The sequence below is a fragment of the Falco cherrug genome, chromosome 2 (assembly GCF_023634085.1).
Source record: "Falco cherrug isolate bFalChe1 chromosome 2, bFalChe1.pri, whole genome shotgun sequence".
Taxonomy (NCBI): Eukaryota; Metazoa; Chordata; class Aves; order Falconiformes; family Falconidae; genus Falco; species Falco cherrug.
Window position 1 is genome coordinate 2,705,820 of NC_073698.1, and position 70,454 is coordinate 2,776,273.

The 70,454-nt window shown below is 48.0% G+C and overlaps 5 protein-coding genes and 1 pseudogene across 8 annotated transcripts; 3 read left to right on the forward strand and 3 right to left on the reverse strand.

The window, feature by feature from the left end:
* The first annotated feature begins 7,881 nt into the window (after nt 1-7,881).
* Nucleotides 7,882-9,841, forward strand: LOC106631271 (olfactory receptor 51L1-like). The gene is given in 5 exon segments (XM_055703100.1): nt 7,882-8,107; nt 8,655-8,788; nt 8,916-9,239; nt 9,242-9,758; nt 9,760-9,841. Coding segments are annotated over 3 exon segments (804 nt in total). The 5' UTR covers nt 7,882-8,107; nt 8,655-8,788; nt 8,916-9,034.
* An 8,544-nt stretch (nt 9,842-18,385) lies between these two features.
* On the reverse strand, nt 18,386-19,175 carry LOC106631270 (olfactory receptor 51A4-like). Its single transcript, XM_055703101.1, is given in 6 exon segments — nt 18,386-18,485; nt 18,487-18,686; nt 18,688-18,819; nt 18,821-18,937; nt 18,940-18,974; nt 18,977-19,175. Coding segments are annotated over 6 exon segments (783 nt in total).
* An 8,508-nt stretch (nt 19,176-27,683) lies between these two features.
* On the reverse strand, nt 27,684-30,380 carry LOC129735333 (olfactory receptor 51Q1-like). Its single transcript, XM_055701623.1, is given in 4 exon segments — nt 27,684-29,353; nt 29,356-29,760; nt 29,763-29,925; nt 30,363-30,380. Coding segments are annotated over 4 exon segments (1,101 nt in total). The 3' UTR covers nt 27,684-28,838.
* On the forward strand, nt 30,060-41,357 carry LOC102051087 (folate receptor gamma-like). 4 transcript variants are annotated; one of them, XM_027807152.2, is made up of 6 exons: nt 30,060-32,550; nt 33,385-33,507; nt 38,496-38,668; nt 39,301-39,489; nt 40,293-40,428; nt 40,678-41,357. In XM_027807152.2, the coding sequence occupies exons 3-6, from the start codon at nt 38,519-38,521 to the stop codon at nt 41,136-41,138; spliced, it is 936 nt and encodes a 311-aa protein (XP_027662953.1). In that variant the 5' UTR covers nt 30,060-32,550; nt 33,385-33,507; nt 38,496-38,518; the 3' UTR covers nt 41,139-41,357. The 4 variants fall into 4 exon arrangements, with proteins under 4 accessions (XP_027662953.1, XP_027662952.1, XP_055559073.1 ...); XM_027807151.2 differs by lacking the exon at nt 38,496-38,668; XM_055703098.1 differs by lacking the exons at nt 30,060-32,550; nt 33,385-33,507 and adding an exon at nt 37,164-37,336.
* Nucleotides 41,358-51,156: 9,799 nt separating this feature from the next.
* LOC102050918 (olfactory receptor 51Q1-like) lies at nt 51,157-52,100 on the forward strand (annotated as a pseudogene).
* Nucleotides 52,101-64,107: 12,007 nt separating this feature from the next.
* LOC102050233 (uncharacterized) lies at nt 64,108-69,779 on the reverse strand. Its single transcript, XM_055701624.1, is given in 11 exon segments — nt 64,108-64,597; nt 64,841-64,954; nt 65,080-65,186; nt 65,306-65,646; nt 66,962-67,029; nt 67,632-67,778; nt 68,080-68,120; nt 68,122-68,190; nt 68,295-68,386; nt 69,140-69,336; nt 69,688-69,779. Coding segments are annotated over 11 exon segments (1,758 nt in total).
* Nucleotides 69,780-70,454: the final 675 nt, after the last annotated feature.

Below are 70,454 nucleotides of genomic sequence, written 5' to 3' on the forward strand. Positions count from 1 at the left end.
AGCTGCTAATGGCATCCAATGCTGCCTTCCTCCACCGCTCCCCCTTGTGCGTGCTTGTGCTTTGGTGAGCGCTCTCACACCTGAAAGGTAAGGCTGCTCTCCTCCCCACATCTTTCCTCAACTGTGGCCACTAAGGGAGCCAGGGCTCCTTGGACAAACTGAGCTGAGTCTTGCTTCAGGAAGAGCAAAGGAGCCTGCTGCTCCAGGAAGATGCTTCGTTGTACTCATGCTGGTCAGCAGTGTAGTATGCGGAGCAGGTAACCCTCCACACATTTAAACCCCAGAGACTTCAGAGTAAGGGTAAATGGACTTGCTTTCCCCTTAACAAGGCTCCAGCATCCTTTTTTTCTAAGGAGCAGGTTAGCTCCAGGGGACCTAGCCACTGCTCCCAGCACTACACCTGCTGCTGCTCTAGCTGGCTCTGCCTGCCATTGCTTTACACAAGGAAAAAAAAAAATGGTTAACAGAAGACACCCACAGACACCCCTCCAAAAGAGCCATCAGCATTGGACAGGAGCCACAAGAGCTGTGTCCAAGACTTTCCAATCCCAGGTCAGTTGTAATGAAAGATGTCCCTGTGAGCAAAGAAGGCTCTTATGGGACCAAGGAGTGCATTGCTGAGCTCAGACAAGGACTTTTCTCCTCCTGTTTGTGCATAGGACCAGCTGGGTCAGGAACACATTTTCTGTATGGGTAATGGTCCCCTGATGCCTTTCAAGCAGTTAATGCTGGCAATGGACAGAGGCAGACCTGTTTCTGTTTTGGGACAGTTTCAGGAAGGCAGAAAAGGAGATGTGACTCCAACCTGGCACCCACTTATTACTCAAGTGACTCTGAAAATGGGATGTCACCTGGGGCAATACCTCTGCAGCCACCAAGTAGCTGTTTGAGGGCTGCCTGCACCGCATGTCCCCCACATAAGAGAGCAGCCCCCTGCCCTGAGTGATGCCAAAGCCCCATGTTTGGGACATCCCTTGGCAGAGCCTGTCCCCTGGTGTTCAGCAGCTTGTCCCAGCACCTCTGCAGTCCCAGGGCTTGTGGGTGAATCAGGATTTGGCCTGAAAGTCATTCATTTTGCTCAGCTCTCCACAGCACCAAGACATCACCCCAGCATCATGCACTAGGCAGATTCCCTTTCTCCCAGGGAGTCCCAAATAACAGCATTTCTGTGGGGCTGAGCTGAGATGGGGGGCAGGGAACATCCCACAAACCCTGTTTCACCCCAGCCCAGAGGGACACTTTATTCTGAGGGTCTTCTTCAGACATCCAGGCAGAAAAGCAGCTCTGAAACCAGCGTTGCCTGCCTGGAAGAACCAGACGAGGCTCAATCCCATGCCTAGGACTCAAACCCTGTTTCCTGCAGCAGGATGTTTTAGATATTTCTGCTGTATTGCTGTGGCTGTCTCTCCCATCATAAATTGAGTGCAACAAATTTGCACCGGCGGCGGGCACGGGCTGCAGGATGCTGAGTCACAGCAGCCTCCCCCAGCCCAGCTTCAGCATGGGGCTGCGGTGAGATGATAACCCGACAGCACAAACAGGAGTCCAGCTGGGCACAGATAAGGCAACCCTTGGCTGACGGGCAGCATTCCACTTTATGCTGTGTCAGACTTCTGACGCAGCAGAAAATATGTCTGCTGAGGCGGTGTGGCAATCAGCTGAAAAATATTTGGCTTTTTTTTTTTTTTTTTTTTAATTTTTCTTAGGAGATCCAGGAGAGATAGGGCAGCCTTGGATTACCTGGGCAAGTGCAGGCTGCTCAGCCCTGCGGCAGCATGGTTTCCCTGACTGCAGTTCATCTCTGGGGTAAAGCCTAAGACAGGCTCAGGTGACTCATATTCCCAAAGAGATGGTGGTAGGAAGTGTCTTGATAACCAGCCCCTCTTCATCCTCCCCTCTTACCCTGTTGCAAGTCTGGGGGGTGAGGGTGGAAGCTGAGTGCATCAAATGTGCTGGTTACTTTTAAAACGTTTCCTATTTCCACAGGAGAGGGAAGCACAGCACCTTGCTCACCCTCCCAGAGAAAGGCTCTCAGGGGATTAGAGGGCTCCCCTGCCTTCTCCTGCACTGGCTGGCAGGCAGAGATCTTTGTGGAGAAACTGAGTCACCAAACAGGTGGCTGCTCACCCAACATGCCATGAAATGCTTATGACAGGGCAGGATCCACGTCAAGAAAGGGAAACGTTTGCTGTCCCATGCCCTCCTACCCCAGGGATACAAGATAGAATCTTCCCTAGCCAGGTTTTCATTGGCATTCTGGCTGGAAATGGGTGCCAGGCCAGTTTGGTGCTTGTGCAATGCCCTCTCAGCTGTACGGAGCACAGCTCTGTGCAGGTGAGTGCTGAGCCTGCTGTGCCCGGGGCAAGCTGTAAAGCTGGCCTCTTTCGCTGGGACTGAGGAGCTTCTGGGTAAATGTGATTTAGGGTGAACCATAGCACAAAACATTTGTGTTTGGTAGCATTAAGCTGTCCAGACTGTGCTCCCATGTATCATAAGGCACAAAATTCACCTGGGATCTCCTGTCATACTAGGAGCTAATGTTTTTGCATAAGCCTCTCTTCCAAAAGGGCACACAGGCATCATCACTGCCCTGGGAAGCACCTTTTCTTTTGTGGTTGAAATGTAGTGCTCCCTGGGGCAACCTCTGTGCCGGTGGGTGCATGCAGCGCTGTGAAGAGGACCAAAAGACCTTCAGGCATATGCAAATGAAAGCAAACCCTCTTTTTCCAGGCAGGGAAACTGAGGCATGGGTTTAAGAAAGAGAGGGGGAAAGAAAAACAAGGCTGGCCAAGCCACCCTGCAAGAGTCACTGGAGCAGACCTGGATTGTCCCCCCCAGGACCCCCTGCCTCCCCACGAGGCCCCCGCAGCACCACGTGGATTGTGTGTGTGGCTTTGCACAAGGAAAGGCACATCATGGCTGTGGGAGCCCAGCACGGCAGCAGCGCCAGACCCGCGACCGCAGACCCCGTGCCCTGTGGCGCTCCACAGGCAGTGGCAATTTTGGACTGTGGCAAACCCGCTGCTGAGGGAGAGATCCTGCTCCCTCCAGTGTCAGTGAGACCCCACGACGTGCCCAGGCCAAGCCAGGGCAAGATGAGGTGAGTGGGGGAAACTGAGGCACAGCCTCGGACACCTGGTTGTGCTGCCAGCCTGCGAGCATGGGGCAGGGTGATGCCTGCTGGTACCAAGGCTCCCTCTGGACCATGTTCCTGTCAGTGACTGGGATTTCCAGAAGAGGGCTGGGATTCAGATGTCCCAAACCCTTACCCAGTTTGGGTGCTGATTTTCTAGCTGGGCTGTGTTTGGTACTAACTGCTGCTAATCTGGGGCTTAATCCAAAGCCACTCTCAGACATACAACCCAGGTTTGATTCCCTGTGTGATGAAGGGCAGAGGAGCACAGAGCAGAGCTGGGGGGAATGAGCTTCCCCCACCTCCTCCGAGGTTTGATTTACGCCACTCACTCCCAGAATTACTACCAACATGAGGCCAGAGCAGCAGTGCAGAGCTCCGCAGCGCTTTGCACCCTCATTTGCATGCCAGCAAGGTATGTGAAAGCGCCTTGCACCCACCACCCCAAGTTATACGCTGTAGGTCTCCAGCCCACGAGGTCAATCCCGTCATGGTGACAAAGCAGCATCAGAAAATGCCTGATGAGGCCAAGGAGGGAATGGGGGGGCCTTGCAAGGGGCTGGCTGCTCCCTCTGCACACAACGGACCATCTGACTTGGGGTGAATTTTTCTCCTGAGCTGACCTTGGTGATAAAAATAAGGACCTTGGGCATCAGCATGAGGCGGGTGTGTAGGGCCACCAGCTCAGAAAGGGGTGAGGAGAGTGTCTCCCTGCCCTGATAAAGGCCTTATTCTGCACTTATTGCTGCACAGCATGAAGCTGTGCTGTTCCAGTGACCCCCCCTACACACTTTAGTAAATCTCTCTGTTAACAAACTCAGTTTTGCCTTCTCATCAGCTGACTCCGAGGAGGAGGGCCTCACCCTGTCTTCATCAAGAGCAAATGCATCTGGCTGCTGCATTGTCTGGCTTTTCTGGGCTGGGATCAAGTCCCTTCCCACACCTTCTGTGTGATGAGATGAGCAACAAAAGACTTTGTAGGTGAATACCTCTAGTTTCTCCCTTTTCCTCCTCTCTACCCTTTCTGTCCTTTGTTCTGACCCTATAACAGCACTCCGCGACTCTCTCTTACCCCTCTTTTTAACGGGAATTACCCACAGACACAACTGTTTCAGAGGCTGGTACTTTCTCATTGCCTGTTTGGTCATGGAGAAGACTGGTCTCTACTTGGAAGGCTCTAACTTCCCCTCCAGGTGAGCTGGTTTACAGAAACTGGCTCAGCACTTCTGTGCTGTGAGAACACACACACACACACACACACACACACACAAACACGCACGCACGCACCAGTTTATCCCCTGGCACCAGTGGGGTTGTGTCTGCAAAGAGTTTATCTGTCATCCCTAACCCTGTGTCTACTGGAGGAACTGGGAGCAAGGTCCATGCACTGGGATGAGATCCTGGCTCCGTACAGTAACCTGCTGCAGAAGTTCCCAGTGTTGCAGCCATTCTGCAGTCAGGCTGCGTGGGCTGTGCTCTGCTCGGTCAGGGCAGAGGGACGGGCTGGGTGCCATTTTGCTGTCCCCTGGGATGTGCAGAGTCGGTCCTGGTGTCTGAGCTAGCGCTGAGCAAATGTCCCCTCCTGACAGTCTTCGTGGACTGTGCTTTGTGTGTGTAGCGCTGTGGAATTTACACCCAAGTATCCAGGATGGGAATACGGTCTGCTTATCTCAGTTCACTTTGAAAATAAGGCATCTGCCACCACTCCTAGGCCACCACCCCAAGCAGGACCCGCTGTGATGAGCCTCATGGTCCTGGAGAGCTCAAGCCTGGTGCTCAGCAGCAGAAGCGCTGCAGCTGCTGCCTCCAACCCCCTCAGCTGAGGGGGTTGTGACAGTTGTGGTTAACAAACCTCCATCAAAATGACTGCACAAACGCAAATGTTTTAGATCTTTAAGTTAACACTTCCCTAATGCAATTCGTCCTTGCAATAAAAAAGCATTCCCTGTATCCCTGTGCACCCTACTTCTTCATTACTGTTTTACTGGTGGGGGAAGATAGGCCCCAAAGAATACGGTAATAAGTATAACTTTAGATACTGAAATCCGACCATCTTCATCCACTCTGAGGCTCTGGAGCTACAATGTTCAGCACTAAATAATCCATTTCTCCCTCTCACCGACAATGGCCATTAAAGTATTTTGTTCTCATCATTTCCTCTAGTCAGATGAAATCCTCCCAGGGCATTTATTTTATTATTATGTTGTTTTCAAAACGTTTCATCCATCAGTGCACAAAGTGCTGCATTAAAATCCATTCCAAGATTTAGGAAGAACCCCATGAACCTTCTGCCTCTCACAAGAACATTTCTGAGGGCTGAAAGAATATTTTACTCATACCTAGACATGCTGCTGACCTTCTGAACTAAAGTATAATTGCAACACTGCAAGAGTGTCTGCTTTCACATGGCAAGGGCACAGCAAGAGGTCTGTGTGGGGAAACCCCACAGAGAGCTGATGGGGATGGAGATGGGATGTCTTGGAGCATCTCTTCTGGTCTCACCGAACTCAGAGAGGTACATGCTCGTGCCCTGCTCCCTCTGAGGACCATCCCACAGTGATCACTTGAATCCTATTTCTCCCTCACTACTCCAGTGGCTGCACTTGGGAGCTCACAGTGCTCCTCACCCCCAAAGCACCCCAGCAGGAGGACTACAAGCAAGGTGAGTTACTGCAGGAACTTGGAGTGACCCAGGGCAACTGGAGGGAGCTGGGATGCTCAGGCTGGGAAAGTGCTCAAGGAATTACTGAGCACATGTGCCCTGTTCTTATATTCTTTGTTTGGCAATTGCCTAAAGCCACTTTTGGGGACAGGACACAAAGCCACATAGCTCTGGTCTGCTCCAAAGACCGGGGACCTGCTAGGGTTTCCTTCCACACCCACAGAACTGAAGTGGGGCTGGGAACAACAACCTTTAGGACTCATCTATGCATCACCCTGCCACGGAGCAGGAGCAGCTTTACCCAAACCATGTCTGGCCTTATTCTCTGTGGAAGGGGAAGCAAGGAGGAGGAGGAGGAGGAGGGTACCGCTGGAAAGTGTCTCCAGGGTGCATCCCCTGCCACCATCAACAGGCAGTGACTGGCACAGTGCAGAGCCGTGTTGCATGCCAGGATGGACTTGGTGCTGTGGGGGTTAATGTATCTGCTCTGAGCACTGAGAAACCAAGAGCCCTCCTGCTCCCAGGCCAGCCCTCTCCTGTGGAGGGATTGCTCAGGGTCTTCTATAAATCTTCCACTGCTGTGAGCCCTGAGGGTCAAGAACACGCTGCTTCCTTGGTTAGGAACAGGCTGCTTCCTTGCAGTGGAGCTGGTGGGAAGCTCAGGGCAGTCATGAGTGTGGCAGCTGAGTGGGCTCTTTGCTCTGTCGTGGAAGATTTCGTTGTGGCACTGACAAGGGCTCAGCTGGGTCCTGGCTCCTCACAGATGTGGACAGGGTCCGTGATGCCTGCTCCTGCAAACACCCCTGTCACCCTCCTGTGGGCCAGCTCATTTCAGCTACCTGAGGTAGCTCCAAAGAGCTGTGCTCTGTCCCCTTTCCAGAGGGCTAGCATGGAGGTGGGAAACCTCTCAGACACCCCAAACTCTCATATCTCCCTGCTTGCAAAGGGGAATATGCAGCTCTGCATCTGCTCAGAGAACCACTCTGCGCTAGATCAGGGTGCAGCCTCTTTTTCCACTTACAGCTTCATGAGGACACTCATTCTCAGTGGAATCCTGATGCGCATCTGTGGAATTTGTCATTCTCTGGAGTACATCAAACTGTAAGAGTTAAAATGAATCATCACTTAGAGAAGCAATCAAAAGGATTCAGCCCTCTTATATGCTCTTCCTGACAGGCTGTGCATGCAAGAGCTTAGCATGGACCTGATCTCAGATTTAGGAGGGTCTTTGCATTCTGCCAACCCAGTCCCAGCTCACACTCTGCCTGCTTAAAACAGCGATGCTCACTTGCTCCAGTGCATGCTGCAGTGGGGAGCGTGCTGTTTTGTTGCATAAACAAAGGTGGATGAGACAAGGGAGTTCCACAGTTTTTCATGCATGTAACTGATGCAGCATCCACCTAGCACAGTGTGTGTAAAGCTCTGGAGGAAGAGATGGGGCATACCAGAAATTTAGGGCAATTAAAAACGACCTCTGACAGTTCCTGTACTGTCAGGGTGGAGGCTGCACTTGAATTATGGCTGCTTTAACTGACCCTGTCAGATGTTTGTGTCTGAAGATAACTTTCTCCTGTAACTCCTCCTCCTCCCCTTCCATGTAATGGGGGGGATGATCTTTGATAAACTTCTCTTGAGGACTAGAGAAAACTCCCCCACATTAAAGTCTGCAGCTTAGTGCAAGCCCAGGTCTATCCATGGAATTTGTTCTGTCTTTGCAGTTATCCAAGGGTGCTGCACTGTGTACCGAGACAGGGAAGGGCGAAGAGAGATGCTGTGAGTTAGAAGCCTTATGAATCTGAGGAAAGAATGGCAGTATTTCTGCAATTTTATGAACAAGTGTAGATATTTTTGAAAAAAATTAATAGGTTTACAGTTATTTAAGTAATTTCATAAACTTTCCTAGACTTACAGGTGAATATTACAGATAAGGTGACATAAACATCCATAATAGATCTCATTTAGCTGTCAAAACCTGTAATTTCCAGAGCAGTTCCTTAAAAACCCTCTTATGCACCCTTTCATTCCCACTGCCTTCCTCCCTGTTGTTTTCCATGGGATATGCCTGGGGCAGGGGCGGAGTGGGGGGTGGGGGGGAGGGCAAGGAAGACTTCTCTAGATGTTAGAAGCCAACGCAGACCAAACTGAGCTGAGCTGGTGCTCTGGAGACCCCAGTGACTCTCATGACAGATGCTGAGGGTGCACTGGCTTTGCTCCCTGCAGACTGTGAACAAGCACTCACGAGAGCGTGGGAGGCCCTGTCCTTTGAAGACAAGACACAAGGACCAGAGTCAGGCATGCAGAGAAGCTTACAGGTACTATGGGGAGAGTGCTCTAGACATTGCAGTCCTTGAGTCCTGTCTCCATTCTTCAAGGCAGCATGAGTTTACAGAAAGAAAACTTTTTCTAAAAGCAGTTCTGTCTCTCCTCCCTATATTTCTAGTGGGAGGATGTCCAGAGACATCCTGGTTTTATAATGATGTCCTTGTAATTTCCAGCTTACATTTATCTTGTACAATTTACACATATTGCTTTGTGAGTAATACTATCCTTCAGTTTAAGTAGATCTTTTTCCCTGCATGTGTTTGTAGATGGCATGTGTTTTGTTGGTTTAAAAGGGTCAGGCTTTACTGGTCTCCATTCCTAAGAAAGTTGCTCTGTTTCCACAGGCAGTATCTAATCCATTATCACCTCCTTTTCCTTCACCAGATATTCCCAGCAAAAGCACAAAATTTAATATCAGAGCTCACCACAGTCCCCTCTAATTGCAATGTCACTTCTCTCTCTTGATTTGCATTTACACAAGCGCTCACAGACTTTTTTTTTTTTTTTTCTTAATTGTTCATTCCCCTGCTATACCAGGCAGCCAGAACTAGGACTTGCCTACACTGGGCATGCAACACATACAAGTGCTTTCTGCCCGTGCATGGTTCCTGTGACAGAGTGTGCATGCAGGAGCAGGTGAGAACTCTCAGGCTGTTTCTGTACAGCTCCTGGTAAGTTTTGCTATAGTGCAGCTTTGCTGGTCATGGTGATGCCTCTGATCTGAAGCTTCAGAGGAAGGGCTCCTGGACTACCCCCATTTCTTACTGCCTGTGTGAACCTTGCTGTCTTTCCTTCCAGGGCAGCTATTCAGGGATAAGATGGAGCATCCTTGTTTCATCCCAACAAGGACCAACAGTAGTCAGACCAGGACCCTATCCTTCTTTTTCGGTGGCTTTCCAGCATGAAAAACCACGCATATGTGGTCAGCTGTTCCTCTCTACTCTACGTACCCCCTGGCACTGCTTGGGGACTTGACCATTCTTTCTATCATTAAGGCAGAGCAGAGCCTCCACACACCCATGTATCTATTCCTTGCTATGCTAGCTGTGCCTGACCTGGGCTTGTCCACATCCAGGTTCCCAACCATGCTGAGGATGCTGTAGCAGAGGGCCAGGGAGGTCAGCATTGCACCTGCCTTGCCCAAATGTTCTTCATTCACACCTTCACAGATATGGAATCTGCTGTCATTCTGGCAATAGCTTTCAATCTCTATGTAATCATCTGCCACCCCCTACAATATTCCTCCATCCTCACCAACTCAGGGACCACCAAGATATGTGTGACAATTGTCATGAGGACCACCCTTGTCCAGCTCCCACTCCCAATCCTACTGACTCGGCTGCGTTTCACTAGAGTCAGCAAGCTCTCCCATCCCTACTGTCTGCATCCAGACATCATCAAACATGCAGGCTCAGGTACAAGGATTAATAGTACCTATGACCTTTTTGTGCTACTCTCCACACTAGGTTTGGACTTGCTATTTGTCCTCCTGTCCTATCTTCACATCCTTAAGACGATCCTGAACACTGTGACTTGGAGGGAGCATCTCAAAGCTCTCAACACCTGCATCTCACATATCTGTGCTGTCCTGCTTTTCATTATCCCCATGATCTGCCTGTCCATGATGCACCGGTTTATCCCCCCAGACCTATGATTTCACAGCCAGCATCCATTTTCTTGCTCCACCCATCCTGAATCCTATCATATATAATGTGAAAACCTAAATGATCCGGAGATGGATACTAAGAATGCTCTGCCAAACAGGGGTCCGCTAGTCCAGCATTGCCATTTAGTGAAGTCAATAAGATGCTCACTGCTATCCAATGCGAGATTGAACCCCAGTGAAGACCAGCCCAGAGACGGGAACATGTCAAACTTCTGCTGATGTAAGGGTATGTGGCAAGTAAGGTTATAAGGAAGGTAAAAGGTATGTGGAAGGTAAAGGATATGTTGATACCGGCAACATAAGAACCATGGTTTGTAAGAATATCTAGTCAGTGGCTCTTCAACATATAAACAGAGGCCAAAGACAGGAAAAATAACAAATCGTACCTAGATACGCAAACCCAAGACCCCAGGAGATAACAGAGACAGTAACACAGGCCACAACCTTCAGGTCAGTGATTGAGGAGTGGCTGGAGGAGCCAGGAGGAAAGAGGTTCAAGCAAAACTGCTGAGAAGGGAGAAAGAAATTATCATGGTTCTCCCGGAAAAGAGCAGACTTGGTGCGGGATATTCGATGGGGCTTATGTGAAATTTTTTATTGAATGATTTAAGGGGCTTGTGCAAATGTGCAAAATACATTATGGGGCGTTTAAAGGAAGGACCAAAGGTAAGGGAAAGGAGGGATCTAGGTGTATTGGGAAGAGCCCAGCATGGGAAAATGGAGGGGGACTGATAGTGGGGCTGATTAAGTGTAAACAAGTTGCTGCTCAATACACTCTCCAGGCCACTGCAGCCTGTCCTGTCTGCTCATTAAACTCACTTCTAGCTCTTTTCTGAGTGACCTTACTTGGTGTACAGGGTTATATGGGTGGGATTTGGTGACAAACATTAAGCTGGACTAACTGATGAGTGGGAGGAGACCAGAACCTGGAAAGACCCAAGCCTGGAGCTGAAGAGTGAACAAGCAGGGCCCAGGGTCTGGGTATAGATCTGGGTGGGCTTCTGGTCTGTTCCCGGGTTCAAGGGGCCCATGCACACGAGAGTGGCTGTGAACCAAGTGGGCAAGGGTCATGTCCTGTCCTGACCATCCATAGAGGAGGAATGGGGCTGAGTCATGCTGGTCATGTCTATTTGAGCACTGCTGGTGTTGGTGTGGGTGCCAGGGCAGGCGCTGCTCTCTGTGACAGTTTTTTTGGCCGCCTGGGACCGTGTATGGCCCCAGAGAGACCAGGCTGGTCACTGGCCATTCAGACTTGATCCACTGTATGTGAGGTGGAGGATAAGGGTGATCAGGAGCACGGGGAGACAGGTCTGGCAAGGTTCACCCTCCACAGACACAGCTGGGCTTGTGTCCCAGACAGGGGGCTGGTAATAGAAGCAGCCCCCCAGGTCTGCAGGGGAAACCCTTTATAGCAAGTAATGACTTTTGAACTCTCAGACATTAACCAAAAGTATTGTCTTCTCTTTAAAATGCAAGTGCTTTTGTCCCTAGGTTTTTCTTTGTTTCACTTGAGTATTTTGCTTGGGTTAGACCACAATATAAGATTTCTGGAAATAGCTGCCCCTCCTGAATTAGCATGCACAAATTAGTATGCTGGAGTTTCCATAAGTCACTGCAGCACAACACCTCCTCAGACTGGCTCATTTAGACTTAAAAGATTGATTTCTTCCTACTACTTGAGCTGATGAGGTAGCGTGGCTTCAGAAGAAGCAGTTCTTTTCCAGCTGACCCAGAGGTGCAGGCACTCTATAAGCTGACACCCTTGGAAGGACATTTTAAAACAGTTTAAACATTTAGGAACTGCTTTTGTGTGTGTTCTGCCAGTGTTTGTAATGGACCGGGTACCTAGTACTGTAACAAGTAAGATCATCATGTCCTTGGGAGTGCTGTTACTGGGAACTATAAATATTTTAAAATGTGGTCCAGTGGATTCCTCCAGCCTTTCCAGGCTCAGACCCCTTGGCACACATCTATATAACCCATGCAGACACATACGTGCATCCTCCTATGTACAATGAAATTACAAGCCCCAACAAAATACCCTGGAGAGCAGTAATTCTGCTTCTTCCAGAGTCTAAGTTTTGGGTAATTCGGGTGAGAGCTTCCGTCAGACACCCTTTGCCCAAAAGCTGCTTGGCAGAGCCTTGCTCATGCATGAGACCCACAGCCCTCCACCTCAGAGCTGCCCTTCTCTACTGAGGAAGAGCTCTGCAGTGTGTTGTGGATGGCAAAAGTTTCTACAAGCACAAAAACCGGCAAGATAAATACACAGGAAAGCAATCCTTTGATAACAAAATAGCCTCTCTGACTGAGTAGCCCCTGCGCTCTTCTGCATTGAGGAGCACCATTGCATGTTTGCCTTGTGCTTAAACTCTCCCCCAGGCATCTGCTGGTGGCCACGCTGTTGGGGCTGTTGGGTTAGAGCACGTTTGGACCAGCTCCTTGCAGGACTCCCACGCCAAGTGCAGGCTGAGCTGAGCTCTGCCGCCCCAGAGTCAGTCCTTCCATCACAAACTGGAATCCCAGAGGCATCAGCGCGGCCGAAGCTGGATGCCGTCTCGCCAGCCGAGAGCCTTGGCAGCAGCACCGGGGAGGTGTGAAGCCAGGAGCCTGCAAACTGGCAGTACTCCCCTTGTCCTGGGGGATGAGGCTGCGTTGCCCGCAGGTCAGGCCGGGTACCGCGGGGCTGGCCTGGCGGAGCGCGGCTCGTTGCTTCCCTCTGCTGGGTGCTGCGGCGTGGGATGCGGGATGCTCCCCGTCCCCGCTGTCCCAGGTCCCGGTGGCCTCAGCCCACAGCAGGGAGCGCCTCATGTCAACGAAGAGGGGGGCATGTCTCCGCTTCGGAGACCACAAATGAGAAAGCAGATCCATGGGGGTCACACAGCTTGCCCCATGCCAGGCTCACCCCATAGGGTCTTTGTCCCATGTCAGCACCTTCATGGAAAGGTTGTTTCTCCTTTTCTTTTTCCTTTTCTCATTTTCCTGAAACGGGGAGACAGACTAGATGTAAAGTCTCCATGAGAGGGTCCTTCTGAGTGGCTTACTGAAGGCATTTTGCAGAGGAACCCCTATCAAGCCTCTGTCAGAGAAAGGGTACATGTGCACAGAGACCTGCACACCACCACAACACACACACACCCCTCCCCCCACCCCCCCAATACAGCTGCTGCATTCAAAAGGTGGCTGTGCTTTGATTTTTGAGACTTTTAAAACCCCAAAGCTGTGGAGCTTAATAGCCATGCCTGCTTTTCAGACCTGAGTTTAGGGGGCTTCAAAATCTATTCTTGAAATACTGATTCCCAAGATGACAGGTCACAATTTTCCTGAGAAAGAAAGAGAGAGAGAGGGAGAGAGAGAGGAAGAGAAAGAAAGAAAGAAAGAAAGAAAGAAAGAAAGAAAGAAAGAAAGAAAGAAAGAAAGAAAGAAAGAAAGAAAGAAAGAAAGAAAGAAAGAAAGAAAGAAAGAAAGAAAGAAAGAAAGAAAGAAAGGAAGGAAGGAAGGAAGGAAAGAAAGAAAGAAAGAAAGAAAGAAAGAAAGAGAGAGAGAAAGGAAGGAAGGAAGAAAGGAAGAAAGAAAGAAAGAAGTCCGTCTGGTTTTATTTCAGCAACTAACTCTAGATTTAGTGCTTAATTTAAGGTACCCAGGTTTGACTTTCTCCATACTTTTATTAGTTTCCCCCACAACCTCATTCTGTTCACCCACTTGTTGACCATTCCCACTCTTGGTTAATATTGGATTTTCTTTTTATGCCCCCAAAGAGAGTCCTCACAGGGTACAAACCAATGCTGAGTATTCACACTAGGAACGGCAATGAAAGCCTGCTGCAGAGAGCACACACATTTACCGTATTAATCACCCTGGTGCTTGAAGCAGCAGTGTTTGAACACCCACAGAGGCAGGCAGAGCAAGGCTAGAGGCAGTGATAGCAGCAGATCCTGTGTCATCTGTAGGGCTGGCTGGAGGAGGTCAGCATCACTCATCTGTATGTCTTTAGCCACCCCACCTCATCTCAATTCCCCTGTAAAGGAGGTGACACAGCACACCAATGGCCTTATGTGCTCCATCCCATGCCATAATTTCAATGGAAGGTCTCACCTGGCAGCTCACATTAAAGGTGTTCCACTCAAAACCCCATGAATTTTGTATTTTCATCATGTTTCTCCAAGAAGCACAGACCAGATGCTGCTCCCAGCTACACATGAGCCCCATGGGGCCTCAGGGGTAGGGTATAAATATCACCACTTCCCTGCCCATCTCTGCAAGCATCCCTTCAGGTTCAGAGGCAGATATCCTCAATCCTGGCTGTCACGGGAGCTGGTGAGTTGTTTGCACTAGCTGTCATTTGGTGGGTTTTTGTGGCTGAGGTGCCTGATTTGAACTAGAAGGTAAAATTCTGCAGCTGGGAGAAACTCCCCCAGGCCACTCCAAGCTGCATCTTTAGGCTCTGAGATGAGAAACACCATTTTCCAGGCAGGGTTTGTGGTGTAAATGCTGCTACTTTGGCTCCAGGACTTTTCTCTGACCAGAAGGGTATGCCACTTGCAGCACCTACCTGCAGGACAGTTTCTCAGGCTCCACCTCAATTAATATTTCATGCAGGAGATAACAGCCTGGCTCTAAAAAGCTGACAGCCTGCCTGATGCCCTCATGCTGCCTGTCATGTATAATTCCCAAGAAAAGGGCCAGGATGTGCCTTCAAAGGAGAAAAAGACTATCAGCAAAATCTTCTGCTGTCATCACCAGGTTATTGCTAGTCAAAGCAGCTGGAGACCTAGCCCTGACCACCCATCATCTGTGAAAGGTTCATGACTCTTCTTCATGTTTTGACTAGCTTGACTGATGCTGCCCTCATAGGTAGCTTTGTTATTTTCCCAGAAATACTGCAAATCACTTTCTTGGTAGGGCTGAGCACCCTGTAGAGGAAGAGGAAACACAGACAGAAGTTCCAAGGCAGCACCAAGGAGAAAAGCTGCAGCAGTCCCTGGCATGTACAGAGAGGACTCTGCATGCACAAACCCAGTGCACATTGGGTCACTGCAGGATATGGGCTTGTTCAGTGCACATCTGGCAGCAGATGTGGCCAGCTGAGACCAGAACACGAAGATGTGACACAGTGTAGGGCAGACTACACTCAGGCAGCACTGCTGGATTGTATTTCACCCAGCTGCAGTGCAAATGTCCCTCCACCCCATCATGCAGCGGGACAATCCTTGTGCTCTGACATGAGCAAACACTGAGGATTCTGAGCTCCCCTGGGTACACCTGACGTGCGGAATTAGACTCTATAACTCGAAAGTTATAAAGTAGGTATGTTTATTGCGCGCAGATGCACGGGGGATCGCTCCTCCACAAGCGTGCATACCCGAAGTGACGAACCATCTCACATTTATACAATAAAACAAATGAATATTCAATTAACGCCTATACATATTCGTTACCTAAACCCGCTTACTCTCTCTTCGTATGTTAATCAGCTTATCAGTCCTTTGCCTGCAATGTGGTGTTCTTGCAGGTTTGTAGGTGATTCGTGTTCTTGTGACCATCCCATCTTCTCCAGCAAGGAGACTTAGCACTCCCTCCCTCTAGATAGCATTGGAATATCTCTTATCCTTTTCTCATTCTTTTTTAAATAGCCCCTTTGTTAGAGGAAGAAGGGCAGGCGTCTCCTCAAAACTGTAGTTGTCTCCTCAGAGCTGTGTGCCTATATGACCAGACACCGCACCCATGACTAGTCACCATACCCACATTCCTGGGCAGATATATACAATCACAATCGATGTCCATTGTCCCCATTTCACACTATTTCTCCATATCACACCCTGTGCCAGGATTGCACAGTTTTCCTACCACCAGCCATGCTCCGCCTTAGACAATTGCTTCTGACTTTGCTTTAAAATTCAGTGGCTGTCGTGCCTCCCTGGCACACGGTCATTCCCTGAGATCATGTACTCTGTGGGGTGTTGATCTTCCACTCTGCTTTGCTCTGCACAGCTTCATGGATCACCCTTTCATATTGGTGCAATGCAGTCATCAGCAAACAGCCTTGTCGCCCTGGATGCTGTGCAAGCCTTCCTTGCTTTGCAGGAACGGTAGCCTGCTGTCATGCAACATGTGGTGAGAATGAGCGAGGAAAGAGGTAGGGCAGGTACTGACAGAAACAGCATATTGCATAAAATCAGTGTTAGTCCCAGCTTGTCACCTGCCTCATATGCTTTTGGGTTCTACAGAATGAAAGCACAACAAATAACAGCAACTGGAGCTGGAGGGGCTGGATTCCTGGGTCCTTTGCCAAGCTTTTGCACCAGATTGCGAACTTTGGTAAATTCCTTTGCTGGATTTCAATATATGAGTCTACAAAATACATTTTTAATTAAATTTATTACTTAATTGGGAGTCAGTATCTCAAGCACACTTCCCCGATGTGTATGGGAGTGATGTTGTAAAACACTTTGGGGTCCAGAGAAATAAAGTGCTTTAGGGAAACTCGGGGTTTTTTTCTGTTATGAACTGTGCTCCCTACCTCTTCCCCTATTTTCACTCGCAGGGAAGGGAGCCCAGACAAACTGAGATATCATCCCACTATTGTGGCTCTCAATCAAACCAGCTTGCAGCCTGCCTCATTCCTTCTGCTGGGCATGCATCTGCACTCCCAGCTCTCCATCCCTTTCTGCCTGATGGAGTGCTGGGTGGGTGGAAAGGAGAAGGTGGAGCAGTGGGTCACAGGGCCAGGAGAAGCAGCTGCAGCAGAGTGTATTGGGAGGGGAAAGTGGGAAGCCAGTGCTCGGGACCAGCAGGTATCCCTGGGTAGCCTAGATTTCCCAAAGACATTTTTGAAGCTCTGCTGGGATGGGGAAGGGAAGGGGACAGACCCCACTTTAGTCTGGAAGTCTCTCCCAGATATGGACTAGAAAATCCTTCATTTCACCATCCCCATCAGAAGCAGATGCAAGAAACTCCCCAGTTGCCATCAGCATGGTAATGAGAAATCTCACAATCCTAAAACAGCAGGATTGGTCAAGTAAGTCAGGGCCATGTGATGAGTAGCAGAGAACTCAGGGTGATAAAACAACTCTCTGAAATTCATAGATCTTTGAAATTCAGACAGAGAACTCCATGTATTAATCCACTTCTGCCTTCAATGTCTAACCTGAAGTGAATGAAAGTGCCCATGAGCAACCAGAGCCCAAGGAATTCCTCTTTGCCTTGAAGGCACGTGATTAGTAGACTGCTAATGCTCTCCAAGGATGGGTCTTGACCATGTATGTCTTGTCCTTACCTTACTATCTCTGTCCCACAAAGCTGTGCATCAGCTTATTCTTTCAGGGTCTTGAGGAAAAAAAATGTGAAGTATGGTTCAGCCTTCCCACGGCACATGCCAGCAGATGGCAGACGCCTTTGCTCAGAAAGGTGCCTGGAGGCTCACACCATCACATAATGGGTATAAAATGCTGGTGGAATGGGACATCTGAGTGCCAGACAGTGAAATGAACTTCTCCCTTCTCCAAATCCTGTTTGTTTGTTTGTTTACACAGAAATACAAATACAGGGTAAATTCATTCATTAATCATGCATGCATTGCTAAGTAAAGAAGACCCCCAGTTCTTAATTTGCCAAAATACCAAAATTTTGTAGGTATTTGACATGGTTTGGCATGCCCTAGAAACACCAGCCTCATGATGCAGATATATACCTTTACTTTTGTGCATGAAACCCCAGGCAGGCCTATGGCAAACCCATCCTCATGGTGGGTCTCACAGCTTATCCAGTCTGTTTGAGATGATTCATCCAGCAGGAATCCCACCTCAGGGATCTCCCTTGTCAGCTCCTCTGCAGACCAACAGACCTGGTTCTTAAAACTGCCTCTTTCGTGATTCTCTTCCGCTGGTTAATCTTTAACTCTCCTTTGTACCCCCTGAGAATAACTGTTCTTACCGATAATCCCTTTCCAATCCTTACGATGGCTGTGTTCCCTAATTAACTGATACGAATAGCTGATATTGCTAGCATAATATTGGTGAATACATCCAGTACTCTGCTGCAACATTTTAAACTTTATTGAAGCATTTATTCCTTCCTTTTTTATTCAACCAAAGAAAGCAGAGAGAACATCATTCTCCGTTAGACATTATTGTAAGAGGAAAATCAATAGGCAAATTTATGCTTGGTTGAAATATTTATGCAGTTACATCACTCAGAATTATTGCTTTACCTATTAAATTGTTCTTATCTCAACCTTGAGTTTTACATTCCGTTCCGATCCTCCTTCCCACCCCTCTGGGTCGGGGGGAGAGAGCAAGCGTCTGCGTGGTACTGGGTTGCTGGCTGGGGTTAAACCACAACAATGCATTTCTTCTAATTAATAACATTTTGTGTATGCAATGCAAGAAGCTGCATCTGACCATAAAAATGGCACATCTTTCAACTGGAATTTTGTTGCCCAGGTCTTAGCAGTTATTCAAGGTGGCACCAGGTGATGAGTTTGCCCTTAAACTTTGAACATCATTCTCATTGCCTTTCTGAGCTGTGTGACTCCACTGCTGCCTGCAAGGCCTTACCCACCCACCCGTGCAATCACGGTCAGACCCCTCAGCTTCAATGCAGCTCACACCTTGACTATGGAGTCACACCTGGCTTCTTGCAGCTTGCTGGTGGTCCGGGTACAGATCCATTTGGTTTTCACACTGTACACAATCAGGTCATCATGGTGGGACCAGCAAGCAGATGTTGGCCATGAGGATGTGAACAGTGGGAGAAGAGTTTTTCCCAAACTGGTGAATCACAGACAGACTGATTAGTGCGATGTTGAAGATTAGGACAGCATGGATGTGAAAGATACAAGTGTTCAAGGTCCTGGACCGCTCCTTCTTGGATGCAATACTCAAGACAATCTTAAGGATCATGATTGTACAACAGAACATGTAACAGTGAGTCTAAAGCCATTGAGGAAAGAGCAAACACTTAAGCCATAAATGCTGCTATCTCATATATGTCACACAAATGTGACTGAGCCACACTGATGATATCCTGGTATAGACAAGAAAGAGTGCAAGAGGCCACTGACCCAGCAATATTGCAGCATCTTTGGGAGAAAGGAGACCGGGAACACCAGAAGTACCACCTGAATAGTCAACCCCACACCAGTCTTGATGCCATGGAGATTGTCAGAAGGGATGTATGCCTCAGGGGCTGTAGGTCACAACAGACATGTCAAAAGCCACAGCCACAAGCGCAACAGATTTGATGGTGGAGAAGGTGTGGATGAAATACATGTAGTTGAGGTATGCATCAAAGTGGACAACTTGGTAATAAAACCCACATAGCCCAGGCTCCAGCACCCGCAGCCTGTCACTGCCTGTTGTTCTGGGAGACCCAGACTGGAGTTGCCCAGACATGGTCTCACCTGTGCTGAACTGTTGGGGAACCACTGCCCTGCACAGCCTGCATGCCCCAGCACCCCCAAAGGTCCTCTGGTGATGTTGGGGTAACTTGTACTCACTAGGACCTCAGGTCTTTTTCTACAGATGTTCTGTCTGGCCAGACAGACCTCATCTAGAATAAAAGCACCAATTAAAATGAAATTAAAAAAAAACACCTGTGGGACAAATCTATTTAGACCCAAGGCCACCTGTGGCAGCAGCACACGATGTCCTTTACTTGTGCTAATTACCATTTATAATAACAACTGACTATTACAACTCAGCTGAATACTTGAACTCTGTGGGATTTAATTTCTACATTTCACAGTCCTTGAATCATTCTGATTTACCTAAGATTATCAGCCCACAACCATTTCTGTTTACAACCCTACTAGCTCAGCCATCAATGAGCTTTGATGCCCACTTACAGCTTTGGGAGCTGGGATCAGCATACATCATAGCTAGCAATCTTCTCATGGAAATACCTCCCCCTCTCCAGCTGGGAGTCCCTCTGTCCCACATAGTAAAGCAATTCTTTTTCCTGGAATTTCCCATGGAACAACAACCAAAAAAAGTCTCCTTCCAGGCTGGATTGTCAATCAACTTTGAAAGCCTTTTTGTCTGAAGCGTGATAACCATCCTTACCAGAGAGACAGACACACAATTAACCATTCATAAAACACCTAGCATTTCCAGTACCACTCACAAAGTTAATACAGATGCTGTGTTTCTCACTTTATACCTGACAGAGTTGAAATCTAAATACTTAAGAGTTCAGTTTCTCTTAAAATCCACCAGAAGGTAAAAATGGAAAAGCTCAGGAACTGAGTCAGTGATCAGATCTCATCTCTTGTAGAGCAATCGCACGTGTCTCACAGGGAAAGCTGCTCTGGGTGCATCCCAGAGCGATGTCCCTCCTCTCAGCATCACAACACCCGTGACTGCTGTGCAGTTTATAAACACCACTGTCACCTCTCCGCTGTTTCCTGCTATCCATCCCCAGTTTTCCCATCCTGAATGCAAATTATATTGGTGGGGGGTTTTTGCAGACCATTCCTTCAATTTTTCAGAATTACCCTGGGCATTAATCTTTCTTTTTTTCTGCACTTCCAGAGAAGCTGTATTTCCTTTACTTTGCTACCCAGGCTAATACAAGTTCCAGGATGCTCATTCAGATTCTCCCTTCATCTTTCTTTGCAGTAGCACAAATGGGATTTGGAACTTCCCCATAATGGTTCAAGCTCAGCAATATTCTCTGGGTCATTTATGAAAATAAGAATGCTAATTCATCTCAGAAATTAAGAGACATATTCTTTTCCTCTATGTACAAACTGTGCTATTCTTCCACACAAGAGAAATTATCTGATTGACATGATTTGTATTTGACAATATTGTAAAAGTTTCTGCTGGTCTCCTTATTTGCCAAAACCCATGATTTGATTGTTCATTTATGTATACATTTTCTAGTGATTGTGACTAAATTTTACCCTAGAGTCTGAATACAAGAGCACAAACATCTCAGGGAGTCCCTAACAGGTGAACTGCTGGCAGCTGGGAGGGTTTTTGGGAAGCATCATGGAGCTTGGTGGTATAAGGACCTGCACCCTGTCCCCAGGGCAAGCGGTGCAGCCCAGACAACTTGAGGCAGTTAAATTGTGCATGGTTCAAAGACAGTGACCCCCACCAGCCCCTCTGGCCAGGACAGACCCTGCAGTTTGCTTGTGCAGACTTTGCCTGTGCTCGGCACCTTCCTATACTTTCCTTGTGCTGATACTGGAGCGTTCAGACCTCCTTTTCTCCCAATTTTAAAGATATTTTTTTTCCTCCACCTTTTTGCAAGCTCCTGCTCTTTCCTCCTTCTACCACCATGGTATCTGAACAGCAGTGATGATGTAAAATTGCTTGCTTTAGTAATACTTGAGGCTGAGATGAGATCAGTCACCAACCTCACTATATTACCGTGAAATAGAAATGGGACCATCACCTTTAACAGAGTTTCTCTAGATTCACACTGATTTTGCTGAAGAATATCAGGGTCTAAATCTGAATAAGGAAGGACAGGCTATGTATGCCACTTCAGGTCCCACCATGCTCAAATGGCAGAGTGTGCTCCAAACTCTTAGAGTAATTGGAAAAAGTTTCAAGAGCAAGATACTAGTTTTCTTTTGTTAACTAAGAGCAAAGTGAAGAACCTGAAAGATAAAACCCATCAATAGAGTGATTTTTAAGCAAACACCAGACAGATGCCTGGATAAATGTTTTCTTACACGAGTAATGCTGTAGCCAGCACAGCAGAAACAAAGCTTTCTGCTTGTCATGATATTTGCATAGCACTTAAAATCCCTGAAATGCATTTCATATGAGAGTTGTATGGACTCCTGAGGGAGGATTTACCGTGGAGCCCAGTGATCCCTGTAAAGATGTTCTCAGCTGGGAGTCTCACCTGGTGTTTATGGCTTTAAACTGCAGATCATCTTTAACATTGCACAAGCAGTGAAACCCTCTGTGGGTTTATTCAGTCTAGAACAGTCTTTGCCTGTTTCAACTTTGGTACTTAATTTCTTTTCAACCTCACTGATTGCAAAAGACGAAAATGGATGAATCCACTGCACAGCAGACTGTCAGTCTGACTGACAGTCTGCTCCAGATGACAGAGGGTGTGGCAAGGCAAGCCAGGTGCTCACCTTGTTTAAACAGAAGAACAATCTTATACGAATTATAAGGTGCTGTCCCTGTTCTTCAAAAGAAGAGCATTGTTATACACTTACACATCTTCCTGAGGCAAACTTCCCACATTAAGAGCAGCAATGACACTGATAAATCCAAGGAGCGCAGATTTCAGATCTTCCAAGCATATACATACATGGAAATACATCATAGCAGACCACCAGCTACAATTCTATTCTCTGTGGTATTTACAGATACAGCCCTTCTGCTGGACCTTCAATCACCACCACAGGGGCCAGGTTCCACCTTCAGAGCCATGGATATAAACTATCTGGCCACTATATTTGTGGCTCACAGCAAGCAAACTGCTCCTGCCTGCACCTCAGGAGGTTGCTTTGCTGCATGCACAAGCTCTCCTCACCATGCCACCTCCATCCCCTGGGGTGGATACCCACCAGCCCCCTCCTTGTGCCTTTTGGGGACACCAGCAATGCATGGCAGGTGGCAGATGCTGTGGTCTCTGAACATTCACTTCCTGAGTTAAGATCAAAGCAATCTTTAAGTCTAAGTACAGGTTGAGAAGAAAAATGCTGCGATGAGAAGCTGGGTCTGTTGCTCCCTTCCTGCCCCACGGCGGGCTGTCAGCACCCCACGGGCTGTACACTTCACCTCAGAGAGGCCCCCAAGCTGGTCCCACAACGGTCCCACCCTCCCAAGGTGCAGCAGGCAGCTGAACCCCATCACGACATACAGTGTTAACAGCCAAAGTGACCAAGATGGGACAGAGTACATCTTAAGTTGCCTAAATGGGAGAGGGACAGACACAGAGCCACAAGCTATGCCTGGGAAGGACCCAGAGATTGCAGATCCACCTGCCAGGCTTTGTCCACTTGCTGCAGCATCTGCATGGGGATTTGCACAGCTGTCCTGTGGGCCAACAAGGTGTCTGGTATGGGAGATTGAGGGCATTGATCACACAGCTCCATTGCTGGAGGACCCTCCCCACAGTTTGGTGGCACTGAAAGGACACAGAGGATCAAAGCTGCTGCTCTCATCATGCTTCTCAACCTCCTGCTTTGCCAGTCTGACACTCACCTCTGCCATGTCGTGCTGACAGTTCGCGTGGGGAGCAGCACCAGTGTGACCACAGCATCCCCTGCATCTGTGTCTCTGTCTTCTAGCAGCCTGCACTGGGAGGAGGAAAGGTGGAGAACCCGGTGCTGCACACATCCCCAGGGAGGTGGATGGGTCCCTTCCAACTTGAGATATTCTATGATTCTATGAGTCTTGCACCACAGGACACATCCCCAGGCTATGCTCATCCCTGCCATCCTTTGCTGACACTCAGGGGCAGTGAGGCAGGTGGACATGCTCCTTTTTGTGCATGTTAGGGTGTGGAGAGAATGTGAGGCAGAACCAGTCCAGGGAAGAAGGAATTTTTCTGCCATTGCATTTCAGCAGGCAATTGCCTTGTGCTCAAAGCAAATGGAAAACCTCCATCTCCGGTGACTGACAGGCAGGGACATCCACTGCAGTGATTCTGTGCACGGCACCATGGCCATGCCGGTGTCTGCAAACTCAGCGTGTTCAGAGCAGAGAAGGAGCCTGGCCACACATGAGTTACAGCCACCAAAGGGGCTGCACAGTCACATCCCAGTGCCGGTGCAGCTCACTTGGACACCATGTTGAGCCAGGCTCTCAGGGTGGGTGGTTGCTGATTTAGGTAGCTGCTGCACTGGGTTTTTCCTACAGCTCCTGCCTTGGGAATTGTTATTAAAGACACAGAATCCCCCCTGCACTGTCAACACATATCTGTCCCCAAGACCATGATCCTACTGTTGGTCTCTGCCAACAGCCCCTCACACCACCAAGGATGAATAGCAAAAGCTTTCCTAGGTTGGGGCTGGGACCACTGGGACACAGTGTGGGACCATGGCAGGGCTCCTTGGCCCGCTCCTGGGATGTGGTTGAGGATCACAGAACAGCTGTGTCCTCTGGAGCCTCTCACACGTGTGCACCAAGCTCTGGAGGATGGAGAGCCCAGTACTGCCCAGAGCTCCCTGGCAGCAGTGGGGGACACACATCTGCCCCACAGCCCCAACAGCAGCTAAAGATAGGAAAACATAGGAAACCCCACCTTATCTCAGAGCTGGATTTCAAGGCAACCACCATAAAAATGCAGACTCCTGATTCTATGGATGCTAAAAACAGGCATGAAACAGGAAAGTGAGATATGTGCCATAAATCTCAGAGCTGTTCTTCTTAGGCTATATTTAACTGTGAAGATTGCTACCTTTCAGACTGGAAGAACAGCTTGTGAGTTTGGTAGATTTTTATAGTTTTTCTGACTGTAAGTTCATCTAATAAAAGACAGTACCTCTCACCACAAATTATATTTGTCTGTCGTATTTGCAGCTACATGCTTACAGAAGCTATGTATTTATAATGATGCTTTTATAGCTACAACAAACACTGCCTCTGCTAGCCCTACCCTTGGAGTTTCTGCAGCCATCCTGCTCATAGCTTCCCAAAGGCCCCAGAGTCTTTCTCGGGGACCTCTGTCCCACAGTTTGCTTTGCACTTGCTGGTGCAAAACGCTTTGGTTGACATGAGGGATAAAGCATGTTGACTGATGCTCAGGAAGGGGTCAGATGTGTTTCACATTCATTTCAGTTAAGGACCATTAGGGAGGGGCAGAATATGTGTTTTTTATTCCCCAGATTCCTCCTGGCTTGGGGTGTGTGGCCTTCTTGTGAAACAGGATTGGAGACCTGAGCAAGAGTGGAAACAGACTGGGAGGAGATGAGGTTTAAAATCTTGGTTTCAGTTCTGCCCTAAGATGCATTTTGCTTTAAAATTTTGTGCTGAAAAATACTATTAATCAGTATAGAGGCTTTGTTTGGGGCATGTGTTTTCTAAAATGGCTAAAAATGTCTAACATAATGATTTAGAAGTATTAAAAAAAGTATTGGTGGAAAAAGACAGTATGGCTGAAGGATAAGAGCTGGGGATTGCAATCAGGGCATATGTGGGCATGTGTGATTGTGAGAGCATTTTCAGCAGACAGTGATGCTTTGTCCCTCATGATTTTATCTGGGAGAATAATTTTTCAATAAAGCTTAATGAAAAATCCATTTATTATTCAAAACATACTGCTGTTTCAGCGTGGTTTTAATAAGTGAACAAAGTATAGCAATCAGGTATTTCTCCTCAAATGTGAGCTAGGGCACAAGGTACCACATAGCAGTGATGCACTGACCTTCTCCTCCATGCTCTTGGCTCCACCAAGGATGATAGTTTCTGTCTCTGCTCTGTACCAAAGAACACAGACTGGGACAACAGGGACCCTCTGAGTCTTGGCAGGGTGTCAAAGACAGATGAGAGGTTCTTTGTCCTGGTGGGGTTACAGCTATTTCAAGGAAAGAAGAAATATAAATCTGTGTGTGGGCATCAGTGACCTCCCCGTTGAGTTCCCACCAGCTGGGCAAAGGAGTGATGAAGCATGATCATTGATTCAGGGATTGCACGAGAAAATCAAGACCACCTTAAATCTGAAATTTTCTCCAGGATGAGATGCAAGATGCAGGGGTGATACAGAAAGTGCTTTACACAGCCCTGAACCACCATCATCGTGGGACAGGCAGAATGGAGCAAGCCACCCTCAGGAGCACTGTCCAACATACAGATTTCCCTTGTGCTTTGAGCCTTCGTGTGCTAAACAGAGCAGGTCTGGTGTCCATTTGCATGTAAGAAGACCTTTTTATGTTGCCTGCTGGCAAATCTGAAATGGCTTTAGGATTTACCTTTCAAGGCAAAACAAGGTGCCGTGACTACAACTCACTGATGGAATAAGTGACCACAGGTGGTGGTGAACACTGCCTGTGAAAATGTTTCACCCAGAGCCTTCCTAAAAGGTCTCCATGACACAAAATAGTTTGTGTGGAGCACAGAGTCTTTGGGGGAAACATTAGAGCTGAGGTAACAGATGACATCAGACCCATCATCTCAGCTGTCTTTAAAAGCTGTGTCCTGCAGGTCAGAAAGAAAAAGCATATCTAATACAGAAGAAAAAAAAAAAAAAACAGGAAGAGGGGAGGTTGCTGAAAAAAACTTGCCCTGGGAACCCTCCCAGCCCCTCCATTCACAGAGCTTTTCTGAACTTGGAGAAACCATTCTTTTGAAGCTCAAAGTGGACGAATTATTGATAGGGAAAGTTTCCTGACTGCATTGACTGAATTCTAGAGACATTGATAGTGTTCTGCAGCAGCTATGAAACACATATGATAAATACAGTTGTCTCTTTTACTCAGTAATTCACTATTTCTACAAGCCTTTTCTTGTGGTTTAACCCTGGTGGGCAACTCAGCCCCACAGAGCCACCCTGGTGGGATGGGGAGAGAAATGAAAAGGTAAATGTGTCCCCTCCCCACTGCTTGTGCACCCCAAGACTACTGTCGCATGTTGGTCTGAGACCGAAGCATGGTTCAGTTTGTATTCTTGGGAACAGGAGTAAGACTCAAAATGGAGTCAAGAGCCAAGGAACTTTATTTGCCCAACAATAAAACTGTGAATGCAAAGGGAGAGAGAGTGAGAGATAAAGAGAGAAAGGAAGGAAAGAAAGAAGGGAAAAAACAAAGGAAAGAGTTCACAGCAATAGCTACCACCCCGGAGCTGCAGTGTCCCAACAGTCCGATTTGTTTCCAAGTCTGGCAGGTGAACATTCTGTTCCAATGTTAGTTGGTTCCGTTTTTTATAGAGTTGTTACAAGCTGTTCTGCTTAACCACACCTTCCACCCAGCAATGGTGTACGTGTCCAACATCATCAGGTGGTCCTCAGGAACCTCCAGGCACCTTGATCCCCCTGATCCCAGGTCTGGGCGCATGCACAGGAGTTTGGTTAAGTTTTGCAGGATCAGCCTCCCCCATTGCTCCATGGCATCAGTTGGTTTCCTCCTTTAACAATGTATAGATAAATCTCTGTGGTGGCAGTGGTGTTATCTTCCTGCCTTAACAATGTATAGATAGATCATTCACTGTGGTGATGGCAAGAGTTTCCTGCCATAGCAATGTTGAGACAACACATCAGCTGTGGCAATGGTGGATCTCACTGGCGCAGTCTCTTACAACTACTTGCTGGTGTGGTGGCGTCGGAAGCAAAAAAGGCCATGAGGCTGTGCAAGCACTGCTCAGCAATAGTGAAAACATCCCTGTGTTATCAACATTTTTTTCCTCACAAGTCCAAAACATAGCTCCATACATGCTACTATGAGGAAAGTTAGTTCTATCCCAGCCAAAACCACTACGCCTTTCCTTCTTATTTCTATGTAAAAAAAAAAAGATCATAGGTAGACGTTGTTTTGACATGCAGTACAATTTCCAGAAATACCTTATCAATGGGATAAGTGCTTGGGTCCTTGCTGTAAAACAAGCAGTAACACAAAATGCCATATCACATTGCTGTCCTTCAAACAACCACCCTCCTCCTGCCCCGTTCTTTGCCTGTCTTTCCCTCCTGGACCACCGCAGTCTTCCACTGAAATGCCTCAATGACCATCTCAATGTTCTCCACAATACTCTCAACATTGTCCTCCGCCCTTTCTCAACCACCTCAGCTTTTTTCTTCCTTTCACTAATCTCTCCAAAAAGATACCTACTTACCAGCCCAAGCCCACAAAGAGCTTTTTGTTGCCTTAAGTATATGCTTTTAACTCACGACATGTTGCCTAGTATGAGTAGAAACCTTTCCTTCTGGGGTGCCCAGTTCCTTTGCTTGCAGCACTCTTGGGAGTTTCTAACACTTGTTTCTCTTTCCAGCTCTCTCAGCAGGCTAAAGAATTAAGAACTGGATTTTCCCAAGTGATAGAGCTGTCTTTGAACCACAGACATAGAATAATTATTTCATTCATTGGATAACACATGGCTGATCCATACAAATCAAGATACAGACATGCCAACAAAGTGGCACCCAAGTCCATCACTGATATTTATTTATATGAGATTTTGCAATTGAAAGTGTAGTTTTTTTCTTGCTATTTAACATTTTTTTTCTTATTTGCATCTCAATCACGTAGCCCAGGAAGAGAAGCAATTAGTAGCAGTAGTATTTAGTATCTATACCTTTGCTATACACTGAAGCACAGATCAGATACTTCAATATAATATTAGAGGTGTGGAACAAAAAGAAAATCCCTGTTACCAAGATCTTCAAATATAAGGACAGAAGAACACAAAGAAATGAGGGGAGGAAATGAACAATAAACAGCATGGGTCATCATGAGAGGCTACGGGAGCTGTTAAGTATCACTGTACAATACGAGGCAAACGAGACTATATTGAAAATTACAGATTTCATTAACAGAATCAGATGGAAAAGAGAAAGGGTTGAGATTATTTAAATTTTTATTTTCATGTTGCTCTTCTTATCAAAATCATCCCAATCTGCAGCAAAAACACAAGACAAATATCAAATAATCATCCATGGCTATTATAATGTCACTGAAATTGGCTTGTGACTGATTGTGCAGCCTTTAGATGGAACAGAGCTTATTCAGGTACTCAGGGTGAAAAAAACATGAAGTCAGAGGACAGGCATAACTGCAAGAAATCATGGGCTATAAAAGGCTCTCACAGTCAGCATCAATCTGTAGACCAGAGAAAACTCCTGGCTGACCATCATCAGGGGCATGGGGACAGACCAAGTGTCAGTCGTGATCCACTCCACATGCTGAGGTTTCTGATTAGTTTGTTTTAATGTATGGATAAGAATACTAACTGTTAATACATTAATTGGATAGATGCCCCACATGATGCAAAGCAGATGCACTTTCCAAAAGAGGAACTGGCATCCGAATCGTTATGGTGAGTGTTTCCCAGAGCCGTGATCTTTGCCAGAAGCATCTCTCATGTGCCTTCAGGTAACTCCCTCTTGAAACGAGGATCCTGAGGACACACCCTTGCAGATGTGTTTAGTTTTTATGATGTAGATGATGGGGTACAGCATGGGAAGGACTGGCATGTGGATGTTTGTGGATAACTGGCTAGCTGAAAAAGGCCACATAGACATAGTCCAGCTGGCTGGACAAAAATGCACATGGCTCTCAGCTGATCTGAAGTAAAGCAAAAATACACTAGGAAGATCACGGAGGGAAAAGAATGTTGCAGGTGGGAACAGATAACTACAGAAGAGAAACTAGGGGCGGGCTTGGTATTTAGGCAACTAACCAATAATGAGCTTAACTTTTGTAATATGTATGAGTTAATTATAAGAAGGCATAAAAGGTGACTGTAAGAGACAATAAACGAAGTCTGCTGATCACTCATACTGAGTGACTGTGTCTTCCCTCCGTCACGACAGATGTTGGCCATGAAGACATGAATGAGAGGGCTGGCCATAGGCTGGCCATACCGGTGAACCATGGACAAGTCAACCATGGGGATGTACAGGCTCAGGGCTGCCAGGATAAGAGACACGCAGCTGCTCAAAGCTTGAGATGCTCCCTCTGGGACACAATGCTCAGAATGGCCCTGGCAATCAGTACCTATGACATGAAGGTGAGGATGACGTCAAATGTCAGAAAGAGAATGGCTACAGCAAAGTCACACCAGTTATTGAATGTGATGTCTGCACAGCTGCTTGATGACACAGCAGGTGATGGCAGCCCTGCTGAGAGGCATCTGCACAGGGCAGGCAGCCCAGTCCTGCCTATTCTGGCACTGGTGAGGATGGAGGAGTATCTCAGCGGGTAGTAGATGGGCACATAACAATGAAAGGGCATGGCCAGAAGCACCGAGGACTCCAAGAATAAGAAGGAATGAACAAAATAAAACTGAGCAAAACAGCCTCCAAACCCAATTTCCCTGTAGTTGACCCAGAAAACTCTCACCACGGTTGATGGTGCAGAGACAAAACCAAATCAGTGATGGCCAGTGTGGACAGGTAACAGTACACAAGCTCGTGGGGGCTCAGATCAGTCCTGATTACAAAGAGGATTTTGCAGTTCCCCATAAGTGATGCAGTGTAAATGCAAGTGAAAGGGATGGAGAGCCAGACGCAGGAAACCTACACAAACACACACATACCCCTGCCCACCCCCCTCCCCACCCCCCTCCCCACCCCCCCCACCCCCCCAACACCCACCCACCCCCCTCCCCGCATGCCCACCAGGGTGAACAGCACGAGAGGAATGAGAGAAACTGGTTCTGCTGCAACACAACATGAGCTGAAGCACAGAAAGGCAAAGTAATCCTGTAATCAGTGAACCAAAGAAAAAAACATGAACTAGATATGATCCAATATCATAAATCTGCCAAATCTAAGCAAACAGATTTATGTTATGCACTCTGGCTCTCTCAGGGTGCTGCAATACAAGCTCTTATTTAAATGAGAGTTTGATGGCACAGAAATATACCATTAAACATGTAAACATTGCATTTTGTTACGGCAAGAATAAATACCACATACCTATGAGCCCAATAACTTCTTAATTTACCTGTTACTGTGAGAAATATCAACATGTAATGTCACTGTCATTATAGTATCATTAAGGAAAAGTGAGGAGAGTTTGCACTGGTTCCCCAGGTAAGTAATGACTAACGAAATGTACTAGGTGAAGCAAAGACATTTGCATCAATTTTATGTGCGCCCGTGGCATTTCAGGGCTTCTGCTTTATGGAGTTGAGAGACCTTGCATCACTGATATGTTTTCTTACTCCAGAAATAAGCAGGAGCCTCTCTTTATGTGATGAATTTGGCAGCGCTGCTGAGCTGTCTAGACTGCCCTGTCTGCGGGAGGAGATGTGGTTTCATGCCAGATGGCTCTCCTCTCTCTCCTCTCTTCCCACACAACACATGCTCCAATGCTTTCGTTTCAAGGAGTCCAGCTCAGCTGAGGAACCACATCTTCAGGTGCCACTACCCCTTGCTTACCTAAACACAGCCAGGGAATATCCTTCAAGCCTGCACAGCGATTGCCTGTGCTTTACAGCAGACTCTTGGAGAAACAGCTTACAGGAGAGCTGTATTGTTTTTATAAGTATATAGTGCATCCAACACCGAGACAGTGCAGAAATGCTGTATGTTAATTTTATCTATGGAGAATTCCCTAAGTACCTGTCAAGTGCACAGGACTTCTAATCTGAATACCTTTTAAAGAGCAGTAAAGCATAATGGGACATAGCAATATAAATCTGAATAATTCATACTAGACACCAGGGTCTGATTTTATGCTGAGCAGGTAAAACTGACTTAAGAGAGAATTTGCCATTGTGGTCGGGAAGCCAGTTCCTGAAAACAGAGCTTGCTTTGAGGTAACAGGGGAAGAAAGATAAGAAGCTTCAGCTGCTGAAGGAAGAAAGGTTTGGTAGCTCAATGAAAATGGGGAGCACATTTTTAGTTGAGATTTTGCATTTTCCCATGCGTGTTACCAATGTACTAACACAAGGCTCCTGCCCTGGGTCCCTTACCTGAGTTGAAGTCTGAGCTTGCTCTCAGTACCCAAGAAGTGCTGCAGAGCACAACAGCAGGCTGCAAAGCAGGGCCAGGGTTTGCAAGCTGAGCTTTTTCTTTCGCTCCCTGCTCAGCAGCTCCACGGTTAATGATCAGAAGGATTTAAAGAAAAAAACCCCAAACTGAATGCTGATAGTGTTTAGGACTGGAATCAGCAACAGGGAGCACTCCTGATTTTGCTGCATGAACCTGGTGTTTGCTCAGACATCCCGTGCTTCTGGTTCCTTCATCTCAAAAGGAGCACAGGTAATTTGTAGGACAAGGCCTCAAGGACAAGAGTCCAAGTACTGATAGCCTGATGAATAGAGACTTGTTAGAACTTGTAGGGCACAAGCCCTGGGAACAAAGGAGCAAGCTAACTGCAGGCCCCTGAGCCGTTACAGTTGAGGAGGCAACCAGACGGACAGAGAAACAAGTAGCCAGATAAGGGAACGGATGGCGCCAATATGTAATTAAGAAAGCCGCGTAGAAAGAAACCCCCTAATTTTGGAATAGAAACTGTTGCTATGTCAAGGTAAACTAGTAAGTTCCTATTGTTCTAACGGTGTGCCTTAAATATCAACCAATCAGTGTTTTTTACGCTGAAGATTTAACCAATCAGTGTGTAATATGTAGAAGGTAGAAACGTATATAATTGTAAGAAAATCACTAATAAATGGACAACTTGCTTGCATCAAGCGGCATCCCGTCTCTTCATTCGCCGCAGTAATTGGGATGTCCCACACTCTGGTTCGCTTACCAGTGATCCTGGGCACGTGTGGCAGGGGCAAGCATGTCTGAATTCAGCTGGTTGGTTTCTTCCCAGTTCCCTCAATTATTTACTTCCAAATAGAAACAGACCATAACAGAAAGAGAAAACAGCATGCTAGCTATCGCACTCGGTCAGAGCAGAGCAGATACCAGGAGGACCCTTCAAATTCTTTGGCCGATGACAGGTTGACACTAGCTTCAGCTTCTTTCTGACCCTATGCTTCCCTTTCTTGATCAAAATCACCCATTTTTCCACTATCTGTTCCAGACAACAGTGACTTCATCAGCCAAGACCCAAGGGACCATGGGCAGCAAGAACAGCCCTCTCGCCTTGGATGCTGACCCACAAGACAGCACTGATGTTGGTGGAGATGAGATAAACATATGTTGCTGCTCCTGTGGAAGGAAGGGTGTCCAAGAAGTTTTCATGTATGTCCTTGCTTATGTAGTTTAATAATTGCAATATTGTATCATCATGCATGAAGGAACTTTGCACTGATATTACCTTGGCAGTTTGTCTGGCAGAAGGTTGCTTTTTTGGCAGACATGACAGCAAAAAATTGCTGCAGGTCTGGCCTTGGTAGAAGACATACGAGACTATGGAATACCAGGCTGAATGCATAGCAGTTACTCACCAATACTAAAACTGTTTGAAGCTAGAAGAAGCAGAGAGTAATACCTCTTTTACAGAGAAGTTTCTGAAACTTGTTTTCACAATCAGTTATGACAGAGGACATCAGGGAGTTTAAAAGTTGATTATACAAATTAATGAGCAATGGGTCCATAAACATGTATTCTAGTGATCAGTCAGGGACCTCTATTATCACTAGTAAAGCAGTAATGGAAGTTGGGGCACAATGAGGGGAATAAACTGTAGAAACTGGCCAAAGTCATGTACCCTCCCTACTCAGATCCCAGCAAACTTCCCTGGGGAGACTTGCAATTCATTAAGTGCTCTGCAAGGAAGAAGCAGGACTGTTGCAACGGGCTGTCGCAGACAACCCCCTCAGAAGGGACACGAAGCAATGGCCTTGGTCTGCCCCCCAGGTGTGCCCACTGGGGAAGTGCTGACCTGCCACAGCACAAACATTGATGGTACACAGGGCGTTGGGGGTGAAGCTGTCTCTGAGCAGAGGAAATGCAGCAGAGCTGAGAGCAGTGTAAGAACAGAGATAAAATGAGGAGTTACATACTTCATCGCTTATGTTCAGGGATGATCTTGGGGAACTACAATCTCACTTGCCTGATTTAATCTCACTTCAGTGTTACAGCATATTCCCACGCAGCGAGGAAGCTTGTTCCACGGTTGGCTTGTGTGATACACTGGACAAGCACTGGGCCAAGATACAGCAGCAAACCTCCTGCCATTCCTTGATGCGCATCCAGGTAACATCACCATGCTAACACAAATCTGCTACAGAAGAGTCAAAATACATTTAGCAGTTGGGTGAACTCAGGAGTTTTCTTCAGCTTCTCTTCTGAACTGCCTTCCCCCTGCATTTCCCCAGCACACCCATGTGCACGTGGTTTATTTTCCCAGCCTGTGTGTTCAGAGGCCAATTTCCATCTTATTTTGTGGCTCCCAAAGACATTCTGCTCTTACCATGGGTCTGAGGCAACATGTCTGTACCCTCTGTGGGACACCCCTGAGGCTTTTGAGACATTTCATTGTCAGGTAGGAACTTTAATTTTTAAGAAAGATCACTCTGTGGCTCTGTCTTCATTCATATATCTCTTGCTATCATTTTTCCCTTTTTTTTTTACTCCTTCCTTGCTTTCTGTTCTTAGGTTTTTGGTTTTTCTTGCCTCAGATGTAACTTACTTCTATATGTATAGCCTCTTCATTCAGGGGTATTAAAGTACTTTATCAAAAAGAGGCAGTTTCTCTTCCTAACCTTCCAGCAAGCAAAGCATGTGTGTTACCCTGTAAAATAAATGATCGGCTTTCTTGTTGCAGAGCAGCAGCAGAACAAATTAGGTTCTGCAGTCTCTCTATCTGTATCTGCCATCCCTCCACCAGCACCTCCTCATCCTGAAGTACCTGAGTGCCCAGCATCCTTTTGAACAGCAAAGATAACTCCTTTCCTCATCTAAGCTATCCACCTAGACAGACCTATATTGCTTATTCTCCACGAGCAAAGATAGCAACGTCCCCTGACCTGAACAGTTCATCAAACTGCCCTGGTGTGCAGGGACCCAGAAAACTTCTTGTTCCCTGTTACAAGACCAAAGTGATCCAGGAGTTGTGCCATTTAATCTCCAATCTCAGTTTTAACAACCATCCTCAAAATTCTAAAATTTTTTTTACACAGCAAAGATTTTGATGGATGGAGCAATCAAGTATTTGAAATGAAAAGTCTGAAGCAACAATATCTGTCCGATGTAAAGTATATCACCTTTTTCCCTTTCAACGTGCATCAAAAAATCCCCTGTTTATACTCACTTTTAAAGTGCATTTTAACCAGTTTTTCTGGGGAAAGGAAGAAAACATTAGATGTTCTCTCAGGGACCCTGCAATTATCTCTGCTCTTCTTGTAGCCAAGCGCTGATTCACTCCTGGAGGACTCCAGGACTGAGATGCAGCTCCAGAATGAGATGGTTAAGTATTCTGTGGAGGTATTTCCTTGTGCTGGTGGTGGGTGTCTCTCTGCAAGGGTCCCCATGTGCATGGGGTGTCCCAGACCCTGGCAGCCAGTGGTGACCCAGAGCTCAGTTTGGTTGCCCCCTGCTTGTGCTGAGTCCCATTCAAGGTGTCCTCAGCATCCACCTGGCTGTGCAGCTGTGACACAGGTCCTGCATGCTGACCCTGTAGCTCAGTACCACACATGGTCAGTGCTGGCCACAGACTTTGTACTGAGTTTACAAGGTCTCAGGACTGAGGCGTGCCAGCTTTGCTCTCTTTGAACTTGTCTTGACCTGCCTGGAGCTTTTTTTTTAACAGATTCAGCAGTAATGGCTATTTTTATTCTGACTACGGCTATGGCTTTTTTGCTTATTGTTGTACAGTGCAACCATAGTTTCAGTTTTATGCAGCTATCAGCAAAAAGTAACTATTGTGTGCTGGACGAGATATTTGTTACTTAAACATAATGCTGTAGTGCTGAAAAATACATGTCTGGCAGGATGGCAGGGGCCTTGAGAGGTAGGGACATGGGATGCGGCACAGGAGTGCAAGCACGAGGTGATAAGAGATGGGATGGGGCACAGGCTGGTACTGAAGACCTCATAGCTATAAAAAAACCTTAGGAACGGTGAGTTGAAGAAATGCAAGCTTGGAGCTGGACAAAAATAGTTTGGGGGTGACAGCAGCAGATCACCCAATCGGACCCCAGCGAAGAAGCATCCAAACCCTGGAGAACAGGTTGCACAAGGCAAATCAGCTGCATGGAGCAAATGAGGATGCACTCAGCTACATACCCATCCCATTAAGTACAAGGATATGGGCAGGACTACAGTGAGAGGGAGAGAGTTGCCCCATTTTCTGTGCTGTTATGTGTACAAGTACTCCCTACAAGGACAAGGTCTATACATTCACACGGGACACTTTAAAAGGCTTTCTGGAGAGATCGAGGGATCTGCACAGCTATGCACATGGTACCTTCATGGGAAAAGTCTGCAGAAAATGTGATAAAGGTTTGAATCCACAGGCACGTGGATAAGTATGCCATATGGGGAAGGGTCGGTATGGATCTTCTAATGTGTAGACAGGACTCCCTAACATACCGCATATCCTTGAAGGGCTGGAAAGGATTAGGGCTGAGGCTGATCCAGGTGGATTCCCAAGGGCTCTGAGCAAGGTCCCCACAGAAGGTCATCAAGCAAGAAGCCATGGAATGAGAGTAAAGTTCTGCACACCACTGAATAACTGAATCATAAAATAAAGGTGCATGGCTATCCTTTACAGTGAACCCCTACAGAAATTTGTACTGGGATTTCTGTTTTTCCACAATTTTTTTTTCTGGGAAAGGGAGGGAAAACAGCAAGGCAACCAAGTTTCTGATGATACAGAATTACTCCAGGGACAGGAGAACCAGCTGCAAAAATTTGCAAGGACCCTAATAAGACTGAGTCACTGAACAAAACCCCAACAGATTAATAAAAAAAAAGAAAAAGTGAGATAAACATACAGTGATGCACTTGGGGAAAAAAGGGAACACTTCAGATAGGAAATGGCAGGCTGGTAGCTGACAATTATCTCTCAGGAGCAAGCTGCCACAGTTATGATAATGTTACAACAACATAGTTCAGTGATCAGCAGTTCCAAAACCAAACTAGATATTAGAAATTCCTAGGCAAGGACCAAAAAACAAGGTCAGGACAGTGTTGCGCATCTGAAATACTTCTGCAGCCCTGATGCCTCAGGGAGCAGAACACCTGTCATGGGACAAGAGTGAGCAGACCATGGCTTCTGTTGGAAAGAGGTGACAGAAGAGGTGGCAAAGGCTCAGAGATGTGTGGGGGAAGATCTGCTCATTGTCACTTCCAATAGGAGAGGTAGAATAATGAGAAGTTAAAACAGCATGCATCTAGTTCAGAACAAATACAAAGAGGTAATTATTCATGCAACGTGTCATTAGACTGTGGAAATCACTAAAGCAGTGTCTCTTAAAGTGCTCATGCATTAAATTTAGGATGATGAGCTCCTTAGACAAGTGGGTTCATCACCAAAACATCAGTGATGTGACTGAAGAGCAAAACAGCCCCAAAACCTGTGCTGTTCCAGGAGGAAGACTCTGCCCCTTTGCTGAGGGTGAGGGCTTTGCAAGGAGTCTTGAGAGCAAACCTTAGCTTTTATCTCCAATCCCACCCACCCACCAAACTTTTATCTCCTCAGTTTTTTGCAACAAGATCCCCTCATCAACTAGCATTTTTGTGTGTGTGTGTGTGTTGGGAGTTATTATTCTTCCTTCTGAGACAAGAGCACTTACTGCATGTCGTTTTTATGTGACGAGCATTAGCACTTCTCTAGTTATTCTCAGTGCATGGCAGAATCCTGCATCTCTCCCTCTTTGGCTTTTTTTGTCTGATGCAATGATGCAAATCAAAACTGCCTGGTGTAAGGCAAGCAGAGGAAAAGGGGCTTGTTATGAATGGCCAAGGTCGATAAAAGAGACCCGCTTTTTGAAAAAAACATGAGATTGTTTCCCAGGGAACAGGGTGTTGCTTACGAAAGAGGCTGGAGAGGCTGATTGTCACCAAACCAAATGCTTCTAAGGTAACAGCTGCTGGAGAAGTTAAACCTCATTAAACGTATTAGAAGGGACTTTCAAGTGCCAGCACCTGTTAGGTTAGAAGGCTTTCCTATTAAAGCTGACCCCAGGAAGCTGCTGTGTTGAGTGTTTTCAAGGTCTAGCAGAGGCTCTCTGGGCTGGTAAGGTTGATAGGTTGAGGTTTTTCAGTTTTATGGTTGGTTTGGTTTTTTTTTTAATGTTGGTTATATAGTTGAAGTTATGATGCAAGTTAGTTACTTCTTAGTCCTCAGATTTATGTGTCTGCTTCTTTAGTTCTGTATTTGTTTTCTGTGTTGTTTTATACTGATTTAATGTTGTGTTTTTTCTTGCTCCTGTGTTTTGCAAAATAGTTTTTAAAAAGCAATTCTTTTTGACCCTTGTGCTGTATTGACAAGGAATGGAAGGGAGCACTGTGGCGTGTGATGTTTGGGGTTTTTTTGGTGGGGGTGGATGCTTGGGGGTTTTTTTTTGTGTTTTTATTTTGGTTTTGTGGTTTGGTGGGTGGGTGTTTTTTTTGTAGTAAATTACTTTAAAGCTCCTATCATCTAGGGGAGGCTAAGGCATGACAGTGTGAAGTGTCTCTCATTTGGAGACTTCAGGTGTGGGTCTCTGAAGGCCCAGATGCAGACAAACCAAAGAAAATGCCTTCCTCTCTTAACATACTCCTGAAAACAAGGTGGGCCTCCTGCAGCTCATAACCTGCATAGCATGTCAGTGTGCTAGTGCATCTAATTACCTCCTCTGAACTACTAACTAAAGAGATCCCTCAAGTGTAACGTCTGGTTGCAGAAGATTTGGGACCTGAAAGCTCCATGCTAAAACAGCAGGGTGGCTTAATGCAAAAGAACCCAAATTAGAATGGGTCTCACAGCATCCCCTTTCTGACTGGGACTGTTTGCGATGAACTGTTGAGCAGCCCAGGCACTAAAAGAACCATTTGTCTTTGCATCACTGTCCAGAGGATGATGTGTAGCTGACCTTGCAGCCTTGCTTAGCAGGGCTGCACTTGCATGCACTTGTGTCCTAGGGCTGTGAATTGCTGATGGGATGCTGATGTGTCCTCAGGAGTGCCTGACCCCCACAGCACCTCATTTACTGCTGCTTGTCACAAAATCTCTCCCATGCTGTTCCCTTTCTGTACAGCTCCATCACCTCCCAGCTCCCCAATGGCTGTGAGAATAGGAGTGGGGCAGGTGCTGCTCATGCTGTTGGCTGCCTGCACAGTGATGCCTACGAAAGACCCATTGCTGAGCATCTGTATGGATGCCAAACACCACAAAACTAAGCCTGGCCCAGAAGGGATGCTCTATGGCCAGGTATGACTCCTGCTGATGTGTTAGGTGGGGTTGTCTGGGTCCCCTGTGCCTACCTCCCCAGATAATGTGGGCTGGTTTGGGCTTGGCAGCCATTTGCCTGAGGAAGAAAGCCTCTGTTGGGTATGAGACCTGTTTGCTCCTCTTCTTCTAGTAGGTGGCTAGGGCAGATGCAGTAGTAAGGATTTCTGTCAGTCCACTGTTACCCCTTTAACCAAGAGACTTCCCCTTACCAAAGTCTAGGTACCCCAGATCAGAACAAGGTGAAGGATGGCAAGGGAAGACCCTTAGCTGCTCCCTCTCTGTGTTACAGCCTCCTCCTGCTAACTGAGGAGCTCTGCCCCAGGTCCTCAGTAGAGATGGAGCTAAGAGTGAGCCAGGGTGCAAGAGAAGGGAGTTTGTTTCCATTCCTCAGTCTGGCACTAATTACTGGTGAGGATCTGACCTCTTCTTTCACCTTGCTGCAGCCCTGAACCCTTCAGTCCAAAGTGCCCAAGGGTTTGCTGGAGGAGAGAAAATCCTCTTGCAGCAGGTTTCTTGCTGTAGGTTATGCAGGGAGCTGGCACCTGCAGCATCCTCTGACTTCCTTGAGCTGGTGTGTGCCCCCCTGACCAGCCTGTCTTTTTGCTCTGTAGTGTGCTCCCTGGAAGGACAATGCCTGCTGCACAGCCAACACTAGTTCAGAAGCCCACAAGGACCAATCCAACCTGTACAAATTCAACTGGAACCATTGTGGCCTGATGCCATCTAAGTGCAAGCGCCACTTCATCCAGGACACATGCTTGTATGAGTGCTCACCCAACCTGGGGCCCTGGATTGACCAGGTAGGATCAGACCTGCTGTGATGAAGACAGTAGGACTTGTGCTGGCTACATAATATGTTATATGCTGGTCCCCCATATAACATACCCCTGGCACTGATGGGAGAGTGCTTTCCAGGGAGAGTAAACTTTCCTACAGGGTGGAAAGATTCATAGCATGGTTTAGAAGGGACCTTCAAGACCAGCCAGTCCCACCCCCTGCCCCGGGCAGGGCCCCCTCCCCCCAGCCCAGGCTGCTCCCAGCCCCATCCAGCCTGGCCTTGAGCCCTGCCAGGGATGGGGCACCCACAGCTGCTCTGGGCAGCCTGGGCCAGCGCCTCGCCGCCCTCACGGGGAAGGGTTTCTTCCTCATGTCCAACCTAAATCTCCCCTCTCTCAGCTTCAAGCCATTCCCCCCTGTCCCACCACTCCCTGCCCTTGCCCAAAGCCCCTCCCCAGCTTTCCTGTCGGCCCCTCCAGGCACTGGCAGCTGCTCTAAGGTCTCCCCGCAGCCTTCTCCTCCCCAGGCTGCACAGCCCCAGCTCTCCCAGCCTGTCCCCACAGCAGAGGGGCTCCAGCCCTCTGACCAGCTCCGTGGCCTCCTCTGGAATTGCTCCAACAGGTCCATGTCCTTATGGGGGGGGGGGAGGGGCCAAGCTCGATGCAGCTTTGCAGGTGAGGACTTGCAATGGGCTTTGCTAGACTCTACTTGCGTAATCAGCTCTGGAGCCCAATGGGAGGGATGGAGTGGAATCTGGGATGTGGCAGATCCTGCCCTTTAACTTTCCAGGGCCGTTACCAGTGTACATGGTCCTGTTCTCTTGCAGGTTGACAGCAGCTGGCGTCGGGAGAGGATTCTTCATGTGCCACTCTGCAAAGAGGACTGTGAGGAGTGGTGGAAGGATTGCAAGGACTATGTCACATGCAAAGAGAACTGGCACAAGGGCTGGAACTGGGCAACAGGTTGGTGGGCTGTGTGGAGTAAGCCTCTCTTCTCCCCTGGCAGTGTCACTACTGCCCGCCTAGTGGCTGGAGCTAAGACCACTAATTCCTCATGCCTGTCTGTGGGGTTGGCAATTAGAAGGTGGCCAAGCCACTGTCCATCTGCTAAGATGCAGCAATGGGCTGTGGGCAGGTTGTCTGCTCTTCCCAGGTGAAAGGACATGAGTGAAGTGTGCTAGCTCGTGTTTTCTTTTGTGGTGCTGTCTTCAGGAACAAACCGCTGTCCTTGGGGCTCCATTTGCAGACCCTTCAGCCATGTCTTTCCCCAGCCGAAAGACCTGTGTGAGAAAATCTGGTCCAACTCCTACAAATACACCACAGAGCGCCGGGGCAGTGGACGCTGTATCCAGATGTGGTTTGACCCTGCCCAGGGAAACCCCAACGTGGTTGTGGCAAAGTACTATGCTTGGAAAAAGAGAACCTCCCCTGCTTGGATGGAAGATGAGACTCCTGAAACTGACAAAGCTTTGTGTGTTCTGCCATGGCCTCTCCTGACCTTGCTGCCTCTGATCCTTCTGGTACTCCTTGAGAGAGCTGTTGGTCCCATGGATGCAGGGTTCTGTGACTGCTCCCTGAAGGGACATGGCTTGAACTGCTCCAGGTGCCCTACAAGAAGAGCTGGCATAGATAACTTGGGTCTGTCTGTTCACACTGGTCACACCCTCCAGTAAGTGCTTTTAGCTGCTGCTGAAGGCAGTTGTTTCCTTGACATCCTAGGAAGGGAAATACTCTTTCTTATGGTGTAAGAGCTCTTTTGCATCTGTTCCCACCCTGTGACTGTGCTGGGTTGGAAGTGCTTGTTCAAGGTCCTTGGCTGAGCTCTGATGTTTGGTCCTTCAGGCTGCTCTGACTATCTGAACGGTGGGAATGGTAATAAAATATTCCTTTGAATCATACTTGCTGTACTGAAGTGAAGTACTAGTGGGGAGGTGGAAGCGCTCTGGGGGTGGAACAAGGTTGCTGGTCTGGATTGGGAGGTGGTGGGTGTGGGATCTGTAAACGTGGGAGTCCGGGGAGTAGGAAAGATGTAGCTTCCTGGGTAGATGTACATACAGATTTCCTGTCCTGACCAAAATGCGTCCATGTACAGGGAAGTCACCCTGATACTCAGACAGAGACTTTGGAAGTGTGGTCCTGAAACTGCTAAAAATTAGCTCTGCAATTCAAGGCTCAATCTGTCAAATATCATGCTCCAGTCATGACTCTGCTGCCGTTACTGCTGCTACATCTTCAGGCTGGGAATTTCCTCTTTTCCACACAGCTCTTCGGGACCGTGATTTTTTTTATACAGGGTAAGGCAAATTGCCAACGCTATCCAGTGCCTTGGTCCAGGGTATGAGGAGCCCAGACTCCTCTCAGTCCAAGAGCACAGCAGTATTCCCCCCACTGTCCTGTCAGTTCTTGTTGTGTCACAGGATGCTTCCAAGCTGGCTGTAGGTTTCTTCTCATGTATGTACGTAACTGATTGCTGCAGCCTGAGAGGTCCCCCCTGTGGTTACATACAAGCCAAGACCAGCTGGAAGGAAGGCTCTGTGTTGGATGTGATTCCTGGGTCTCAGGAGCTAACTGCAAGAGCTGAAAAATGGACCAGGAACATCAGCTAGTGAGGGATGTTTGACTATTTTTTGCTCTCCAGCTAACAGAGAAGGTAACTGGTAGAGCTGACAAAATACCACCATAGCTGTAGCTATAATGGTCTGCTACAAGACTGTTACCGAAATCTCGGAATGAAGAACTTATCGACACCAATGTGATGTAGATAAGCAGACACTTCTTTATTAACGCCCGGGTGCGTGAGCGAGTCCTCTCACGATCAACGCACGCCAGGTCCCAAAATCAGATTCCATATATAAAACTTATTCATACATATTCATTAAATATTCATGCATAATCATGATATTTCCCATAAATCATTAACATATTCTCCTCCTATATCCGATTCTGCGCAGTAGAGCTTAGAAAGGTCTAGAAATGGGTCTGGGGTACGATTTGGGTAGGTGGTATATGAGTGGGTGGTCGCGATCTCCCCCTGCTGGAATCACCTTTTACTAAAGTTCACGGTTTCTTGGCAGGCATCTACAAGCTGTTCCAGTCGACTCTCCCCAGTTCCCATTAATCTCATATTCTGACATTTCAATACGCCTCTGCATACAGAAGACTGGTCAAACACAAAGAAACCTTTCAACCCTAAAGTTATCACCTAAGTTTTAACAATGGCTCTAGCCCCTTCTTCTAGCCTTGGTACAGGATGTACAGAAGATCTCATAACAGCTTTTACTGTGCAGCTATAAGTTTCATTTAAAATTTTTCTTATCCTTCTATATTTTAATTTTATTAAATGATTTTATAAAATCAATTAATCAATCAAATAAAGTCAATCAATCTTAACTTATTAACAAATCGATAACATTTCCCCCCTTTGAAAGTGTTGAAAATCATTTTTGTTTCAACATATTTTGGTGATGGATCATGTCTTGATAAAATAGTTGGTACTTCTCTCATAATCATATGACTGACTGCAATTCTATTGGTAAACTGTTTCTTCAAACGTGCATATACTAGCATGCTCATCAAAAAGACAATTAGTAACCGAAACAAAGTTTTAATTATAGATTGTATCCAAGAGCTCAAATTCCATCCCAGTTTGTTAAAAATTTTCCCAAGCCAATCTTCTGACATATTCTTTTGAATTGTTTCAGTTTCTTTTTCAATTTTTCCTAATAGGTCTAGATCATGTTCCACACCCTGAGTGACATTTGGAATGTGGATACAACAGTGGTCCAATTTATCCTTGAGATATCCACATACTCCATGTTCTTTAAGTAGGAGCATATCTAGTGCCATTCTATTTTGTAAAGTCATTCTGGAGGTCGCCTGTAATTATATATTCAATTCCTTAAACCCCTTTTTGTTAACGTTTGCTAATTTTTCCACTTGACCAGTTGACCAGTTAACTGATAGACCCATGCTCTGTTTCTATATGAAGCTATAGGATTTAAAAGTGATTCAAGTCCCCCACCAGTTTTCACTCCTGTAAATGGTTCATTCCAAATATCATCATTTATCTCAGATCTCTTTATTCGTTTCAATTCTAAATTCTCTAAGGATCCTTTAAATGGTGATTTCTTCCAAATTGGACACAATGTTGGCATGCCTAAAGTGATTTGTTTCACCTTACCATCTAATGGTAAGTGAGTTGTCCAGGTTCCATCACTTAATGCCCAAACTAAATGTCTTGGACTTCGAATAGTAGATTTTCTACTTCTAACTGTAAAAGTGCTGGTTAAATTGAGAGTGTTCTTAAGACCTCGACAAAAACAACCGTATTTCAAAACAGTGGCCTACGGAGGAATTCTTTGGATTACTAAGTCTGTGTTACTGCAATCATAGGCTTTTTCACATTTCCACCATGGCACTACTTTATTTTCCTTCTCTCCTGATGAAATTGACCTATCATTGACCCAGGGTAATACTGAAACAAACTTTTCCATCCCAGGTAAAACACCAAGAAGTTCTTGCCATATACTGAAAATGGGAAAATATGGACATAGACCATATAGAGTCCCATTGTTCTACTAATTGGGTACCTTGGCCAGTTTTGTTACACTTCCATTTCATGATACTTCTGCTCACATTGGTTTTAAGTTGTTCATCATAAGAACACCATCCTAACTGGGGATTTGGACCCCCAGGAAGAACTCAAGCTATGGCACTAGGTCAGGATCCTGTTATAAAATCATAATTCAATAGTTTGGTGGTTTGTTTTTTGGTTTTTGGGGTTTTTTTGTTTTTTTTTTTTACAATCTGTTTCTTTACCTGGTGACTTCCACTGTTTTCTAATAACCTTTACTTGTTCATACCATTGAGTTACTGGCCTTTGTTCACAATAGGTCGTCTCATTTTTATATTCCAGATTGGTCAGATTCATGGTTAAAATTCCTCATGGAATAGATTCACCTACTGCCCTCGGTACTGGCAAACAAGCAGTGATCTGCGTGACATTTTATAAATTGGCAAATGCTTTAATCAATCCTACCAACAAATTTTCCTCAGCCATTTGTTTGGGAATGTCAATCACTTGTTCTGTTTCTATTTGTCTTTTGTTCCTGTCCACCAAGTCAGCCTATGATCCCACCAACACTACCGACCAAAATAAAATCCAAAGAACAATCATAACCTGATACGAAAAATTAGACATGTTTCAAAGTCAATTTTAAAGTCTCTGGGTCATGATTCACAATCTTCCACGGAGTAGGTGCTTTCTTCACTCGAGTATAATGTATCCAAGCATCCGATTCTGCAATTTTGATAGCTGTAAAAGTGGTTAACAGTATCTGGAAAGGTCCTCTCCAGTGCTCCTGCAAAGGTTTGGAGGTCCAGGTCTTCACATAGACATAGTCTCCTGGTTGGAAATCACGCACTGAATTTTCCTGGAATAAAGGTCTATTCCAAATTACTGCACTCCAAATTGCAGCCAAAGTTTTCCTTAGAAAAAGCAAATAGTTATACACATCTTGTTTTCCTTTTACATGTATGTTTAGATTTGGTTCTGGAGACTCATATGTTTTTCCATATAATAATTCATAAGGACTGACTGAGGTTCCACTCTTTGGCTGTACCCTGATTCATAATAATGCCAATGAAAGTGCCTGAGGCCACTTTAAACTGGTTTCTTGACAAATTTTACTTATTTGTCATTTTAAAGTTTGATTCATCCTCTCCACTTTCCCACTAGATTGTGGCCTCCAAGATGAATGTAAATCCCAATTAATACCCAATGCTTTGCTAACACTTTGTACTACTTCAGCAACAAAGTGTGGACCTCTGTCAGAGGGAATTCCAATAGGAACTCCAAATCTTGGAATTATTTCTTGTAATAACCACTTTACAACCTCTTTTGCTTGTGTGGTGTGACAGGGAAGGGTTTCTGGCCATCCTGTAAAAGTATCAACCCCTACCAAGATGTACCGGTACCCATTGTATCTAGGCAACTCTGAAAAATCTACTTGCCAATAATCTCCAGGTTCTGTACCAGACTTCAGCCTACCCATTTGAACCTTTTTCTTAATCGTTGGATTATTTTTCAAACATACCTCACACTTTGCAGTTACCATTTTAGCTATTCCCAACATTTTAACTGATATTACTTGTTTTCATAAAGATGTTACTAAGGCTTCTGCCCCCCAGTGACATTCTTGATGTCTCGTTTGAATTATCTCTCTCATCAAAAGAGGTGGAATTACTACTTGTCCGTTAGGAGTTACCCACCATCCTGCTAAGTTTTTCTTAGCATTTAATAACTGACCCAATTTGTCATCTTCCTCTGAATATCTCGGGTTTTCCCTAGGAAGGGTTACTGTTTTAGAAGGAATTATTGCCATTTGCAATGCTTGTTTCTTTGCTACCTTTTTTGCTGTTCTATCAGCTAAATTATTCCCAGCTATTATTTTTGTATTCCCAACCTGGTGTGCCTTACAGTGCATGATTGCTACTTGATCTGGCTTTTGAACTGCTTGCAATAATCGTAAAATTTCTGTTTGATGCTTAATGTTTGATCCTTGAGAGGACAATAACCCCCTCTCTTTCCACAAAGCTCCATGGACGTGCACTACCCCAAAGGCATATTTTGAATCAGTCCAGATATTTACTCTCTTGTCTTTGCTTACCTCTAAGGCTCGAATTAAAGCGATGAGTTCTGCCTTTTGGGCTGATGTGGTACTCGCCAATGCTCCTGCTTCTATAACTGTAGCCTCTGTTGTTACCGCGTATCCGGCGTATCGGACTCCTTGTTCCATAAAGCTGCTTCCATCAGTATACAGTTCCCAGTCTGGTTGCTCCAATGGCACATCCTTCAGATCTTCACGACTGGAATAAACATACTCGATGGTAGCCAAGCAATCATGTTCCAGTCGTCCTTCTTCCTGTACGGAACTTAAAAACACTGCAGGATTTACCAGGTTAGCTGTCTTTAGAATCACATCATCCTGTTCAGTCAATACCACCTGGTACTTCATCATTCGGCTGGGGGACAGCCAATGTCCCCCCTTCTGTTCTAGGACAGTTATCACCATGTGTGGAACATAGACTGTTATTGTTCTTCCCAAAGTCAATTTCCGAGCTTCTTGTATGAGCATCACTGTTGCGGCCACTGCTCGAAGGCAGTTTGGCCACCCTTTACTCACTGTGTCCAGTTGTTTAGAGAAATATCCGACTGGTCGTTTCCAGCTTCCTGTCCTCTGGGTTAACACGCCCAGTGCAAGGTGTTGTCTTTCATGGACAAACAGCTGGAAATCTTTGGTTAGATCCGGCAGTCCCAAGGCAGGTGCAGACATTAGGGCACGTTTCAACTCTACAAAAGCCTTTTGTCGTTGTGGGCCCCATACAAAGGGAGAGTTCTTTTGGGCCTCGCACAGCGGTTTAGCTATTAGCCCATAGTTCATGATCCAAAGGCGACACCACCCAGTCATGCCCAAAAATGCTCCGAGTTCATGAATATTTCTCGGCTCAGGTACACCACAAAGAGCTTCTTTGCGATTTTTTCCTCATTGTCGTTGTCCTTTTGAAATCTCAAAGCCGAGATATATCACAGCCTGGCAGGCTATTTGGGCTTTCTTCCTGGATACCTTATACCCATTTAGTCCCAGGAAATTCAAAAGGTCAATAGTCACCTGTATACAAATAAATCTTTCTTCTGTAGCAATCAATAGATCATCCACATATTGTAAAAGTAAATGCCCAGGTCTTGGTTTATCCTGTTTCCAGATTTCAAGTTCCTTTGCTAAATGATTTCCAAAAATAGTTGGACTGTTTTTAAATCCTTGGGGTAATCTAGTCCATGTCAACTGCATCTTTCGCCCAGTTTGAGGATTTTCCCATTCAAAAGCAAACAGTTTTCTGGTTTCCTTTTCCAAAGGTATACAAAAGAAAGCATCTTTTAAATCAAGCACTGTAAACCACTGATCATTCTCCCTCAATGCTGTTAACAGTGTATAAGGGTTTGCTACTACAGGATAAATATCCTTAACTATCTGATTTACTGCTCTCAAGTCTTGTACCAGTCTCTATTCACCCGAGGGTTTTCTGACTGGTAAAATAGGAGTATTATACTCAGATTCACATTCTTCCAAAATTTTATACTCCGAAAATTTATCAATCAATTTCTTCAGTTCCTGTCTCACTTCTGGTTTGATTGGATATTATTTAATTCTCACTGTTCCTGCGCCTTCCTTCAAATCTATTTTAACAGGTTTTGCTAGTTTCAATTTACCAGGAATATTTGTTTCCCATACAGTAGGGATCACTGCCAAATCCACCTCCGGTGGAATTTCTTGTTCCTTTACTTTTTCTTATATCATCAGGATTTCTCCTGTTTTTGACTCAGATATTTTCAAGAAAAGTTCTCCTTCGTCAAAAACAATCTGTGCATTTAATTTGGATAACAAATCTCTTCCTAAGAAGGGTATCGGACATACTGGTACATACAAAAATTCAGGTGTAATTATCTTATTTCCAAATTTCAAATCCAGGGGTTGCAGGAATGGCCTGGTTTTGTTCCAATTTTTCCTTTACAGGTATTTAATAAAAAAATGTCGCTCCTGTATCCACTCCCAATCTCACAATTTGAACAACATTTTTTTCCACTTTCTTATTATCACAAGTTATAGCCATTACCAAATTATCTCTAATAATTAGCTTACATTCATCCTGCCAATCCTTTCTTTGTCTTAAGTAAAAAAACAAATCCACATCTGGCATTTTATTCCATTTCCCTTCTCTTTTACAATACAGCATTAACTGCAAAATAGTGTTATAATTCAGTGTCCCATTCGTGGGCCACTTTTCCTCATCATCCAATATATACAAAGGCCACCAATTATTACAGTACTCAAATTATTACAATACTCAATCACCTGGCTCTTTTGCAGATCATCCTGTAAATTTCCCCAATGTGCCAATAAACATCCCAACAAAGAATTTTTCGGGATTTTGTCATTTACAGCAAGATTGCCCATGCTTTGACTTTTAAACAACCGAGTTAACTTAGCTGCCATGGTGTAATTACTCACAGTACAATACACAATTATTCAACTCTGTCACTCCGATCCGCGGATCCACACTCCACACTCGCTTTCGTTCTCAATTACACGTCTCACCCTTACAGCCACACTCACACTTTCCCACAGTTACTTTAAACAAACCTATAACACAATATTATACCTCTTCATTTTCTTCTTAATACACAAACTCACAAAACAACAAAAAAAACCCCAAAAACCTCTTCTAACTTCTTGTTAGAGGCACTACCTTAGAGAACACTGTAGCATATAGTTTCTCTTGTCTACACTTTTGTCCAACCCTGCAACAGCTTTCGCTTATGTCTTACGGGCAGAGTCCTAGTCCTACCCTGCGCAGCTCTTTCACCGCCTCTGACAGGCAGACTTACTCAGTGGGACTCCAACCCACTGGTGGGACTCCATCCCACTCCTTCCCATACACTTATTATAGTGGGACTCCTACCCACTTCCTCTAGTGCACTTACTTACTTACTTTAGTGGGACTCCAACCCACTTACTACAATTAAAAAAAGAAGTGTCTTACCAAAAATCCAGGGAACGTCGCCAAGAGCCTTACGGATCGGGGATCGATGGGTATCCCCGAGAAATCCTCGGTGCCGGCTGGAACCGATCAGGTCCCCGACTCCTCCGGTCTCCTTCAGCGAGGTCCCATCTGGGGTGCCAAAACTGTTACCGAAATCTCGGAATGAAGAACTTATCGACACCAATGTGATGTAGATAAGCAGACACTTCTTTATTGACGGCCGGGTGCGTGAGCAAGTCCTCTCACGATCAACGCACGCCAGGTCCCAAAATCAGACACCATATATAGAACTTATTCATACATGTTCATTAAGTATTCAAGCATAACCATGATATTTCCCGTAAATCATTAACATATTCTCCTCCTAGATCCGATTCTGCGCAGTAGAGCTTAGAAAGGTCTAGAAATGGGTCTGGGGTACGATCTGGGTAGGTGGTATATGAGTCGGTGGTCGCGATCTCCCCCTGCCGGAATCACCTTTTACTAAAGTTCACGGTTTCTGGGCAGGCAACTACAAGCTGTTCCAGTCGACTCTCCCCAGTTCCCATTAATCTCATATTCTGACATTTCAATACGCCTCTGCATACAGAAGACTGGTCAAACACAAAGAAACCTTTCAACCCTAAAGTTATCACCTGAGTTTTAACAATGGCTCTAGCCCCTTCTTCTAGCCTTGGTACAGGATGTACAGAAGATCTCATAACAGCTTTTACTGTGCAGCTATAAGTTTCATTTAAAATTTTTCTTATCCTTCTATATTTTAATTTTATTAAATGATTTTATAAAATCAATTAATCAATCAAATAAAGTCAATCAATCTTAACTTATTAACAAATTGATAACAAGACCATAACATCTCTTTTTGTCCTCCTAATATAGAACAAAATGTTTCAGTTGGAAGGGACCTACAATGATTATCTAGTCCAACTTCTATTTGTAGAAGAAAGCCATGTTCTGGGACACAAACTGTTCTGTATGTTTCATAGATAAGCCATATTCTCTAGCTGGAGACTAGAGGCAGAGCAAGGCTCGGAGTCCAGTGCACAGCAAGACCGCACAGAGCTGTAAATGAGGAGCCCCAGCACAGTAGAAGCTTCCAGTCCTGAGCGTCAACCCATGCATAAGCACCTGCATGCCAGATGGCTGGCAGTGCCCTTTCCACTCCAAGAGCAGCTTGGAGACAAGGAATGCCACCAGCTTTACATGTGGACGTTTGTCTATAGGGCTCCTGGTCAGAGAGGTTGCTGGAGAGGCTGACCTCCCACCAAAGGAGCCTTCTTCTCACATCCTACATGCAAACCACAGGGGGAAAGTAACTCTCCTGTGAGCCCTCTGCCAGAGGACCTTGTACAGCACCCTGGGCAGCTGGCACAGAGATGCTTGTTGATCTGCCTGGCTCTACAGCAAGTGCTGGCCAAAGCAGGGGGAATGAAGGAAGGGTCAACTGTGCTGGTAGGAAGCTCTGAGGTGCTGCTGGTGCTCCCCAGGGACTCCAAGGGCTGCTCCGTGCCACCGGATTGACGGGTAAAAGGGAACTTCTCTCACCCAACTCTAGACCTACTGCTAAGATGATAATCTTTGTCCAAATACTTAGAACAAGAAAACTGCAAGAGCTCTTTGGTGTTAATCACTTAACTAAGGTTTTTGTAAAATAGTGATATGACACAGGTGCATTTTTCTTATCTCCCATATTTAATATGCACAGAAGTATTTTATTCTTATGCTTATTATTATATATTATAATAATACATATATATAATAATGTGCTTATTATTATTAAGCAGCATACTCTCTCTGAAAACTACACTACAATGTTGCAGCTTATGACATACAGAGAAGGAGAACCCCAAAATGAGTTATCTGTGTATCTTCTGTGTGTGACCTTACCTTAAGATAACTGAACACCCATCTGCTGGGCTACCCAGGACCTGAAGTTTGTGGTGTCTAATCCATGTCCCTATTTGGCATCTGTGTTCTTTCAGTTTTGGCTTCAAATCTGTCACATTTACATGTGTTTGCTATGTCCTCTTAGACTTGCTACTTTGATTTCTTTACTATTTCTTTTTCTCTGCAGGTCATCTCTAGTACATCATGTCTCTCAAGAAATCTGTCTCCACACCAGTCACATTTATCCTTACAGGCATCTGAGGGCTGGAAACTGGCAGCATCTGGCTCTCGTCTTTTCACATTCATTCATGTTGTGTCACTTCTGGGGAACATCACAGTCCTGTTTGATACCAGGACAGAGCTGAGCCTTCATGAGCCCATGTACCAATTACTCTCCATGCTGGCCACCACCAAACCAGTTTGGGTTTGTCTCTGCCTACAATGCCAACTGTGATGAGTGTATTCTGGTTTGATGCCTGGCAGATTAGTCTTAATGTTTGTTCTGCTCAATCTTTTTTAATTCATTCATCCTCATTCTTGGAGCCCTCAGTGCTCCTGGCCATGACCTTTCATTGTTATGTGCCCATCTGCTACCCGACTTCTCCATCCTCACCAGTGCCAGAACAGGCAGGACTGGGCTGGCTGCCCTGTGCAGTTGTGCCTTACCAACTGTCCCCCATTTGTGGTATTAAAAGGATTGCCCATCTGCCAGTCCCATGTGCCCTCCCACACCTACCGTCTGCATCAGGACCTGATCAAGCTGGTGTGTGCAGACATCATGTACAATAACTGGTAGGCTTCACTTTAGCCATTCTCTTTCTGACATTTGACGTCATCCTCACCTTCTTGTCATAGGTACTGATTGCCAGGGCCATTCTAAGCATTGTGTCCCAGAGGGAGCATCTCAAGCTTTGAGCAGCTGCGTGTCTCTTATCCTGGCAGCCCTGAGCCTGTACATCCCCATGGTTGACTTGTCCATGGTTCACCGGTATGGCCAGCCTATGGCCAGCCCTCTCATTCATGTCTTCATGGCCAACGTCTTCATGCCAGTCCTTCCCATGCTGTACCCCATCATCTATGTCATAAAAACTAAACACATCTGCAAGGGTGTGTCTTCATGGTCCTCTTGCCCAGGCATCCCTGTATGAGACTGGGACAGGTGACAGCTGTAGGGCAAGACCTGGTATGATGTGTCTGTGTGACAAGGGCCAAGCCAACATCTTAAATGCACACATCTTCCCACTGAGCATCCTCTGGGTGAAAATCATCCTATGTTAATGATACCCTGTCATTCATTAGGGTCTCTGCTGACTGAGTCCACATCCAAGGATAGCTGACAATGTCTGCTCAAGTGACCACAAAGGCCAGGCAGAGATCAGAAGAGTGGTGACAATGTGGGGAAAACCAGGAAGGCTCAGTCCTCTGTATCTACTAATACCATCAGAGGTGAATTGTTCAGCCATTGTCCCCATTTGGAAACTAGAGCAATTAATCAGAACAAACTGTCTCCAGGACACTACATAAATTCCTGGATTATTGCCTGAACAGGTATAGGATTTTTGTGTCATGCCTGAAGAAGGATTTGAGGATTGAACAAGAGAATTATGGAATTGTACAGGATTTATCATTGGATGTTTAGCAGAAAGGCTGACAGCAGGAATTATTGGGAATTACTGAGGAATTATTAAAGGAACATGTGTTTGTAGGTGTGTGCAATCCACCAGTGAACTTCTGGCCAAAGCAGCGGTCTGAGGTTTGGGGTCTGGGGTCTTGGAGGGACAAGATGGCTATAGGAGATGGTTATAGGAGAGACTGAGGATTGGGAGCAGCTTTCAGAGAGACCCACTGTAGTGGGGGTCCCTAAGCTGCTGTCTGTAGAAACAGGTTTGAGTAATTTGTGCTGTCAGTGTGGGTCTACCCTACTCCGCCACACTGGGGCACCCTAAACATAGCTACCAAACAGGCTTTGAAAATCCCAGCCTGGAAATCACCTATGCCAGCTGTCAGGCTTGAGTGGGGCAGTGTTTTGAGAGTAAGCTCAGATTGAAAGGAGAAATAAAAATAAATAATAAAAAAAAAAAAAGCCCCATTCGAGGTAGTAAGACCATGTCTACAGAGGGACAGCCAGGCAGCAAGCAGGCATCAGAATGAGGTGGATGGTGGGTTGGGAAAATGGGAGCTGCTTTTGCATGCTGTCTCCTGAAATGTCAAAATATTCAGGGAAATGCCAGCACAGCGGAGATGTCAAAGAAAGGTTTGCTGGGGCGAGGGGAAGACGAAAGGGAAACGAGCACATCTGCAGCCTTCTGAGCAGTGTGGCTGGGTGAGTGTTCAGGGGAGCCAGCACTGCTGGTCCCCCTGCCCCGGGCACATGTCTGCAGTAGGGCTGTGCAGTGGGAGCAGCGTGTGGCAGGTGACATCCCTCTCGCCTCCAACTGCAAATGAGCTGCTGCTGCTCCATCTGCCTGGGACTGCCAAAATGCAGATCTGGAAAAACCTGGCTCTGCAGGTCATTTTCCAAGTGTGGAAGGAGAAGGTCAGTAAATCCGGCTGTGTTGGAGGTTGTGCTTTTGTTTATGCAGCTTTCTGAAGGGAAGGAATGGTCACTGGAGAGTTTGCAGAACAACAAATTCTAAGGGTTGAATATTTTCAGTGATTCCTCCCAGATCTGATTGGTTTTAATCCCAGAAATGGTGGGCTTTAGTGCAAGTGGAAGCTGCACACACAGGCTGTCCAGGAAAATGTGAACAGGCTGAGGAAGATTGTGCCCAAACCAATGGGTTGAAAAGGAGAGGGTGGTTGGTCTGCAAAAGGCTGCTGCAAACCAGGTCACTGGATGAGCAATATTTTGGGAATGTTGTTGGGGCTGAGGATGAGACCAACAGTGCAGAAGGGATGATGCACACAGCCTTGGGCAGGCTGAGACCCACAAGGTTTGCCAGGAGTGGAGCTGCAGTGGCAGCCAGGACTGTGGCATGCAGGAGGTGATGGAGAGCCAGAGTTAGGCAGCTGCCAGTAGAGAGGCAGAATTTGGTAGCAAGATGAAGAGAAACTATTTGGTCTCAGCACTGTCCCAAAATACCTTTCTTTTCCCTGTGATACTTGACTTTTACCCAGGGCTTATGGCTTTGCCCAAACAACTCCATAGGCATGTACAGGAATATTAAATTTCCCATGGTGTCCATAGTAATTATTTCACGGAAAGAAGCAACACCACTAAACACAATTACAATTTTTAAAATATCTTTATTCTGTAGGGGTTTTTTATTTGCTTTTGTTGTTTGTTTGTCTGGTTTTTGTAGTTGAAAGCACTGAACTTCAGCAAAGTAGACTTGGTAAAACTGAAACAGTGGTATCTCTTGAGAAAAACATCTAGAAGAATATTTTTCAGGAAACTATGTAGTTCATTAAAGATGCAATACAAAAAGCATTTTTTTTCAAACCACATCAATAGAATTAATAAGCAAGAAGGGCACCAAAAGTCATCATGCACAAATCATCACCTTTGCAGTGATCCCTAGCATGAGAAAAAAACACGGGTGTTTGAGCTTGGTCAAACCATTAGATTTACAGAAAGAAATAGCAAGAGCATATAAAGAAAAAACAGAAAGGAAGGGAAAGGCAAAAAGCAATTTGCTTTTAGTTAGACACATAGATTAATGTAAAAGTTACTTTGTTATTCAAATGCTAGCGAAGCATATTGAAAGACAAATGCTATAAACATGCATGAGGGTTTTTTTAATATAAATTATTTTCCCCTGAAATTATTTCAGGGGAAAACATCAGCAGCAGCAAAGGGAAAAATCAGAGGAAGCCGTGGGTGGGGGTGTGAGGTGGGGGTTAAAAAGTTAAGAAAACAGATGGCTGTAAATTACAAGGGCACCTAAGGCCAGGGTGACATTCCACTTAAGAGTACTTAGAGAGAGGGCAGGAGCAGTCCAAAGGCTGTCAGCAGGTATCTTTGAGAATGAACAGAAGATAAATAAGAATGAAAACTAGACTGGAAGCAGGTAACCCCAGGGCCTGACTTTAGAAAGGTGGGAAAGGGTAAAGAAGTGATAGGGAATTAGAAGCCAGTCAGATTCACATTTATTTCCTGAAAAATGTCCTTAAAAGGACCAAACATTTTTGGAACACGCATGGCATATCAAGGAAATAAGCAGCTGTGGCTGTGAATTTCTTAGGAACAAATTGTGACAAAGCAATCTAATTTTTCCTTTAGATGGGGTAACATGCCTTGCTGACAGGGAAGAAACAGAAAGTTAAATCTGCCTTGACTGTAATTATGCTTTTGACACATTTCATATAACATATTCAGAAACAAGAAAAGGGAGAATGATCTAAATGAAACTACCATAAAGTGAAGGCAAAACTCATTGAAAAAGGGGTTTTTTTGAAGAAAAGTTATCAATTATTCATTGTCAAAGATGAAGCAAGCAGGAATTTGAAGGAAGCTGTCTTATTTCTGCAGTTACTCACTGTTTTCATTAATAAGCTTTTAAGGAAACAGCAGTTTCTTTGAGTCTGAATGTAGTTGTTGTCATGTCATTCTGGGGACGTAGATCTGATCTTGTTTAAAAGATCTGGCGTTTAATCAGTGTATTCTGTGTGAATGTACCAGACTGACATCTTTTATTATTCTGCCTATTTAAAATTTTCCGTGTAACTCCAGCATGCCTCGGGTAACTGGCTGGGGAGACTGTTTATTGATTTGTCGGAGAGAACACTGCAGAAGGACTGAAAGTACAATGGGGAGAAGGATGACATTCAGAACTGTCCTGACATGCTGGACATGAAACTAGAAATGCAATTCACACCGTTGGGCAGGTAGGGTGTCCCGGTTTCAGCTAGGATGGACTTATCTTAGGAGCTAGTGCAGTGCTGTGTTTTGGCTTTGATGTGAGACTTTCAGTTCCTCAGGCCTTGTTAGTGAAAAGGCTGGAGGGGCACAAGGAATTGGGAGGGGACACAGCCAGGACAGCTGACCCAAAGTAGGCCAAGAGGCATTCCATACCATGGGACGTCATGCCTGGTATATCTACCTGGGGGGCTGGCCGGGGCAGGCAGGTCATTGCTCGGGGCCTGGCTGGGCATCAGTCAGCAGGCAGCGACCAGTTGTGTTGGGCACCACACGTTCCTTTCTCCCCTTCCCTCTGCATGTTATTCTTTCCCCCTTCCCCTTTTCATTGTAACTGTTATTGTCATAATTGTTATTACTGTTCATTCATTTTTTTTCTATTTCACTTCATTAAATTGTTCTTAACTCAACCCTTGAGCTCTACATTCCTTTCCAACTCTCCTCCCCATCCCTTGGGGTAAGGGGGGAGTGAGTGAGAGTAGGGAGTGAGCAAGTGGCTGCGTGGTACCTAATTAACAGCCAGGGTTAATTAATTAAACAATTACATTACAGCCTCTAATCAGTCCCCAGTAGCTGGGCAGGGCATCCAGTATTGAACGTTTTCACTGGGGCTGGTGTCTGCTCAGAGGTGTCTTCAAATTAGCAGAAAGGCTCACAGGGAGGATGTTTCACTGCATTCACTGTAAAATTGGCAAAATTTTGGAAAATTTGCCCATTTTCACTGGCAAAATTTCACCAGAGCTACAGGGAACATGGTTAAAGGCTTTAAATGAGAGCTTAGCTTAGCCGCACTCTGCGTGAGGAACCTTGTTGTCTTTGGCGGTTTAAAATAGGTGGCTCCTTTTGCTTTCAGAAATCATGAACATTTGAGAGTTGCACCAATGGCATCTCCAATAAATGTTGTCATCAGCTGGAGCGACGGCATGTGGCGTTGGTCTGGTGTGAGGACAGAAATCCTCCGTTGTTGCCACTCCACAGACAGGCACAAGTATTTTTGGTGGTGCCTCAAAAGCAGCCCTGTGCTGCTAGTGAGGGCCCCGGGTGCTTGCTGTTCAGGTCCCCCAGTATGGGCAGCAAGAGGCTGGAGCAGACCAGGAGCCCTTCCCACCTGTGTCAGGGCACAGGGATGGACCTCAGGGCAGAGCTGGGGGGCAGCGACCAGCCACAGCCCATGTTCAAGCCACCGAGAGATGACCCAGGTTGTTAGGGGTGAGCTGATTTTGTTCTGGTCCCACATAGGGACACAGAAAAAAAGGAAAAAACATCTCATATACAGCTCAGTCTACAAAGCTGTAAAACTTGGTAACAGAGATTAATGCATCAGCCTGGTTTTAATGGAAAATAGATCATGGCCAATTAACTTCTGGAAGGAGTTTTCTTTAGCAATTGCCTAACAGTCTCATATTGCAATTACACTCTCAATTGCAGTAACATTGTCATTAAAAATGTATCAGCAAATCACAGAGTAAGTACACTACAGAGTGAATAGATTTCAAAACATATCTGTTAATTGATTTAAAGTATTAAATAGTTTGGAACTAAGGGTCTGTCCAGATCCTAACAGAAGCCATGCTGCTGGGTGAAGGTTACCAGGAATCTGAAATCACCCACGACAAAAGTTGCGTATTTTCCCCAGGCAGACAACTTGTCTCCTCCACCAAGATCAAGCTCCTGAAACCCACTGCTGCGTTGCACCCTTGTGAGGAGATCCGGGGAAGTCGCAGTCCTGGGCTCTCGGCGCCCCAGTCTTTGGGTGCAGCAGGGCAGCTCTACAGAGCGTGCATGGCAGGGTGAGAGCATCACAGGTGGAAACGCCCCAAAGTGCTTTGAAAACCTGGTGCGGGTTCAGGGGAAACCTGCAGAAGTGGGTTGGAAAGGAAATCGTCTTGGAGTTGGAGCTGAGGAGCCAGACTGCTTGGCTTAAACACGAGGCAGCTGAAAACAGGATGATTCTTCGTGTTTGTACACGGGGAGAGCATACCTGGCGCTGCAGTCGCGTGCCTTCACCTGGAAAATAAGAAAAAACGGATATGATTGTGAGAAACTGAAGATGGGGAAATCAAAAGACTGTTTGAAAAGTTTCCCTCAGGGGCAGCCTCCTGTCACACAAACTATTTTAACTCTGCTTCCAGCCCGCAAGCCAAGACTCCCTCTGGCTCAGCCCGGGCACAAGACCCACGAGCTGCTCCTGGGGGCTGCCTGGCATCCGTGTACACCCCCACACACACACACTCCCTGGAAGCAGCGTGTGACAGGCTGAAAATGGCCTCAGAGGGATCCTTCCCCAGCAGCTGGAGGATCACAACATTTCCTTCACCCAGATACCATCACAGCAAAGGTACTCGTGGTTTTCAAACTCATGGACTCAGCCTGCTGGCTCACATCTTCAAGGCAGCATCCCCTCAGGGAGACTGAACTGGTACTTAATAAAACCAAGCAGACAGGAAAACAGATGTCGAAGCCACAAAGATAAGGACAAGGTGTTTTGCCCACATGGAGACAAAGCCAGAGACAATGTCTTGGAGCCAGCTTTTGGCTGTCTCACATCTCACTGCACACTGCAAGGACTTCCAGGTACGCCTTCAGAAACCCCAATGACACAGAAAGCCAGGGCTCGGTTCCTGCGGCTGCCTCGTTCCTGCCAGACCTGGGGAATTGGACCTGCACGGGACAGGGGTGGCTCATCTCTACCCCCCCGATATGACCATCCTGCCTAGCATCCCTGCAAGAGGGGTGCGATGGAGACGCTCTCACCAGCCCGACCTCATCCCCTCTGCTAAGTCAAGCAGCTGCCGTGCAGGAGCATCCAGCCAGCTCAGGTGGGGAGTAAATGGCACAAACACTGTCCCCAAAACACTTGTTCCCTTCCCTGTCATGCACACGGGGAACGTTGTGAGCCACAGCTCTCTGCTGCTCTGCTTTGTTACCAGACATGTCCCTAATCCTTTCCATCTTTTCAGAAACAGCTTTGAGATATTTGCAAATAATAAACTGTTTCCCTGCAGCCCGGAGGGAGGCCAGCGCTCAGCCTGACAGCTCATGCAGACGGCATGGGAAAAAAAACACACGCCCCCACCTAGGACCGGCAGGGATTTATAAAACCATGCAAAATTTATTCCGAGGTTCCCCGTTTAATGGAGGCACATCTGCTGCCTGCCGGCGTGAGCCTGATCGGGGGCTGCGAGAGCATTTTGCCGTGGCATTTTGGAAAGGGGGAGTGAAGAACATTTTATATTTAGCAGTTGTTATTTACGAATTAGGAAAATAAATGCTTCTGTGCCGGCTCCGCCGGCTGTGTGTCGAGCAGGTGTGGTTGGCAACGCGTTTGCAAGCTCTGGAGGAGGAAGAGGCAAAGACAGGAGATGCCGCCAACATAGACAAAGGGCTGAGTATTGCTCAGAAGTACCCAAGGGATGCTGGAGGCTGGATTAATTGAACTGAGATTAAATTTAACTGTATGTGGAACGAGGCCATGCTCTGCAGACTAAAAAAAGAGGCTTTTTGGTATATCAGGATCTTGTCTGCTAGGAGCTAGAGGTGTGCAATACAGCTGCAAAAGGAGGGCAACAATTTCTCCAGGGTGCCTAGCGCAAAAGATCTTGTACTCGCTGAAGGCAAGCATTGGAGCTGTTGCAGAGGGCAATGGCAGGACTTCACCTGCCATTTCAGCATCCCAGGTACCAGAGAGGATAACCCAAGCCCCAGTGGGATCACAGAAAGCCTGCCAAAATAGTGGGGGAAATCAGCAGCCAACTCTAGAAGCAGTGATGTGCTGCTTAGCCCGTTTTGCTGTCTATAGCTAGGGTGGGGGGTAAATGGGAGAAAAAAGCAGGGGTAATGGGGAAAACAGCACAGTTCAGCTAGATGATGACCCTGGAGCAAAAATGAATGAGTTCAAATTGGGTGCAAATTGATCTCACCTGGAAATGAGGGGGGAAAAAAAGTCTGAGCAGCAGTGATGCAAGGTCTGGAATAGCCTCCTGCGGGCTGGTGGGGGCAGAAACCCAGAGGATTTCAGCCTGGGTGGGCTGGAGGCTGCAAGGATCTGGTCAAGGGTGATGGACCCGAGGCCACCACGGTGGCTGCATGGGTGGTGAATATCTGGGCTGGGCAGGCAGCATCAGCCAGTGCAGGAGGGCATTCCCAAGGGGCTCCCAGCAGTGCCCGCTGGCATGCCTTCGGTCTGGAGGAGATGTGGGTGCAGCTGGACCCTCCCACGGCACCAGGGCCTAGAGCAGGAGGGAAGAATTGCCCACGCTGAGCCAATTCCACACCGGGATCCCATCTAGGATGAAGGCAGCAAACACTTCCCAACATGGCTGGACCTCACCACAGCTCCCTCGGAGCACAGTGCCCATTGCCAGCAGCTCTGGCTGAAGGGAAATCCTCATCTGCCCACCGTGTTTCCTGAATAAAGACACAAGAGGCAACAGAATATTGAAATCTGGAAGCTTCTTTTGGAGGCCAATAATGAATGGTGCATTGTGTCAGGCACCTATGAAAGCCAAAAGCATAAATAATTACAAAAGGGAGTAGCAAGCCCAACTGATGGTTCGCAGGTGGCGTGTTCGGTGTTCAGCCACCAGTTCTGGCAGGTGTAGATTATTGACAAGGAATAGCTGGGAGAATACACTTTTTTGTCTCACCTTCTTTTAGAATCTTCACTAAATATCTGTAGGCAATTATATTCATAGAAAAATTTATATATTTTTTCAGCCGTACCTTACGTGGCCACCCAAAAGACACAGCAGAAGCACGGCAGTCATCCCAGCACGTGGATGGTAATCTGTAAGGTCACGTGCATGGGTTTCCCCAGCATGCAGATAGTCTCCTCAGCTGCACCCCCCAACACATGCACATCCTCGCTTCCCACCCAGAGTTTTCCTCCTTTCCTGCACCCACAAGCCCTGCACAGCCCTCACACACCGTCCCCCCCAAATATCCCCTCTCACACCTCCTTGAAATAGCTCCAAGGAAGGAACTGGGAAGTCCCCAGCTGAAAGCCAAGGTGAGAACACAGCCGCCCCTCACCATCAAGACATCCACAGAGATTTTACTGCTGGAGCAGAAGCCAGGCAGCATTCCAGCACCAAAACTGCTGATGGGAATGCCGGTCTGGAGAGCAGTCCCCGTGCCAGGCCACCGGAGTGGCTGAGCTGAAGCCTAGCAAAGAGCCCCCATCACACACCCTGAGCTGCAGGGTCTCTGTGCAGACACCTCGAGGAGGAGCCTCCTGCCTGCACGCCCCAGGCTGCCCCAGCTCTCGTCCCACCAGGGCAGTCCCTGCTGTCCCCTGGGTGCAGAGGGCAACAGCTGTGAGGATCCCAAGGAGTACAGGCAAAGCAAAGGCCTCTCACCATGCTCTCCTGTGCAGCACGACCAGGCTGGGCAGAGCTGCCCAGTTCTCGTTCCCCATTCCCACCTCTGTCGTGCCTCACCACTGGGTATCTGGCTCTCCCCTGCCCCACCTGGAACAAGTGTCTTCTGATCTCAGCACGTTCCCACTCTGCACTACAGTGTTTTTTATCCACCCACCTGCCCCACCAAAGTCCATCCTTTCCTTAATTGCCTGAGCACAAGTGATCCCTGTAGAGGCATGAAGCTGGGTTAATTAGCACTGGTAATATACAGCTGTGGGCTGGCTGCAGCGGCAGCAGGCTGGCTGATGTAGAGAAGGTGCAGCTGTGGCTGGTTAAGTTAAGTGGTTGAGAGCCAGGGAAGAGAGAGCAGCCAAGGAAGAGAGAGGAGGAAGAAGCAGAGAGAGGGAGAGAGGGCTTGGGCTCTGGCTGAGGCGAGACAAGGAGAAGGCAGCAGAGGGACTGGCATGAAGAGTGTGTTGGTATGGGATGGTAAAAGACCTTGTTGCAGTTTGATAGTTTGGAGAGTGCTGTGACGATCCCTGCCCGTCCAGCGTCAATGTCACCCCACAAGACTGCTGTGGGTGGCAGATGCTGACCCGTGCCCCTCCTCATGCCATGAGAGTTAAGACCAGTAGGAGCCGGAGATCTTCTTACTCAGCCACCGCTGTGCTGAGCCGGGGGTCTCTCTGCAGTATTTCAGTCCCTGAGCGGCTGCTCCTGATGTCTGGGCCCACTGGCACCGGCTGGCTGCAGCTGGGCATTGGCTGCAGGCCATGTCGGGCAGCCTCAGCCCATGGCCCACGCACCCCGCTGCGGATGGAGCTGCCAGGTTTCTGAGATCCAGGTCTACGGAGCCAGGAGGAAAAACTTTTCCTGAGCTGAAAGCAGCCAGCACAGCCTGTAGGGGCCCCTCCAAAGGGACACTGGGCCAGCATGTTTGTTTCCTCCCTCTGGTGCTCTGTCCCCTGCTACAGGCCAGCCATCCCAAATTCTGCAGGGGCAGGGAGAAGAACCCCAAAGGTGTCTGTCCTCTCACAAGCCGAGCCCCACCTTGTACTGCAGAGCGCTGGGTCGGGCTACAGGACAAGGGGAGCTTTGACAGGTTTTAAAGGAAGAAAGCCCAAAAGAGGGGAGGAAAAAAAAAAAAAAAAGAGAATAACCATAAATGCCAAGAACTGTTATTGTGAAGACATCACCATGGTGAAACAACTTTTTAACCCTAAGGATCATGAACTATGGCTAGCATGCTGCCAGCTAACAAGTACAAACATCACTCCATAGCACTGTGATATTTATTGTTAGCAATAATAGTATTAAAGATCCACATTAGGTCTTTATCCGCTGAACAGATTCATACTCACACACATTGCAATTGTTTTGCCCAGGAACGTGTCGGCTCTCAACATCACAGCCGAAGCCGTCCTGCCCAGGCATCCCCTAGACGTGCCATTAGCCACCATCAGAGTGATGGGAAAATGCCTGGAAGTTGTGGCAAACTTGGGCCAGTAAATCTCCCACTGGTGGGAGTACTGGGGAGCCCATGGCACACACACACACATGCATGCACGCATCCCCCATTTGCTTCTTTGGGTCTTTCCTGGTGCTTCAGGTGATGACCAGGGCCTGGAGACGTCTCCGTCTGTGATTCCCCATCTGCAGTGGTTGAGTGAGGGTTTCCTCCTGCCAGGGAGAAAAAGCGACTCTCAGAAAACTTCTTGGTGAAACCTCAAATCTTTCACAGCTCAACCCCAAATCGTGTTGGCTGCCACCCCCTCCCTGCCCGAGCTGAGAAAGGGACTCGCATGCTTCTCTAGGCTCCCGGGACCGGGGTGTGGATAGGCAAATGCTGGGAGCTGTTTTGGGGGCATGCCATGCTGCTGTGACCCCATGTCCTCCTCTAGACCCAGCACAAGACAGCCATCCGCCCAGTCCCATGGTGGCTCCATCCTGGCTCAGCCTGGATGTGCATCTGCAGGGGAGGGCACGGACATCCGTTACTCATCACCATGGGCCTTCTGGGCTCAGGGACGAGCTGGCATCCCCAGGGGAGCAGGAGCTGCGCTACAAACATGGCTCCTCCGCAGCTGGCAGCAGTATCCCAGCCTCTTTGCCTTGGACAGGGCTCAACAAACATGTCCCCAGATGGTTGGGGCTGCACCTTCTGCTCTGCAGCACCGTAACAAGTGTGACCGTGCCCTGTGCAGCATCCCAGTGCCAGGGCAGTGCCGACGTGCTGGGAGCAGGAGACCGCCAACAACTCTGAGACTCAAACGTGGGGCCAGGGCTCTCCTGGGAGGCCACCACCAGGGAATATGAAACAAGCGACGAGACGAGAGATGGCAAAAACGTTGGGCAAACCCAAGCACCGGTGGGGCCAGGGCCTGTACTGTAGCCTCGGGTCTCACCAGAGCTGTCCGTTTCTCTCCCTGCACTCACAGATGACGTCCCCACCGCCTGCTGCCTCAGCTACCAGCAACACCCTGTCCCACGGGGCCTCATCCTCTGCCCACATCACCAGCAGCAGCTGCACCCAGCCGGGGGTGATGTGAGTACCCACCGTTGTTGGCGTCTTGGGGTGCAACGACTGGAGCACTGCCCCAAGGGTTGCCAGGTGGTGGGACAGGGACATGGCCAGGGCCACCCAGGTTGCTGCCAGTGCGATCTCTTCAACTTACTTCAGTTCAACTAAATATTAATTGCTGCAAAAAAGGAAAATATAAACATATTTTGAACTATGTCCAATTAATAACCTAACCCAGAAATAATTTAACTATATCGATATGCCTGTTAATGAAGAGTCAGGAGTTTTGGTGCTGCAATACAGAATGCTATCGATCACCTTGGGTGTCTCTGAAGCCCCTGCTGGGGCCACAATGTGAAAGAAGGGACCCACAGGGACCACCTTGACCTTCCAACACGATGGGATCGCTGCTTCCGTCAGAGCGGGTTGTCCTTCGACCCAAGGCAGCTCCCACGGTACTTCGCCCTCCCCAGCCCAAGTTCAGATCCAGTGCCACCCAAGACAGCCCCATGGGGTGACACTAGAATCTCACCTGGGGCTGCCAATGCCAGTGGGCAGCCTGTGCCAGTGATCTTACTGGGAGCGCTGTGCCAGGGTCCCTGCGCCAGGGGACAAGAGTCTGGTCCGGCTGCAATGTCGGGCACTGCAAGGGGCAGGGAGATGATGAGCACAACAAGCCCCTGCCACGCTCCCTCCCTCCACGCGTCACAGCGCCTGTCCCCAAGTCCCCAGTGGCTGTGGGAGCCACCACGCCCTGGGCACCCTGTCCCCCCGCTGCCCCCCTCACCGCTGTGCGTGCCGCTGCAGTCCCTGCACTCCCAGGACTCGGTGGCATCTTCCAGGGCGGAGCAGCACTGGTGGGTCCCACGGGAGCCACCGGAGCTGCAGACCAGGACTCTCCAGGGCCTGCGGAGAGCAACGGTACCTGCCGCCACCAACAGTCCCCGAGCTGTGGGCCAACAGCCCCGGCACTGTGCCGAGCCCAGCTCTCCCCTGCTCCCGTCCTGGCAGCCGGGGCTGAGCTGCCAGAACGCACCCTGCGCCATGCCTGGCTCAGCATCCCAGGGAACCTCCACCCCTGCCCGTCAGAGGAGACGAAGGCATCGTGTCCTCACTGGGGCTGCGGGGTCCGGGGCCACCGGCACTCACCCCGCCTGCTCTGCCTGGTCGCGGCCCAGAGGGCACAGGCACTGGTCGGCGTCGCAGGAGCTCTGCCAGAGCACCAAGTCGAGGAGAGAGCCCTCCTCCTCCCAGGCAGCATCCCTGTGGGAAGAGGGGAGCACTCAGCACCGGGGACATGGGGGACACCCCGTCGGCACCCAGGGGGGCTGGAGGGGATCCGCTGGGGTATTGCAGAGGGCAAGGGAGGCAGCGGGGAGGGTACCGACCTGTCGGGGATTTTGATGCCCAAGCGGAACATCTCTGCCTGGAAGGCTGTCATGTCCCGGCACAGAGGGCACCGAAAGTGGTGCAGGCCCGAGCGCAGCGCCTGGCCCTAGGGCAGAGGTGGCATCGGCATCAGCAGTGGCGGGAGGGACCCGTTCGCTCCCCGGAGCTGGGTGACGGGGTGACCACCGGGCTGACCATGTCAGGGACCGGGGCGATGGCGCCTACCTGGATGCAGCGGCGGTGGAACCAGGCGCTGGCGCAGCTGGGGCAGACCATGGTGGTATAACAGGGCCGCCCCGCCACCTCGTCCCGGCAAGTGGGATGGGGGAGAGGCCGGAGGACATTGTGGCCTCTGCTTCCAGAGGTGGGCATTGGCCAGAAGCCCCTCTGGCAGGTCCCCAGGGGATGCATTGCACTCACCGTCCACCCTGGGGCCTGACACCGCCTTTTGAGCAGGGGGGACGCACAGGAGGGTCTGGCCCCCTGCTCCGGCCATGCTGTGGGGCACTGGGTCGTGAGGGACCGGGGCGTATCACGGTGCCTTGACCTCAGGTCCGTCAGCGCAGCTGCAGAATAGGGGGTGGCGGGGCATTGGGACGTTCTGGACGGTCATTCTCCAGCACCACTGGTAAACACACCCCTGAGCTGGGGGCGGTTGCGTGCATCTATTCAAGAGCCCTGGCTCTTTATGACACAGCACTGCAAGCGTGTATAGTCACCGATGGGGTTTCGCATTTGCTTAACCTGGTCTTAAGCCTCCCACGCCCACTCATCCCCCTGCCTGCATCTGGGACCCGGGGAGAGGCCCAGGGCTGTGCTGCGTGGAGAGAGGGAGCGTGGCATGGGCAGGACGGTGCATGAGGGAGGGCTGCACCCGTCTTGGGGCTGCCCAAAGGTTTGGTGGAGATGCCACTGCTGGCCCCACCGCATCCGCTTCTACAAGCCCCCGTGGTGGCAGTGTTAGTGAAGAAGAGCAATGGGTTCCCCTGCCAGTGAGCGGCTGGGGGGTGCAGGGCTGGGAGCCTCCCGCAGTGCCCCCCCATCTGGAATGTTAAATATTTCCTCTGCCCTGGTGCTGTGACTTTTCCATCCATCTGTCTCCGCAGGTGGGAGTGTGACACCCTCGGTGCCCAACCCCAGTGGGGACGGGCTGGCACTGGGCACTGCTGGCACCCACAAAATGGGGGGTGGTCGTGTCTGGCACCCCAGTGGTTGCGCTGCCTTCGGAGGACCGGGCTGGGCTGGAGAAAGGGGCTGGCAGGAACCTCACTGGGTGCAACAAGTGCCGAGTCCTCACCTGGGGAGGAACAAGCCCCGGCACCAGCACAGGCTAGGGCCACCTGGCTGGAAAGCAGCTTGGCAGAGAGGGGCCTGGTGGGCACCTCAACCAGCTGCCCGTTGAGCAGGGGGTCTGGACCCCTTGGAAAGGTGGGATCCGGTTTGTATCGAGACCCCACGGTGAGCCCATATACCACAAATTTAACGTCCCATTGTCCCCAGTTTGGCCTGTTCAGATTTGTAACAAATGGGGTATGGGCTTGGTCCCTTCCATATTGTTTTGTCCAATGCACGTAACAGTTGATACACGGGAAATAAATCCCCGAGCCCATGAGAACACTTCCCTAAGGAATTGTTCACAAACAATGAGCTGTGAAACATGGTCGTGGGACCCAAGGGACGGAAACCTGGTGTGCCCCAGAGCTGCGAGCCTTTATTTGGCATATACGTACTTGTTGGGGTTTTCCGGCATCAGGGTTTAAACCTGGAGATCCCACATGTTTTGGAAAAACTGTCCATCGAGAAACAGCGTTGAAGTGTAGAGTATTGCCTACCCACGAAGCACAGTGGAATTTTGTGTGGGAAGGAAAAGGAAAAACCTACGACCCGTCGCCACCCTCCACCGCTCAATATCCAGCCCCTCCGAGTCCTTTCTGGAGACGTCCTCGCACCTGCGTGTGCACGGAACAGCGTGTTTACGCGGTGCTATCGGTACCCCGACCACATGCCCCTCTAGAACATTGGCCTCTGCTGACCCCAAAGAGAGCCGAGGGAAACGGGATGTTCAAACCCCTCGGGCTGCACCCGAGTGGGTAAGAGGGGTGCAAGCATGTGGGGAACATCCAGGGCCCATTTCGCCCCAGGCGTGCTTCTGAGTGGAGAAGCCCACACTGAGCTGGAGATGCAGTGAGTGCAGGGGAGACCCCCAGATCTTGCCCCTGACCCTCAGCCCATGCCCAGGCTCTTCACAGTGGTGCCCATCCAGTTCCTGGGCCAGGTTGCCATAAATGTATATACAGAGGTATCTATACTGTGGCATCATTCAAACACACGCACACACTTTTTTTTTTTCTGGAGGCTTTGAATCTTCAAAATCAAAAGCCTCATTTAGATCAGATAACTATAATATTTGCTCATCTTGCAACATAGATTTCCAGGGAGGTTCCATCTGATACAGCTACATGTTGTCAACAAAACTACGACAGCGATACCTATAACAAGGATAGTTTGTAAGGGATTCGCTAGCCGTCCGGTTATTGACCGCCCGCCTAACTCTTGAAGCAGCCATTTGCATCTCATCCAGCTGTTTCTGAACTGGGAGACGCAGCCCCGCTCGCTGCCACAGGGCAAGTGGAACGTCCGGCGGCAGCGCCAGCCGCGGCAGGAGATGGAGGCTCCCAGTAGCTGGCAGATGCAGCACCTCTGGGAACGGCACGGAGGTGGATGGCGTCAGCACCGCATGCCCCTGGGGATCCCGGTTTGCCCTCACCATGAAGACTCGTGCCTCGTTTTGGGGGGCCACCAGGGCAAGGACACCGGGCCACTGATAAAGCAACCACTCCTCTCCAAGTCCCCAACTCCCACAGAAATGGGTCGTTTTGAATCACGGAGGACCTGGCGGTTGCTTGCAGCCGGCTGCCAGAGCATCCCTAGAGGTTGCTGGCCCATGCAGCGCGGCACGTGAGGCATGGGAACAGCGCTGGGGGCACGTGGCCCCCAGCCTCATCTTCTGTGCTGTCCGTTTCATCACCCGCCTGACGTCGCGGAGACTTGAGAAAGCCATAGAAGCCATGTTGATCGGCCCCTCTCTGTCTGAGCCTGCTGGCGTGGAACTGCAAGAGCGGAACAGAGGGCATGTGCCAGGGGCTGCCGGCGGTGTGGGGCTGGGAACTCCAGGCTGTCGGGGAGCGGGGGATTTCGAGCCCCGGGGACTCACCAGGCACTTCTCGTGGACACAGAGCTTACGCTTTTGGCGCAGCTCCCCAACGATGTCCGGGCCGCAGTCTGCTCGCTGGCACAGCCCGCACACTGCCAGGGGACAACGGCACCGTAGCGTCACCCCCTGTGCTGCACCCCACTAAGGCCGCGAGTGGGATGGGGGAGAGGCCGGAGGACATTGTGGCCTCTGCTTCCAGAGGTGGGCACCGGCCAGAAGCCCCTCTGGCAGGTCCCAGGGGGATGCTCTGCACTCACCGTCCATCCTGTGGACCTGACACCACCTTTTGGGCTGGGGGGGGCAGAGGAGGGTCAGGCCCCCTCCTCTGGCCATGCTGTGGAACACTGGGCCACAAGGGACAGGGGCCTCTTGCAGCGCCCTTACCTGAGCTCCATCAGCGCAGCTGCAGCAAAGGGGATGGCTGGACGTAGGGACATCGGGACGGTCAGCCACCACCCTGATCTGACAGCACCCCTGGCAAACACACCACTGAGCTGGGGGCGTTTGGGTGTGACTATTTATAGGTCGGGGTCTGCCTGCACAGCGTCCGAGATGTGCTCCTTGATTTCCCTGTAGAGCTGCTCCAGAGCTGCGTACCCACCAGGGATGCTTTTGAGGTTGTTCATGGCCAAGTCATGGTTCCTTATGATTGCTCGTATTATGGCAGGACTGCTGAGGCCCTCTACTCTTTCTCTGATACTATGTGAATTAGTGAGAAAGTAAGCAGTCACAGGATTTTCTTAAGCCAGCTGCCACATCTGAAGGTTGGACTTGACGAGGTCCCCAACAAGATCAGTCTTGTCAAGGATGTTCTGCCCAAAGATGCTCTGCAGCATCTCGCTTACCAAGCTGTGCATCTTGTTCTGGAATGCTACTCCTCAAGTCCAACATGTCTGTTGAGTCCAGGCCTAAGAGATGTACACCTGCCACCCCAAGGTGGAACCTTAGCAAAAATGCATTGTTGTTGATGGTGTTCAGATCCAGGCATGAACTGAGGGTCCTAGGCAAGAGGTTCTCCATGGTCTGGGCCACTATTTTCTGGCTGAAGGTCAACAGCTTAGACAAGTTATGATGGATCAAGCATGGGCTTGGCAGGTCAGGTATGCTTCCCTAGTCGAGTAAGTTGGAATTACTGTGGCTGGGAGGTTGCAACAGGGTGGTCGTTCTTCATTGATCTTCCAGGCTATCCTGTGGTCTCTTTGGGGACCTGATGACCGTGTGCATGCTGAATCCACTGTGAACTCCTCGCTAGCTCAAAATGTCTTCATCCTTGAGGACTTTCCCAGCAAATACCAGGACCAGTAGATCAAGGAGTGTTTTGAAATGTTTGGCAACTTCTTCCTTAAACTCCTGGATGGTGCTGCTCTGAGCTACCTCAAATGGCTCCTTCTACCTGAGGGTCTTCACAGTCACTTTGATGATATTTGAGGAATCCATGGTGACAACAGATCGATGAGTCTCCATTGCCTCTTTGCTTTCAGACATGGTGGCTCTCAGACCAGGACTGTGTTTCGGTCTGCTGGAACGCAGAGGTGCTGGCAGAAGGTGGGCAGCAACAGGGGTCAATGGCTGCCACTGGAAAAAGGGGGATGGCTGCTGCCCCTGCTATGGTGACAGCTGCCAGGAGGGAGCAGTGACACAGGGACAAAGACGGCCTCTCCCGCCAGTACAGACCAAATGCACGTACCAGCCAGATATTTTATAGTTGCTCTGCTTGCTCACCACCTGAGCAATCCCACCATGTTCTTTGTCCCACTGTGGCCTTGTCGCATGCCGGCCCAAGACCAGAGTGAGGTTCTGCTTGTATTCTCAGGAACAGGATTAAGACTCAAAATGGAGTCAAGACCCAAGGAACTTTATTTGCCCGACAACAGGTTTGCAAATGCAAAGCAGAGAGAGCGTAAGAAAGACAGGAAGGAAGGAAAGAAAGAGGAAAGAATGCAAACATTCACAGCAACAGCTACCACCCTGGAGCTGCAGCATCCCAACAGTCTGATTTGTTTTCAAGCCCAGTGAGGGAACATTCGGTCTGATGTCGGTTGGTTCCATTCTTTTGTAGGGTTGTCACGAGCTGTTCTGCTTAACCACACCTTCCACCGGGCAGTGGTGTGCATGTCCAATACCATCAGGTGGTCCTCAGGGGTCTCCAGGCCCCTTGAT

Coding starts and splice junctions, on each gene's coding strand:
- LOC102051087 (XM_027807151.2), top strand. CDS start 32,506: ATGTTGCTGCTCCTGTGGAAGGAAGGGTGTCCAAGAAGTTTTCAT. Junction 33,508..39,300: donor ATTCCTTGATGCGCATCCAG/GTAACATCACCA, acceptor TTTGCTCTGTAG/TGTGCTCCCTGGAAGGACAA. Junction 40,429..40,677: donor GGGCTGGAACTGGGCAACAG/GTTGGTGGGCTG, acceptor TGCTGTCTTCAG/GAACAAACCGCTGTCCTTGG.